This window comes from Spodoptera frugiperda, chromosome 6, assembly GCF_023101765.2.
Source record: "Spodoptera frugiperda isolate SF20-4 chromosome 6, AGI-APGP_CSIRO_Sfru_2.0, whole genome shotgun sequence".
Classification (NCBI taxonomy): domain Eukaryota; kingdom Metazoa; phylum Arthropoda; class Insecta; order Lepidoptera; family Noctuidae; genus Spodoptera; species Spodoptera frugiperda.
Window position 1 is genome coordinate 3895668 of NC_064217.1, and position 72089 is coordinate 3967756.

At 35.1% G+C, this 72089-nt stretch overlaps 1 protein-coding gene across 3 annotated transcripts; it reads right to left on the reverse strand.

Annotated features, from left to right (window-relative positions):
• Positions 1 to 2241: 2241 nt before the first annotated feature.
• LOC118267412 (uncharacterized) lies at positions 2242 to 23766 on the reverse strand. 3 transcript variants are annotated; one of them, XM_035581387.2, is made up of 2 exons: positions 23490 to 23766; positions 2242 to 6121 (listed from the first exon to the last, which is right to left on the reverse strand). In XM_035581387.2, the coding sequence occupies exon 2, from the start codon at positions 6118 to 6120 to the stop codon at positions 5632 to 5634; it is 489 nt and encodes a 162-aa protein (XP_035437280.1). In that variant the 5' UTR covers position 6121; positions 23490 to 23766; the 3' UTR covers positions 2242 to 5631. The 3 variants fall into 3 exon arrangements, with proteins under 3 accessions (XP_035437280.1, XP_035437279.1, XP_035437278.1); XM_035581386.2 differs by lacking the exon at positions 23490 to 23766 and adding an exon at positions 13276 to 13555; XM_035581385.2 differs by lacking the exon at positions 23490 to 23766 and adding an exon at positions 6537 to 6787.
• Positions 23767 to 72089: the final 48323 nt, after the last annotated feature.

Here is a 72089-nt window from a genome sequence, read left to right on the forward strand (position 1 = left end):
TACTTTTATCACACAATAATTTGAAGTTTCGTCCAAATCCCGCTAGATGGCGTTACGTGCTCCTATGCTACAGTTCCCACCCACTTACTTCGTAAGTTATTAGTTCTACAACAGCAGTTTATAAATTAGATATTGTAGTAGTATTATAATGTAAAATCGGATTTTTACACATATAGGTAGGTAAATTCTTACTGTGTTTAAAAGTAATTGATAAATTGTACCTAATAAATGCATTAAGTATTAAATTATGCAACTTATGTAACGATATTATTTATTAAATTCTATGTCGTAAACATATTTTTATGAATGCTTAATGCATAATGTATCTGAACGTTGTTTGAATGTGGGAGCTATTAGGATCAATTAATTTAGAACAAATATTATGTTTTTTAAATAAAAAATGTCGACTTTGTTATACCATGGAGCATGAAATTGGGCCCTGTTTATGGCATAGGTTAGTCTCACCTCTAAAGTATGTAACTCGAAACATAACTGGTGAAAAGTGATGTTACATATTGACATTGTACAATTTGCGCATCTTTGCTTTGCAATTATTTCGCAATTATTTTTTTAATGTGCCCCACGATAGGTTGTCCTATTTATAATACACACTTAAATTAGGTCCTCATATTATATTGTTGTATACACATTTTTTTCCTTAGCACACATCTCCGACTCGCGCTTGACTGGTCTTATTTCCTTTCTCTCATTGAAATTCGTAACGTACAAGATTGTCTGATTGTATCTTGTTTGTCTTCTACATTATAATATTAATAAAGTACCCAGTACTTATTTGTATGTATTATTGAATTTGATAATTTGGTGCAGTGGTTATAAGTTAGAATATAGGTACCTACTAGCTATAAAGCGTAGCTATGACGCGTATAGATTCCATGAAGAAGTTTTTTGCGTTACTTATTTCACTAATATTATTTTGGATTTCCATTTGAAATTTGCATTTATCAACGACATCATCATCATAGCTATTAGACATCCACTGTTGAACATAGGCCTCCCCCAATGACTTCCAGATAGGCAGGTTGGAAGTACATTGAAGGTTTGTAAGCTGGGGTTATGAATGTTAGCCCTATCATATTTTATTATTTCATCTCTTTAGAACTTGACATATCTATACTGAGGCTTAAGGGAGACATAGCGTGCCCTAGGGACGAGCCATATTAGGCATTGCACATGGGAGCTCCAAAACTGGTATATTTGGAGCACCCCATGCTACATAGGTGATAATGGTGACCACTGTGGTAGTTTAAGTGTAGTAGGAACCCCACACGCGCTAGTTTTTCGTCTCAAAAGTTAGGCTCCTTTGAAGGTAACAGGAAAGACCCTGTTACCAAGTAAAATAATAATAAAAAGGCTATCACATGTCGACATGATTAACATGATGTCGTAAATAATATGTAGGTATCATGTGGCTATGTATTTGTCTACGTTAGGTACTTCTAAGAAATTATCGTTAGGTACTACGTCATGCATAGATACACACAAAGACTGCAAGTCCCAGAACTCTGTACGCAATACCTAACCGCAGAATTGTCTGATTAAACCATGCCTTTTATATCTTTGCTCTTAGATACTAAATACCTGTAATGAACGAAGTTGTCTTCAGGTCAATGGTTTCTTTTAAAACCTCCACACTACTATTCCCTTGTGTTAATTGCATTTACAAATGTAAACAAATTCATATATATCTTACATTCTAACCTGGACCAATAAGTTGTGGATCAGACTATGATTTTATTTCGTAAGGGAATCGGACCCATACGACACAGCCCGTAGTAGTAGCCCAGCGGCCACTACGTCAAACGTGCAGTCACATTTTAATCTAAAATTGATTTTGTTTTGTTTCATCATTTATCTAATTACTTCTTAATCCTTCTTTTCTGCGATATTGTTTAAGTAGATATGTACTTAATACTTATGTATTATTTGTGTATACTTACTGCTAATGACAGCAACACAGCTTACTGATCACTGTTCATGATCATCTGATGGTAAACGGCCACAGTGGTTTAAAAACAATTGCACATTTGCTAGAGGTACATTTGTTACAAGTTGGTTGCCAATTGTAGAAGATACTGATTCGTTGCGTAATATCATTTATTTAATTTGTTTATTGTATACTTTATTCATATTTTTGCATGGATATTATTCAAATTTAGTTTTTCAATGATGCTTCATTGTGTCGAGCTTAAAGGTAATGGTTGAACAATAAAATCACATAAATACAGTTTAATATTTAATATTTATTTATTGACCATCTCTTAGCTTAAGACAGGAAACATTTATAAAATAGCAGCTAGTCACAATAATAAAATTATGATAACATTTACAAAACGTTCTCTTAAATTTACTATTTCACAAACGAGTAAAATACTTCGCCTCTTGGAACATTGCTTTAAATATATCATGTATTGTAAGATGCCACATATACATATTAATAACTTAAAATTAACGTATCTATGTGTGTAAAAGAAATTGTAATAGGAGTTAGGAAAAGCAAAAGTAATAATGGTATCATTTGGGAAGGTCTATCAGCATTGGACGTCTGACACAATGGCGATGAAGAATAGAACAGGAAAACTGTCCAGAAATTGACTAAAGATAGCTAGAAATTATTATAATACTTAGTTACATTTACGAGGTAATTATCGGCGTTTGTATTCGAGTGTGTGTGAGCTTGATTTCTAAATAACCTTTAGGATTCGGATCATATGGTATTGTGTACTTTGTACGTCAGAATATTGGTATTACTCATATCTATTTCCAATTGGTGAACAACTGTTACATCAACCCTTTCTTCCCGTCCCATCCAGCCGCTGAGCTCACTGTGTCTCCCACTAATTTCATTCCATTTCTATTTATAACCTGATTAATACCCAAATGAATTCGTCTGCCTGTACGTACTGTTCATTCTTTGTAGTTTCGTATTTTAGGTCTGAACGATGACTCAATCATTTCAACTGATCCACTGACTCACCAATGCTTGATATTGAAAAACAACTGGGGAATCTATTATTACAATATGCAGGAGTGCCAAGTAAATAAAATTCCAAATAAGCTCAACTATTTAGTTTATTCAAATCTCAACCTCACACGGAACCAATAAAATTATTCAATTGCTTTGGAGTATTATCGACACAATATTACAATTTCTTTCAACACATTCATCTCGATACATTCTTTGTCTCGCTCACTCCCGAGGAGCGCGAGTGAAACAAACGAGAGTTTGATTCAATAATGTGATAGTCTGCAACATCCTTTTCTTTTTCTTACATTTTCCGATCAACACGATTGAATGACTAAAGCTAGAGGCTCGGTATTAAATTATTTATTTTCTAAGAATCTCACATCGTCCAAGGAGTAGTCACGTTTCAACAAGTAATAGTACCAGTACAATGATTCTCCTTACGGCGCGTTGCCATTAATGACAAGCAGATAGGAATGTTAGAAAGCACGATCAAAACAATTCTTGGTCACTTGATACGTTAGAAAATAAAAACCCGTTATAGGACAATACACTTGATTGATACCAAACTTGCTTTACATTTATCAACTTTTTACATGACAACTCACAGTCCGATTACTGAACTCTGTGCGCCCACAAACGTGACCGATTTACAGTATTTTGAAAAATCTACTTATCTGTAAATATGTGCGTTTTATCTTCAATTAATAAAGTACATTTTGCTTGCAAACTTTAACAACTAGTGACCGAAATGTATTAGAACACTAATCATCATTTTTGTATGAATTTCATTTTGTAGACATATTATCATCTTATCATTATCCCCTAATAAGGGCAACAGCTAAGTGTACAAGCGTCTAACTTTATAAATTTTATAATACAATAATGATTATTCAACATTACATACAACATACCAAATGATCAAAACAAAATCATCTACTCGTCACAAATGGTGATCGAAACTCTAAATGCGATCCTACCGTCGGGTAAACGACATTCAAAATTCGGTTAATCCGTATAAAATGGCCGATATAGAAAAGGAATTAATTTTTTAAGCTTTTTTACAAGCACAATATCCAAACAAGTCGGTTGGGAAACTAGCACAAATACGACACACAGGCTAGGCTAATATCACAGGAGTGCTGGGAACGGTGCAGAGACCCACACCACGGCCGGCGCCCGCCGCGCCCCCGCCCGCGCCGCGCCGCGCCCCCGCTCGCCCCCACCTATTTACTATTCAGAGGGGGCGAAACGGGCTACTAGCGATATATTTTGCGACAATTAAGATTTCAAAAGAAAAGGAACTCGCTTGTTCCATGGATCAATTGCACAATCGAACGATTGATTGCTTTCAATCTTATTGCACAACCGCTTGATAAGTAACGCTTTTTATTACACACAATCCCCCAACTTATGAACGTTGTTTAAATTGACTAACACTTGATGCAAGTCTGATATTGGAATTATTTAAAGTTAATATTACCAACGTTCATAAGAGGAAAATAAAGTCTTGTACAAAATAAATTAACAATGTCACGATATTTCTCTAAAACTCAGATACAACCCAATTAAATATCATAATAATGGTAACAAAGCTTTAAATGGTCATAATATAAGCAATAGGGTAACATTTAAATGAACAAAACAAAAAAACGTTTAAATAAAACTTAAAACGATAAAGTAAAACAAAACTCGTTCAAAGTAACTCTCGGACTTGTTAGTAAAATGTGAGGCGCGTGCAAACGTTGGCTGTTGGCCGCCAATGTTGGGCGAACGTTAGTGTCCTCTACGTCGACACGCGCCACATTTGATAAGGAAACTAAAACCATCGAGTTACTGGTGACACACACACATACGTCACGAATTTTCCTTTATCATCTTACTGACTACTAGTTTTGTTAGCAATTATACTCAAATTGAAAATATTCCGTTAAGACTTGATTCCAAGTTGCCAACATTATCGTCCTTATTATTCCAATCACAACGTGTATGTGTGCATCGAGAACGCCAGTTTTCACTCTATTCAGTTACGTGTAACCGATCTCACAAAGGCAGCACAAAATAATACTATTCGAATAAAACTAAGTAAGCGTGGAAGTTTTGTTACCGCTCATCTACGCAACCGTTCCCAGTCGTTTTGCACTATCTCTTAATCACTATTTACTTTACAGTACAATAATATAACATAATAATTATCACTTAAAACTATGCCTCCGTTATGAACCGTTAAACTTGCACCACAAGTGAGGGCAGCGCGCCGCCTCACTGTAGCGACAACACACATTCAGAGTCCTCTGTTCGATAAAAATTAATCGTTGAACACTAATTGGACCGCGCCCGTCGGCAGCGCCTGAGCAACTTTCACTAAATAATAAAAAACACGCTAACAAAGTAAGTACTCTTCTTAAACAACAAAGAATTGGCTAAACGTCGACAGTCCGTTCCGGGTAACGTAAACTATAAACACGAATCAATAGTCCAGTGATTCTTGAGCCACGGTGGTGGACCGCCGCGGGCTCGGGCCGGAGCGCCGTCTCCGGCAGCCGAGCGTCTGGACGCGCGCGGCACGCAGCCTGCGGCTCGCATCAGGAGCACGCGAACACAGTGTTCGCTTACAGTGAGGTGTGGAGGTGCGCAGGACGGCGCGGTCATGAGTCCAGAACGGTTAAGAGCCCAGGAGGCAGCAGGGGCACGTCTTGTCGTGGCATCTGTCGCGCTAGTTGTGCACAGCCGAGGTTGGCGTCGCCCAGCTCCGGGATGGCGTCGAGCAGTGCCAGGCACTCGTCCTCGACAGCACGTCGCGCCTTCTTCCCTACCCACGAGTCATCACATTCCTCCCGCGCTCGTCGTCGTCTCGCCTCTTTCTCTCGACGCGCCTCTTCACTCAGTCGGCAGTATGTGTTGTTAATGCACACTGAACGCCTTAAGTCTCGCGCGGGGTCTTCAATATTCTCTAATTTTTGTGAGCAGATCTCAATGACCCGCTTTCGTTCTTCATTGGCGCGGAGGCGCGCCGAGATCATGGAGAGCTTGGGCCTAGCGGCGGGCTCAGTGCGTGGCGGTCCAAACATGTCGTCCTCGAAGGCGTCGGCGATCTCCGCGCCGCGTGAGCTCTCGCGCTCCTCTTGCGGCGTCATTCTGTAACAAAAACGCGGACACATTAGCACATATTAGCAAAACGTAAATTTTCGTAATGGGACTGGAACAAGAACAACCGGAAAGTACCGGGAAATTTTATACAAAATTATGAGTCACGTATTCGACCTTTTTGAAAGATTTAAAAAATTAACGCTGCAACTCATTAATCACAAAGACAATATTATATGAAAACCGTGACGGAATGTGAACGAGTCAAGGAGAAGCCCTAATTATTTCATAATAACAAGTACTAGGTCAATCGGAGAACAATGCATCGAAGTCCGAACGGGCCAATCAGGTTCACAACTCGTTATAATCCGCTCTCCATTCGCAATCACATCAAAACTACAACAGATATTAGCGAACAGGTTTTAAAGATAAAAAGCACCTTGAAATGCATTTCGTCAACACCTACCTAAATAAATCAGGGGAAATGATGAAGAACCCTGACATAAACATGTTCGGCAATTCACTAAGACTTGATCACTTTAAAAATGGTAACTCCAATGTCACAAAGTTCAAAACACTGGCACAATACAGGCGCGCAATTCGTCACTTTGTCCTCGACGACTATAAAAAAGCAAAAAGACACAAATAAAACAAAAATAAATCGTGCGGTGAGCGGCGTGCGCGCAGCTCGACGACCACTCGGCGAATGACAACATACCTCGCTGTAGATAAGACATTGAAAAAGCCAATTGCGTCATGTACTGCTACGTACGTATGGAGAGGAAACGGATGACGTAGACCGAAGCCGTCATTTTAGACGCTGCTGCTTGCTGGTCATGACTCGACGCATAAATTTACTACTAGACAAAAGAGGCGAGTAATATTTTCTGCCCAAATAATGTACAATACGTAACCCAATTGCAATAGATCCAGTAAACGAGGAAAATACGTTTTCCTGTTCGATAAAACACTTGTATCTTGACAAAATTAATAGGCTACAAATGCTAATGTTATTGAAAAACCCACATAGATATCAACAATGGGAAAACCGGGATAGTATAATTTGGAGTTATTTCCGAAAATGTATATAAACAATATGGAACAGCATCGATTATGGAAGAACTTACATCCGAAACGAGACTGGCACAAGAAATCATCGTCCGGGGTAGCAAGAACGCTCAAAGGACACTTGAGGTAACAATGTTACTCCGCGACCTTTACAATTGGTTACGTTACGAACTACTAATACAAGAATACAAGAAAACCAAAGCCTAGGGGTAAATTTCAAAGACTGAGTCCGTAGAAGGATGAAAGGTCTTAACTTGAGTACTAAAATCATGGAACAAAAGAAGAAGAGATAATACCTTAGATTCTTGGATATGATTATCCAACAGCGGAGCAAAATTCTCTTTTTATTGATTTTAAAAGAAAAGATGGAATAATATCTCGAATAGCCAAAACATAATCACTTCGGTTGTGAGAACGACGCTGTAAATTTAAAGCTTCTACGAAATCCTCTAAACAGAACTACAAAAGTGTACAAACTAAGCAAGGATTCATAAAAACTGAACTAGTTCTAGTGTGAAACACGTTCGTTCGAAAACTTATTATCGAAAAGACGTTACACGCTACGTGTTTTTGCACTAAAATAGCCCTTTACCAAGAATCCTTTGAACCCAAAGCTTTTGTTTTAAAACCTGATTCATAATAATATGTGTATCTCTTATTGCGTTTTGATTATTACAACCGTCTGTATTATTTTACAGGTAGCCGCATTATGTTATAAAACCAAGGTTATCTGAGAACAAAAAGATTTGCCACTACAGAATGCAATTACTTGGAATTCTTCACCTTTTAAATTAAAAGCAATCGCGTATAGATAGCTTTAGAAATTACAAAAAGAGAAAAGACTATCGATAGCTTTCGAATCAACCACAAAAGAATGTGAATACAATTATACTAATTGAACTGAATCGGAAATTTTCATTACCTGTTAAAACATAAAATTCCATGTTACTCCAATACAGAGCTACGTAATGAGCGAAATATTAATTTCAGCATTAAAATGTGACGTAATATTGAGTTGAAACAGCTAATATCGATGTTGCTAACTGTTATTGCATATACCTATCGAAAATACTATTACTTTTATTTAAAGTGATGTAATAAAAACTGCAGTAAACACGTTGACAGCCACTTTTGACATTTAAATATTCGGTAAACTTTTTTTTCAACCATAGACTAAACAGTTTATGATTTTAAACTTTTTGGATTTAAATTGTGTTCATCGAAGAGTTTCACGTGTTTTAGTATTTTACGTAATATTTATTTTTTAATCTTATTAATAAGTACATTCTTTTTATGTGATTCAGAACCAATTCACACAGCACACAGATATTATTTTTCCCTATTGTAGATGATGGTTTACCTATAACTAGGTAGTTATAATAGTTTATGTTTCAGCCACGCTACCTATATTGATTTTTCAAGCAAGTTTTCCTTGAATTGTTACAACAAAATAAGATTATTTTCTCTGTAAAGAAATCTGACTGTTCTTTGTTAACAATAGCTGCCATGGCGTAGAAATCCAAATTCAAATTAAAACCATAATCAAAGATGAATAAATATGCAATGTGCTACACTTGGATCGTGTTTTGTTATTTTTTCGTGGCGAATGCGCGACGACAGAGCACCGAGTGTTGCCGACCCCACCAGTTACGATCTAATAAATCTCGCCCGCGTCGACCGACGCTACTGCCTACCTGCACTTTCTTTTCTCTGTCCCACACGAGCCGGGGGCAAGAATCCACGGATATGTGAATGCCACCATAATATAGGGGACTTTTTTGTAACATTTGACATTAGTAGATGATGCGACGGCTGCTAGTTCGTCATTTCAAACATTTAATGTAAATCTCCACAGTTTTCGGATTTATGTAGGACAGTATAAACAATGCAGCATTTGAATAAGGTATTCGTTATCAATTCTCTTCGCTTTCAACGAATAAGTCATGTCATGACACAAGTAACATGACTGTATGGTTAACTTTATAATGTGAAAACTTTTTCTTTCCCGTTCCACGATGATTTATTTGCTTCAAAAGTTTATGTATTGCTTCATTCAAAGTGATAACATGCTCTCGTTTTTGGATCTTTGTCGTGTAAGGAACATTCGTTGAAGTTGGAAAATACCGCTCGTGAGATCTAATTTACAACAATCTGACTTAATAGAAGGTTGGTAGGGCCGTATGGTGTAAAAGTGGTTCACTCGCTTCTACTTGAACAAAATAAAGGCGAGATTGCATTAGGAATCATTGGCAGACGTAACGAATCCCAATCCACTTCGTGTAGACATCCTTCGAGGTAATAAATGTTTCTCCGACGTACTTATTTTTTGCTAAACCGCTTTAGATCACGTAGGCGTTTTGATAGAACACCTTTTATGGAGAGCGTATGATACGATGAATTAGCGAATGTAGGTGGTAACGTATTACCGATACGAAACAATTGTTTGACGATCTCTCGAACAGAGATTTTTCTCTAATTTCCCGCATCGTTGTACGCTTTCACGTTATTCTCTGTCGTGCCCTTAATCGCTAGTTTCATTTTTCGTTTGTTCCCTTACAACATGGTGAGAACATAAATCGTTTTCTTTAGATTTATTAATTCTATAACTTATTTGTAGTTTTTCAGACTTGTCTAGAAAAAAGAAAAACGTGATTTGATCAAAGTTCTGCTTGTGCCGTGCTCATATCGATTTAGATATTTGCATTCTTAAAAGTAGGTGTGCCAAATTTATTATTCTATATCCTATTATCAAATATTTGTTTAATAGTTTCCATTGACATTTGAAAAATTACAAAAATTCACATGTGTGTAGGTAAATGTGTTGCAATTGACGTCGATGTTGGGATTGTCCGATGTCAGTCCCAGTGTTGCGTCACCGGGCCGTGCCGTGAGTATTACATCAATTCTATCTTTTGTTCATTAATATCCATTATAATTTTACTGTACTAGTGTACTTGAAATTCATTTCTAATTATTTTATTAAGGGTTTTAGTCCCAAAATTCAGTTTGCTAATCATACATCATGTTATTTGACAGTGTAACACCAATAACATGATTCAATGTTGCACATCAAAGAATTTTCTATGGAAGTGGGTGAATCATATTTTTGAAACAATTACCCACACAAAGCCCTGTCGGCTTATGTAAGTAATGACCTCACAATGGGTTCTACCTTTCTAGGTCGCAAGTAACGATTAATTAATTCTGTTTCTACTATAAGAAGGGACCTATTGTAGAACAACTTCGAACTTCCTTTGCAAGATTTTTTACTTTTTATCCATACTTTAACAAGATCGTTTCGGTTTACTCGTTGTAAGGAAATTATTCAAGCGTTTTATCAACAGAGTTAAGTCTTGTTTCCTTTTTAACGTTTATAGACGTGGCATCTGTTTATGAGATGGTGTTTAGTTAAACAGATTTTGGAAAGAAAACATGTTTGTGATCGTAATGGTCTATTGCTGTAGAATCTACACATGTTCTAAGATGATACAAAGCATCATCACCAGTTATGGAAGTTGCCCTTTTACGGCATATCACGAGGATTGTTTGAACAAGTTATTACCATGCGTCATTACTGTGAAGTCATGCTAAATGGAATCGTTGCAGAAATTTCCCCATTCAAATAAGCGCGGTGACATTGATATTCGAACATAAACAACCTGATCATATGCTTACTCCAAAGAATAGCCTTTACAATACTGTAGAAGTATTTGAGACGTACAAAGGAAGCCGTAAAAGCCTAATACTGAGTAATTTAGCATGTGAGGTAGTTAAAATGTTTAATGTAATATAGTTTGCGTGTTTAAATCGAGCGCCATATAACGTTGATAGCCCACAGCAGACAATGGATGCGACTCACTGCGTATAAATCACGGATAATGGCTACGTAGTTGACGCGGTTTTTAAACTTATTGACTCTGTTATAGATACTACGAACATTGTTGTTGTTCGATGTTAAGGGGAATATGTCGCTGTTACTTTTGATAACCAAAATCAATATTTTTACACTGGATGTATAAAATTCGTAACTTAACGTTTCTAAATGTGTACGTAGGAAGTAAGTTTGTATTAAAGTTCTCCGATACCAAACAATCACAAGCTGAACATAAAATACTTAGTTCACAAGTTATTTAAGCTCTATTTTTCCAGTTTACTAACAGAAGTAGTGGAGCTCTTGGCACGTTTCCCACGTCAGTAAAGTTTATAATATTCTACGTAAGAGACGCTGATATAGTGCTGTCCCTTTTTGGCTCAACACCTGCAAATGATGATCTACATAAAATTTAGACATAAGCAGAAAATTTGAGGAAATTAAATTTCCGAGTACCTACGAAAAAAATTAAAGAAGGATGAACGTTTTTTGGGAATTTCATAATTCTACGAAAGTTATGATTCATATTGAAGTTGGTTAAACATAAAATGTTATTTCTCGAAAACCCATTTGGTATAAACACCTATGCATAGGTAAATGAACGAATAAAACATATTGATAAACAAGCATCATTGATGTAGTTAAATTGAATGTAAAATCGACAAAATTAACACGGGTTAAAAATATACCTGATTTGGGAGAAAACAAAAGTACTTTTAAAATGGATGCAGAGTTTGATGCACGAGAAGCAAATATCCTTCAAGGTAAAAAAAGAAACGGTAACATAAATGGCACGTGTGAACAAATAAATGAACAGAGTGTTAAGGAAGCCAAAGAAGTAAGCACCGTGGTGTTTCTGCCTACTACCAAAACAGAGAGATAATAGTTATTCAAAAAAGATAAAATGTTTCATAAAACTTGTTCGGGCCGCTTTGAGAACGAACTTGGGTGGGGTCAAGTAATGATTTGATTAACTTATGTTCTGTAGATAATTTTATTTGTAAAATGTAATCGAATACATGATAAAGACGTTGTATTGCAGAGATTGATTAATATTTTTGTAGCGCTAAAATCGAAGCTGTTTAGAAATGTAATGTAGGTAGTTGATGACTGTACTCGTGGTGAATTTTATGATAAGGCTGATGTAGGTGTAAGCTATATGAGATTTTGTAGTACAGATAGGTACACTGCAGTCGAAAATATTTATTTCATTATTTTAAGGGTAAGTTATGATCTAAAACTTCTTTGTTTGGCAACTTTACGTATCAGTCTTTAAAAAAAAAACTTAGTTTTCGTTTGAACGTATAAAATACCATTTTTCTGCAAATGACTATATGTACAGTCATTGCATTATACACGTATGGTATTAAAAAATTACCAATATCTGCACTCGATTATCAAAATACAGCGATTAAACAAACGATAAGTACTTATATGGAACATCAATTCCAAATCAAAATTTCACAAATAATATCGAGTCACGAAACCCTATTCTGAAAATCTCGGTAGTAGAATTCGAATACCGTTTGTCACGCTCTTACAGTGCGAGAGAGATAGCGATACCCGATCGTCGAACAAAAGGACCCTTAGAAAATAAATTATACCACAATAATCCACTCGCAGAAACCAGTAACGCAAATGCATCTATAAACTTTTTCTCCCTTAATTAGTTAAAGTGAAGCGTCGAAAAGTCGATAACTGTTATTATTGAATAGATAAGTTTTATTATTTTATTTACACACAATACCGCCCGGCACGCACACAGCGTAATGATATAGCGCATCGGTACATTACTTACTGTTACACGATAAGATACTTTTTAAAACATCACTTTCCTTTGTCTGTCCTATCTCTTTCATTCCAAACATGTATTAAGATTCTTGCATCTTTATTTATTTAATCTTCTTGGCTTTTTTCTAGCTTCTGTTTACTATTTTCTTCATCTTCATTAAGTATTATTTCACTGACATTAAGTATTTCAGTATCTATAAATTCTTAAAGTTCAACAATAAATTTCTTTGAAACAAATCCTTCAGTCTTAAATACCAAAGAAAGTTACTCTGTATTACGACAGCTACCTTTAAACGAGCAATTAAAATATTACGTGCTTACAAAAATGTTTATTCACAACTTAATATTACGTAAGAAATTACCAATTAAACTATTGACTCCTTTGTTTGAAAAAAGTTTCGAAAGCCAAAATTATTTAAATAAAAATTAAATTTCAATACCCCAAAACTAATTAATATAAATTAAAATACATTACCTGAGTTAACAATCCAAGAAACAACAGTCCACAAAGTAAGTACAATAATACACTTGAATAGTTCAAAAATTCCAAAACTAATAACAATGATACGACACGAAACAATTTAAAAATCGAACGGTTAAATTAAACATAATGCCAACGAGGTGTATCACATAAAACGATCAACTTAGCACTTGTCCAAACAGGCGAGTAGCGAGCACTACATAACTAAATGGAAGCGAGTCGCGAACGTGTGCAAGTGACGGCTCCGCGCGCCGAACTGCCGACCTGCGTCTGTACTGTACTCCTACTCCCGTACATAAGTTGTGGTGATTTACAGAGGGCGCGCGGGCGGCCGAGCGCGGCCCATGGATGCTCCCCTAGCGAAGGATACCTCATTATCCTCACTGTAATCCGTGTGCCTTTTTGATAATTTTTATTTATAGGGTGTCACTGCTGTTGACCCCTTTTTTAATATCTCATTGCGATTGTTGGCTTATCAAGTAAACGCCACTTGTTCGTCTACTCTATAAAGATAAAGATTTTAAGTAAAATATTAACACGTTCTGAGTTTTAAAAGTTAATTGCCGTTTATATTAGTGCATGCTTCGAATTGCTAAGGTTATATAGTAATTTATTGAAATTGAAGCAAAATTCTAATTCATTAGTATATCGCTCGATCACAAAAAAAATATTGCTCAATTGATATTCAAGGCTACGACCAGCTTTGATTGTACATTTGCTGTACTGTATCTCGCTAATGTGATGTAGACAATTAAGTTTGAAGCCATTTAGAACGCTGCTGCAGTGAAATATTTTGGTAATACACTCGTAATTAGAAGTAAGGAATTTGGGTCTAGGTGACTTCGTAGATACACAGGTAAATGCTGAGCTTATTAAAAGACAAAACAATCATCTGGATGTTAGAATATTTTTAGAACATACATTAGACCCAGTCTTGAATTATCTAAGGTTTCTATTTGAATGTTTATGCATTTCTCTTCTCTAGCTATAAAATGAAACTGTTAAACTAGCTTCTCTTAACGTTATTTGCAATGTTTTACTGGCAAAGGAAATTTCTATTCCCTAAAATGTTTTGACTTGTTTAGTCCTACAGAGGAAATAGAAATCAAAATGTCTTATCATTTGTTCGATTCCGTTGTAGACTGTGTTTCTAAACGGGTCCCTTTTTTACGTTTTTGTTCGGATTATTCGTCACCATGACTATGGATTTGTATATTGCGATCGGACAATTAACTGCATAAAAAGATCGAACCGTACCGACCTTCATCGATGTGTAAGCACGCACAATATTATAAACATTGGCAGTTGGCGCTGCTCGCATTTGCATTATTCACATTTCATTTATAGTCATTCTTATTACCTATATCTTCATTTTGAACTGTTTTATGTGAATTTATAGGGTTTGTAATTTACCAAAAGACGTGGTCTTTAAATTATTGACTATAAAGACCACGTTGGTCTTTTTTTTCTAAAATATTAACATGAACAGTAAATGCATCGATCACAAGTTCCGAGCGAAGCCTGTTATCAAAATCAGTCGTTAAAAAGTTACTACCTGAGCTTGGGTTGCCCTTGGCATGAGGCCGACAATACAAGCAATATTCTGTCATAGTTTACTAATAAACTTCTCAACCATTGGTCAAACACTTTAAACAGTTGCAAATAAGAAATGAAGCTGTTTATTATTTTAATGAAGTTTTCTTTTGTAGCGGTTAAAAACAATCAAAGATGTAACAAACGTGCGCATATGTTATAAAAACCCACATGAGTCACTTGTTGCAATACAAATGCAATTTTCGAAAATACCACGATTTAGATATTAGAGAAGCTTAAAATATAGGATAGAAAATATTTTAATGGTTAAAATATTTCATTTAGGTAATTACTACTTGAGAATATTCATTGCGCTATAATAACTTTGGCAAAAATGATCAAGATTCGCATGAATATCAATTCTGCTTGCAGAGTATAGTCGTAACGATAATGTAAGAGTAGTTTCATATTGATAATACGTCTGTGTTGAATAATTGAATACATTTAAATTTGAATGAGAGCCAAGCAGTGACACAAGCAGATGTTAGATCGACCCTCAAACTGCCATATTCAATCAACCGCGAAGGTGCAGCTCAACGCTGCTAGCCGTATAAAAATAATTGTCCTAACACTGATTTATCGTTATCATCCGATGTTTTATCTATTTGTGAACTTGGTCCGATTGTTATTCTTCGTAAAGTGAGTATATATAGCCCGTAAAATTAGGGTCGGAAACGATCGGTCGGGTTTGAGAATGCGGAAGTCGGGAGTGAGCCGGAACGCATCACAGCGTTGATAACGGCTGGTTGGTGTAACCCGAATATCGGAGGATGGCAGGTCGAGGTTCAATAATTGCGGACCGTCAAGACTTTCACCTTCGGCGCGCGGCGGCCGCGCTCCAAGGCCACCGAGGCACCGTTCACCGTAACTTCCGCCCGCAGCCCGTGCCACGGGCCGCGACACCGGCCGCCGCTCGCGATCGCGACGTCTCGCGCTTTTGCAATCACAATTTCGGAAAGCGGTACCAGTGCAACGGCCTCAAGTCGCCGACACTGCCAGAATAACGGTGGACGAAGGCACTCGTTCTTATGTAACACTCAAGGAAATGACAATTGGCTTTTTGCAAACTGGAACGATTGATAGTGTCGAAAACTCGACAGAGATAACGAATGATGGTAACAAATCTAAGGTCTTATTTCACACTATGTACGAGTATGTACATAGTAGTACATATATTAATATTTAATGCACTGCCAAAGTATCTATGTTAACTGCTACATTGTAAGGAGTGTCAAAATTGCCCAGTTCTACAATTAAATCGCATATCAAGTAGTAATTAAAGTACAAAATTATTCTGCAATAAACTCAATCATTAGAGCAACACTACCAATTACTATTAAGAATTACGATCCTAATTAGTACAACACAAAAGATATTAACTGCATTCTCAGTACGCTTGATAACAGCTATATTAAGTTCACCTTGACTGCCGCTAGATGGCAGTGTCTGACCCCGAAACATTAAAAGATAATCACGAAACTTATATTGTAACGTTCTCGCCACAGATTGATGACGTCACAGTATGTATTACAATATATTTCGTACTTATGTATTGAAGTACGTAGGTGTGCATATACCTTATAAATGATATAGGTTATGATGCCAGCCAACACAAGGTTCTCTGGCAACGTGTGTAGGCACGTTTATATGTACTTAGGTAGGTATATAATGTTTATGTATTTACGGGTTCGCAAATCAGTCTAATAGCTTAGTACATTTGGGCGAGATATGGCTTCGTGATGACAGATGGACAGTGATCATATGATTTCACTTAGTCATCGTAGCTTATCGCTGTTACAGTTGCGATTTGGGAGCGAAATGAGATAATGGTTACCTACACTGAATGTTATCAGACTCAATTATAGAATCAGAAATGTGTCATCATTTATTCTGAAAGAAACTTAATAAAGGACTATTATTCGTTTTAGTAGCATCCTGTATGTTCACGGTAACTATTCGCTCAAAATTGTGACAAATATTATTTTTTCTTTATTTGACTTTTGTCATCGATTAGAACTGTGTTTTTTAAGTATGGTATGTTACAAATTGCAGACTAGCCCGTGATAGTCCATGATCCTGTATTATGTTAAGCAAATGCACTTCCAGCCAGACTTGAAGACAAACAGAAGCCCTTGAGGCGGAGGGAATGTGGATTTTTTGCTTCTAGCACTTTTATTAAGTCCTTTGCGAGCTCTCAAGCTTAACTTTCCACGGAATATTGTTTAGCAGCTTCCCATTGTCGGAGACTTGCTGACTGGAACTACTGGAAGTGTTGCAGACGAGTTTTAGCTGAGAATTTTCAACAAACTAATTAACATATTTGATAGTGGGAATATGAAGATGAAGATACACTACGAACCAAATTCTGGCTAGAATTACATTGTTCTTCGATTTACGGTAAGAAAGTTATTGTTATTCATGGATTAATAAATGGAGTTGTACATTTCGAAACCGATCGTGGTGAAGCCTAAATATAGTATTGTGAGTTGACCTACATTGTATATTTTAAATTATGCCAGTATATTTTATTACAATATTCTCAACCCGTGGCAGTAAAGTGATGAATTTATTATTATCGTTACTTTTTATATTATTTTTACTGTTTACTCTTTAATTTATTGGAACGAATAAGCGATACATAAATGATTTGGATTATAAACCAATTGTGAAAGAAAATGTAGTATGTATGTAGTTAAATATACTAATAATAGGGTTGATAGTTGCTATTGCACTAAAGATGACAGAAGAGGACATTTCAGTTGACAAAACGTTAATAAATAATAGTAAATTGATGCTATTCATCGTATGTATAGTAGAATACATAGGACGGTATTTGATCAATGACATTGTATGCAAACTAATGGGATCGAGTTCAGGGATTACGTGCAATTGAATGGTTGACGGAAGTAGCGGGGAATGCAGCTCAACTCGCTATTTTATTAACGTTTTTATAGTTTCCATTCACTCTCGAATGAGTACTGAACTAAATTGAGCGAGTGAATGAAGATTGTGGACGATGACTTTGGATTTTTATGAAAAATTTTGTGTTTAAGATTACGATTATATTTATCATAATTGGATTTTATTTTTAGTTTTTCCATGTGTCATTGTTAAAAATTCATGATAAAAAGTGTATTTTCACAGCAGTTTTCAATGCGAATCGCTACTATTTGTTATAATTGCTGCATAATTATTACGTGGAACCATATGTGGCTTTAAATTAAATGTTATGTACGATGCGATAAGTTAAAACAAACAAAGTAATGTACTACCTATTAACTAAACTGAAACATTTCTTAACTATATTGCAATAAGGTTGAAAATGGTTTGAGGAAAATTATCTTTTAGGGTAGCTTCACGTGCTATTGTCTTTACGTTTCCATATTTAAATGAAAATTGGATAGAAAAAGAAAACGCTAAGAATTTTCACCTTATTAGGTAAAAAGGAAAAACGGTCAAAATTGTCTGTCTTTTGTAGAAATTTGTCGAAAGGTCGTACGTTCAATGGTTGGGTGCCTACGCGTTAGTTTTTTAATAAAAAAGCTTGGTACTATTGGGACGATTAACACGTCCTGTTGGGATGGTTCAGAATACAGATAGCTGCGTCTATATCGTCTAGACAAGACTGTGGAATATGGATTCAGGCTGCGTTGTTACATATCGTCCGCTTTCAATTTAACCAAGTTTTTCTTCTTTAGCTTTTTTTCTTTTTTCATAATTCTCGTGTTCTTAGTTGATTGCGTTTTGTTTTTTGATGTGCCAGGTTTTTTTTAAAGCTGTTTTAGGTAAGGGAGAGGCCTTTGTTCAGCAGTGGACGTCTTCTGGTTGTTGATGATGATGATGTTTAAGGTATTGAACTTATATTCTAGATTTGCAAATGTTTTATAATGATGTGTTCATTTTCAGGTCACGGTCAGTATATGTGTAATACCTGTATATTGTAATAGATTTCCTTATTGTAATGGGTATGTGCTTTTATTTACTTATTTCCTTCTACCTTCTAAGGCATTGTCATCAGTGTAACATTTAGATAATTTGTCTTTAAATGTTATATAGCTGACTATCATTATCTTTAGCTCTAATTCTTTTAAATAATGTCTTAGATAAAATGCTTATAAAATTTATTGCCTCCATTTTTACTATTTCACTAAGTGGTAGATAACACTCAATTTTCGCGTCTATTTAAATGTTTTTTGCATCATCCAGATTTTGTCGTAATATTAAGAAAATAATGATGTAATAAAATATGTACACATCAGTCAAAATGACTCATTATGCCAATGTTACTGATAATATGATAATTGATAAGATAGATATACCTGCCTTGCTATTTATAATATTATCTATGTATAAGCCGAGCTATAGATCAAATAAAAATGTTTCATTGAATTCTTGTTTAAAGCCTTAATCCATGTGACAACTACGACCTCTATAGTTATTTTATTACTTAAAAATTCAACTTTCCTTACACGCTTAATATACTTGACATATTTTGGAATAAATATGTATTCGGTAGTTTATGTATTACCGATAACTATTCGCACATTATTACTATTTACTACATCACTATTGTCTTATTCGGTAATTTTATGTGAGTCAAGGTCATTCTTAGATAAATTGCTAGTAGTCAACCTTGGTCCGTTCCTTCCATGTTTTAATTCAACCTTCTTTAAAAACCAAAGTCGTTGCGAGCATTTATCATCCTTATTTGGTTTTAGAACTAATTCTGGTTTTGTTTTTTTTTTAAATCTGACATATTGATCATTTTGAATTAGGATTCCGTGTTTCCTAGTTTGAATTAAGTCCTATTTTTTTATTTGATCCGTTATTGTTTTTGCTGATATAGGTACGGTGTGCAAAAATTTTAGTAGGTGCAGGTACCGTATTGTTGCAGGCTTGTATATGTAAAAGGTCATATAATATTCAAGGCAAAAAAGCAATATTTTGAATTTATTTTGTAATGTTAAGTTTATTTATTCCTAAAATATGATGTACATTACACGGTCAATTGAGTAATACGTTCAATTGTGTTGTAAGCTGCAGAAGTCAGAGTATATTATTGTAATGAATTACCTATCTACATGACATACTTTATGTAATGTCGTACTATTGAAAAAAATCAAATTAATACTAAAACATTGTGCACTAGACTGACGCAGCTGAAAGTACATTTTCAAATAATGCAACTCCTGATAAATCCTAAAAGAGCTAAACTGTCCATCAGTAATGATTGTATTCATGAAGTAATCGGAAACTCTAACCACAATATAAATTAACGGAAAACGAGTTCTCCAATACTGTTTATAGTTACAGCGCGGCATAAAAGTCGACACGTGTCATACATTCATACTACGCTTGTGCAACGAATAATATTTCTTTCTGAAGAAAAAATATGGCCGATAAGGAATAATTACTAACGCTGACACTTTATGCAGTACTAAGTACTATTCGATCCTAGCCATGAACTTTGACGTTTGTACTAACTTCAGTACTGTCAATGTCACTGTCACTTTGACGTTTATTACTTTTTAATTAGACTTTGCTGTTTTTTAATTATAATGCTAACTGACTAGTGTGGGAAACTGTACTCCTTAGCATTACTTATTGATTAAATAAGTACTTATGTAGTTATTGCTCGCAGTAAGTTATCAATCGTTACAGATTATATGTTTTAGTATTTTTAAAACTGTTTTGAACTAGAACAAGCTACTGAGTATAAGATTCCGAATTACACAAAACGGCAAGTGATAAAAAATGTATATTAAAAATCCTCATTAGTAACTCATTCTTGCAAATTACTCTCAGTTTATGATTATGGACTAATAACCGACGCAAGCCCTTCGGGTAGCAGCCATACAAATGAAGTTCCAACTCTCAAAACAGGCTTCGGAAAATAATATTGAGTCTCAACATAAAAATCTCAGGTTTTTAACACTTAAAGTCAGTGGTGGACATAAAGTTGGCAATAATAAACTTTGTGCTCCGTCTCTAGCTCGTAATCATAATAACGCACCGTTCAGTTGTCTCTTAGCTCCGGGAGAAATACTGGTTACAGGACAATAAATTCTTATGTGTCATTCATTCCATCGGCGGTGGTTGAGCTCGTGGCAATTTTTGTTCGGAACATATTTCTTAAGAGGATTGTTTAAAGTCAAGAAACAAATGTCCTTCATGACATTTTTTTTGTACAAATGACAGAAAATTTGGTACCAGTACCTAAAAGAAAATAATGTCCTTCATGACATTTTTTGTGAAAAGGACAGAAAAATTTGTACCAGTACGTAATGTGTAAAATATGTAAAATAACTTAATAGTTCCTCGGGTGCGGGTAAATGCTCACACGAGATTCTCGATTCGATCTGGGTTGGCTAAAAGGGACGATAAATTCTTGACTGTCATTGACCATTGGCTGTGGGTGATTTCATGGAGATCTTTGTTTGGACCTCAATTTGTTGTGAACAATTGTAAGGTAACATATTTGTTAAAGGAATCTTTTTTTGTAGGGGATTATGGGCTCGTGACATTTTTTGTTTGGTGACAGAACATCTAAAGGTTTAATATGGAAGTCTGATAGTTTTTAATGTTTTGTCCTAAAGTAGATATCTTCAGTTAGCCAAAATATTGATCTATTGATTTTTCCTGTTTTAGGGAAAAGCGATCTAGGGTCTATACATAAGGTCTTTCTTCCAAAAACACTCAGGTCTCATCTCTGCTCTTTCTCTCTCTCTCTCTCTTCCAATACAATGTCAACGTGATTTTATGTGTTCAGTTATGATGTAGTGTATGATTTCAATTCCTTTGTTTGTTCTGTCTCAAGGTTACTTCAAGTTATTTTTCCCTTTTTATCAAAAACCTTCGCTGCAATCGTTTACTCAGTCAGTAGGTACCACAATGTATATTTATACGTGTTGAAAGGTCACCAAATGATATATGAATACAAATAAAAGTTAATAGCAGTCTGGAGACTTGTAAAATGACAATAATTAATTAATCATGCAAACATCATAATTACCAACGGTCATACTATGATGAGGAAGAGAGACAAAAAATATCCCCAACAAAAAGTAACAATGAAGAAATTATCTTAATTGCTTATTACTAATAACCAGTATTTAATCATACAAGTGAGTAGTAACTGACGCCCGCACATTGCCTCCAATTTATTTAAATATTTTATTGGAACTGGCAACATCAAAAAGAGTTGCAAAGTAACAAAACTTTTTTGTTTTATCAACTTTTTACTACGACGCCACGTAGCGTAGTGTTGTTCGTAGTTTGCCAAAATGTTTATTTTACATTCATAAGTCATTTCATAATAGGTCTTAGAAATAATTAGATTATTTTTAATTTGAAATTTGCAGTCTGTATACGTATAGGCATATTCACTTTGGTCATTTAGTGTTGGCCTTCGGGCTAATCTTAGCTGATCTATATAAGTACTTATAATTTTGTAGCTATGATAGTGTCATTCAACTGATATTGAGGATCAAATTGTTGCACCATTTGTCCCATCCCCCACTTTATTGTATAAAAGTGTCAGGTTTTTATAATGATTAAGCGTTCGTTGTAACACTTGCCTTACTGCAGCCGGTATTCATTCGGCAAGGTGGCAACGACAATATGGCAATAGCATCCTGATCGCGTGCGGGTAATACGTGCATAAATACCTACTTACTGCGCATTACACCTAAGTACGTATCTACATACAATCTTTTAGTGGATCATATGATATTTATAGCTCATTAGAAATCGTATTAAACAGTTGTAATTGTAGAACTAATGTTAATTTCACGTCAACATGATCGCATACCAATTCATTACGTCATAGGCGTCACTATCCCCCTTCTCTCCTCCCACCGTCCACCCGCCCCCCTCTCTCGACTAAGCACATTATCAATCACTTGTGAGATTATTACGAAAAAGTATTTAGCTGCAGTCTCAATGTTCTTTTTAGTTTTTGAAGGCAGATGTATGTATGTGTCATCCTCAAATGAGGTCAAATAGGTTTGAATCGTAACGACCTTGTTAGTACAACAGTACAACAGGCGCACCTATACCTACACAGCTGTAGTTCTCCCACCAAGGTCACTCGAAAGATACTTACCAAATACCTAAATAAAGTTCATAAATAAATGTGTAAAAGTTCTTTATTCATAGTGTAGCTATGTGTATGTGTGCGTGTGTGTACTCCTGTAGCTTGGTTACCAATTACATCAGAATGCATTAATGAGGACTTTCTTCTTAATCGCATTAACAAATTGTAAGTCTGTGCGCCGCTCCACTTCGACACTCATAATTATAAACGTCAGTTGATGCTATATCAATTAGTGCGTGCCAGATGCCTTTCCACGGAAAACCAGTTTCGGCCCTTTTTATCGCCGCGTCGAGCGTAACCTTTGTTTCTAAATAGCTGCTCTCTTTACGCTTCACTACTTGTATACTTACTTGTAAATAATTAAAACAACTCTCAGCAATAGTATGCATTAATAACTATAAAAAGTGAGAACAATGAGAGTTACATAAAATTCAATTACGACAGAAAAATAAACCGACATAAAAGTAAGTCGATTGTATCCGGCCGACTGTAAAAAAAGTTTAGTGAAGCATTTGCCTACCTGCTAATTAGACAAAGAGCTCGCGATCGCCGCGTCAGTGACAACACGGTACACAAACATGCACACACTGACACATCCGAGATACGATGCGGGAAGCGAGCTAGAATCGGCGGGCAAACGGGCGGGTTCGCGCGTCTGTCCGCGGGCGGCTATCGACGAACACTGGGTTCAGTGGCTGCCCGCAATGCACGCGGCATTCATTGGAGCAACGGCAGAACGGGCACGAGCGAGCGCGTCGAACAGCTGATGGGCCGGCTGCCTCGGCGCACACCTGTGTGCCGCACTCTCTCTTTCCCGCACGCCAGCCGCCGGCGCAGCGTCTTGCCCTGATATCGGCGTGACGTTACCGCCACATCGCCGTGCGACGCATGAACCCCGTGTGAACGACACTCGTGTGCCACATTATCTCGACCAACTGTCGCTACTGCATCAGCCACCACCACCGGAGCTCCCGCTGCACCGGCCGCCTGCCGCCACCAGCCGCTGTTGCTAGGGGCTCAACAAGTGGTTTAGTACACTAATGACTAGACACTTGACGAACGTGAACAGTATACATTGCAAAAATCTGACAAAGATCCAACTGTATACAGACATGAATTAGCAGAATAAGAACAGCCTTGTAACAATGAACAAATTCCTTACATACCAAACGAGCAAGTGTACTCTACAGTCTACACACACTGACGCCAGCCCGTGAGAGTAATTTTGGCAGATATCAATTAGTTGCAGTTTGCAGTACTAGGTGTTAGCAGCTGCGCTAAACAAATCCAAGTGTTCCTACATAAACATTCTGTTCATTATGGTAATGTATTCAAAATATTTGAAAAGTTTTTTGTAATACCGATGCAGATGAGATTGTATGCTCTTCACTTCACTTAAGTGAAGCATTTGATCAGTTATTTATATGACTAATCTGTAAACACAAATATTTAAATAAGTTAGTTTATTTTTATTTGCCACTGCACCTACGACCTACTGCAGTTTAATTAAATTTTTCGATTTTCTTTCTCATACAGCAGACTGGATTTCTCGCCGGCAGCGGCAGGCAAATGGGCACTATAAAACATTTTAGTGGCTAGTCGCTACATCTTACGTGATCACTGACCGCACTTCGGGACTTTCACAACTTTGCTTTTAATTTCCAATGATCTGTAGCCGTTCTACGGTTTTACTATAATTAGCACCTACAACTTCATCTACTTTTAGATACAAATCGGTACGCTTGGAAAATAAACGAAGATACTAGCAATTGAGAACACTATATCACTACATTAGATAGGTCGTATTCTATCGATGCGGTGGTTTAAATTTATACAACACAATCCCGTTATGTCGGGTTTTGTTTTGTTACAAATCATTAGTTGACTCATATATTCCAATGACTTGGATCATAAACAGTAAGTCAAGAATTTTGTTGCATCTTAATTAAAATGCAAATGGCCACAATAGAAATAAACATTTATAACGACCGCCCATGTGCATCACTAAAACCATAAACACGTGAATTAGTGATGTGCACTTGACCGGACTCACTTTCCGGGATTAGTCGGCCGAACGTGCCGAGTGTCGAGTCGTTCGAAATTTAAAATTTCGACCGCGACCGCTCGCGCTCCCGCCATGACGACGGCCGGGCAAGGTTGGCGCGAACACGCCGCCCGTCGAGGTCATTGTACACAGATTTGATGTCCCAAATACCTAATACAGATAGCTAGGACATCAAACTCAGTGTTACAGTGCAAGCGCTTATTGTAGCCGCAACTTATTGGATATTTCCCATGGTGATGTCACTGTTGTTATTCATTTATTGTTAGTAATGAATGCCCCACATGCTAAACCTTAGATTTGCATCATTGGTTGAGTACTCGAAGATATTTATTGCGCAGTAGTTTGTTCGTGTACTGAACATCATTTTTGGTATAATTTTACGGGTACTTAAAAAGAAATGTGATATTTGCCGATTCTATTACACAAATGACTTTAAAAAGAAAAAGAAAGAGGCTGGAAATTAAACAATTACTAATTTATTATTTAAACAAGAATCTAATGCACTATCAAAAATAATAATTTTTATTACATGTATAAAGGTAAGCATTATATATCAAATCATTTTTGTATTTTACAAGCTAAATATAAAGCTCAAAACATTTGGTTAAACACAGTAACTAACTAGAGGTAGTTTTTACAAGTGACGTGCTTTAACTATGACCTAAGTCAATAACTCTTAGCAGGAAAATGTAATAATGTTTAAGTTGAGCTGTAATTACGATATTTTTCCTTATTACCATCACACTTAGTTTCAAACTTCTTTGTCACGTATATTGACTCATCTTCCTACAATATGTATGTCCTCACAAACTTTTTCGAAGAATAATTTGGTTTCGATAGTACTTAATAGAATCACACGTTTATTTTATGTTCACAGTATTATTCCTTATTTTCTTTTTTAGATTTATACATGTAGGTACCAGTAAGACATCTTTCCATTAGGTGGACAGTGATGAAGACCATGGAACCCCAAGTCTGCGAACACAGCATTGTGTTTGCGTCACCCAGAATTTTCACTGTGTAATTTATAAAAATCCTTAGGGATCCAATATTCATCGGTATTTTGGATGTATAATTTTTATAGACGTTGCACTATTTGCCATGAGTTGTGGAATAGCTAGCGGGTAAGAGCAGGAGTGGGAATGGGGTGGACTTTAGGGTCTGACACCCCCTCTCGACTCGTCCAAGGCGGGAGAAGTCATTGAATGATTTTCCCCCCTTAAAAAACATTATTTTCATTCTTATTTGTAAATTAGTATTTCTATGTATATTACTAAACTTTTATAAAAACATGGCGTTTCACGGCCACTTCATTTGCAGACTTACATTAAAACGCTCGCCGCTTAATATTACAATGTGTAATTTATCGTTCGCAATATATTTCAAATGAAAATGATGGAAAGTCTCAAGTTTATAACAAGACAACTGATTAGAAATGTTAAACATAAAGTATCTTTTAGGTATTATGACTTACTGCTTTTGACTGCGTCTTTGCTCGCATTACTACATATTATATTATACTCTGCTCTTTATTTCGTCAAGAATTGTAATAATAAGTAATTAAAAGCCTTTCTATACTGAGATTTTCTATCTAGTTGTGTCATAAAAGTGTAACCAATAAATTAAATCTATTGATCAACACAGTTCAATTTAGTCCAAAAATGAAATTAAATGCAAAAGAAAAAGAAGACACGATAGCACTCTATATTGTTAGAATCACCGAACAAACAAATTCACTATCTCATTTCTATGTCTCTCAGTTTATGATACTAAATAATTATTTTGATGAAGTTCAAAGGGTTATTCAACTGCAAGTACGCAACTGACATCGGAATAAACCGAGATAGGCTCTATTGAAAAATAAAAAGCCATTTGAATGCCAGCACGAATACATCGGTGAATACATCGCTCTCATATCCACAATATGTTAAAAAAGCACCGGAAAAAAAACCGTATCAGAAAATTCGGGACAAACGAGAGTTTTTTTGGGGTTTTACGATAGTGAATTTTTCAGCCTAGTGGCCGAATTGTTAACCAATACAACGCACGCTTTATTTCCACACCTCGCCGTGTAATCGATGATGGATGTTAGAGAGTCTTATACGTCATCTATTAGGGAACCAAACCAGGAACGGAATCAATATATCCCCGTTTTCCTGAAAGGATACGTAGAAGAGGTTTTTGGTATAGTTGCTTTTATGGTATATTACTTTATGGTATACATACATACATACATAACCTCACGCCTGTCTCCCATGGGGGAGACATTGTCTTTATGGTATACTACTTCTAAATATTAGGAAATTCAAAATAAAAAATCTAGCAACTGTATTGTCTGCCTTATCTAGTATGATCATCATACATCACCAGCCTATAAGTGGCCACTGCTGACCAAAGGCCTCTTCTCACACAGAGAAGGGTAAAACATTAATCACCACGCTTGCTCAAAGCGGATTGAATATGATCCCCAGTTCTTACTTCAGTGAACCACAGGATCAACGAAGCAGTGGATATTAATCAGTAGTTGCATTTTTGTTCAAACCAGTAATTATACACTTACAACACAAACCGATAAGTAGAAACGGAAGTTGCAAACTAGAACTAGTTTTAATTGATAGAAATATGGGTGTTAATATCAAAACTACAAGCATTTAATACTTATACAAACACACTACTTATATTCTAGTTATGTGAGTATCTATAGATGAAAGTAAGTCTTCTCTAGATTACGCAACGTACGGTAGAACACAGTTCCCAATATCACAGTTCTCTGGTATTATTTTTCGTCGGCATTTATTACAAAAGAATGTTACTGAAAGCGTTTCCCGTTTAACCTGTCACTTTCATTCAGGTCATTATCTGAATATTGTCGTCTTTATTTCGTAACGAGTGACGAGTATATAATAAATCGTGTTTACCGACTATCTATCAAAATACATCTAATGTCTACCCTTCTCAACCAACCAATAGTTTACTGTTACTGTTTGTATTCCATGATTAATATTTGCAACATTTAGTTAATCTTGCCTTATTTCAAGTTCATCCATTTTATCCCTTAAAACTTACTTATAAAGGTTTCGGTCGTGTTATGATAAAAGGTCTGTTTTCAATCAAAATTCTTCATTACCCTAACTGAGAAACTTTACACTAGATGCTTTAGGCTTGTTTAAATATTCTTACTTAGAATCAACTTGTTTTAGTTCAATAGATTATATTGATTATGGTGGCGTCGAGTATCCGTTAGCCATCGCTCGTCATCGCTTGCTAGTTATTGACATTAGTTGAGAGTATTATGAGATTTGTTTAAAATTGCCGCAGCTCTGTCCGTGGGACGTATGCCTCTGAGGGGCAATTAATTATTCTACCTGCCGCTGCCGGCTCGCCGACGTAGCCATTGTGAGTCGACTGGAACCCTTCCCCTGACTCTCTATTGTCTTTTTCTATAAAAGTATATTCACGCCTCTTACGAATCAACCGCCACGGATTTTTGGTCAAATTTCCCAAAGTCGACTCGCACTACTTTGTAATTTAACGCCATTTCAGACGACTTCGAATTTTATGGCCAAGCTGTTAAGGACTACATTTTCATGGCTCAGCTCCGTCTGTGTGGAATCAATAAGCATTTAATATTGAGTTATGTTGTAACATTAAATTTGTTTTATATTGGCTATCTGTATCCTAATAGACTAATGATGAAATAAACCGATTCGAAATGATTAATCGCTGTTAAATTAAATTGTACCCAAAATTAGGAATTTACCAATTAGCTCAGATTAATGAATGTTTATTATTTAGTGAGCTCCAAATTTTAATAAATCAAATTAAACAATAAGGATAACTCAGATTTAAAACTATAAATTAGTTTCATATTAAAATTAAATTTGCCAAATTCCGGTATTTGGGAGCATTGGGTAGGTACATCACTACTCCAACAATTCCGGAAAAACTAAAATCTTCCCGCAATTTACTAATACAACGATAGCGATAAGTATATCGTAGTGATGTACACCGCAATCCTCGGTTCGTCGGAGCCCGGCCCCGTTTCCTCGGCCGTCGGCGGCGCGGGGCGGGGGCGTGGCGGGGTGGCGGCGGCGGGGCAGCCCCGCTAAACGGGATGCGCGCCTCCAATTTACATTTATGAAGTCCCGTAACAGATTCCGGGATGTTTACTTTCGATAATTAAAAACGTCTCAGGTGCTGTATGAGACGCATAATAGAGCACCGATACGGACGATATATCGATAATAATTGCGCCTGCCTATTAGGGTTTTTGTTGGTCTGTTTATTAGCTAAGGGTGTTATCGTTTGTACCAAAATAACTTTGCTGTGTACGCAGTAAACGATACGATACCAAAATAGAAAGTATTTTCCATGTAAAATGACTATCGTATGAAACAAAAAAAAAGCGAAAATAAAGCTATGTTTTCTTTAGCTACATAACATACGTTACTATATATTCTGATTTTTCAAATATACAAGTATTACTAGAGTCTAAGTAGCGCAAGTAGAGGTCTGAATTATTCAAGGGCTGCCTACGCAACTCAGTCATAATATTAGACAGTTGTTCAGACAACACGCCAGACTGTGGAAGCCTGTGGCGTATCACAAACTGGTTGCAAGATCGAAAAGCTTACGGAGAATCTTTAGACTGTTCTTAGTAAGCGAAGTTGATTAAGTTTTCTAGCACTAGTAACTGCTTTAAATAGTAACAATCAATTAGTAAGTAAGGTATAGAACCCGGAGCTGCGGACTACCTAGCGTGTTTAACGAAGCTCCGGCTTGACAGGAGTAGGAACGGGGTGGTTTTCAGTCAGTAAGAGTCTGACACTCCCTCTCGCCTCACCTTAGCGAGAGAAGAAATTGGATGATTTTCCCTTCTCAAAAAAATAAAATAAATAAAAGGTATAGAACAGGGTATCTGCATTATATTTACACAGGGATCAAAAAATCCCTGAAAATATTGGGATCAAAATAGCATTAGGTACCCACAGTCCGTACATCCAAATTTTTCTTAAGGATTTTTGTTGTTGGTTTATGTACATACGTACCTACTCGTACGTAAACAAAACTACACTATCATAAGTCCTTATCAGAGTTGCTTTTACAATTTATTTTTTCCTTGGTCGCGTGTTCCAGTACCGTTTAGCTCTGGTCTGGACACGAAGGAAGTCAGCTCGCAGTGTTTCACTGATGTCCAGAAAGATTGTGACTTGAGTGGAAACCTGATACTGCTGTGACAAAAATACAGAAAAAAAGAACTGACTATAAATCCTTGTGTAGTCATCGTTGTCAAATAATGTTTAAAGAATTCAGTATTTAATAGTGTGTGATTTGAGCATAAGTATGGGTTATATATTTCTCAAAGGCAGAAAGAAGTTAAAAATCGTACCTGTTTCCAATGGAGTTAGGCAGAGATTATGGAACACTTACTGCTACGATTCTTACATACCTACCATTTTCGCTTCAATTTAGAAGTTCTATATATTTAATTTTATAAATATAAAATTAATACTAATAAACTAATAGAGTGGGTTACCTATACAATTAATAAATCAACATGTCTGCATATAAAGTTGTCTGTAATTCCATAAACGTCGACCAGTTTGATCGACAGTTCGCGGAGGCGTCGGACTATGACATTTAAAGCTGATTAGATAAGTCGAATAACCAAAGACGTTTCGTTATAATACATACTTGATTACATATGTACATAAGAAGCTAGCTAATATTTATTAGAGTTTGTTATTGATAATCGTATAGAACAAATCCTTTTGTGTTAAGAAGTCGGTTAAAAATATAAAGGGTTTTAGTTATATCTTTTTCTATTCCTCTATCTAATATCTAAAACAATAAATATTGTTAGATATAAAGGTTTTCTTACTGTCTTCCTAATATTATAAATGCGAAAGTTCGTAAATTTGTGTCTATGTATTAATCAATGACATCAAAACGGCAGAAGGAATCAAGATGTGGAACAAGGGTAGATTATGGTCTGCAATAACATATAGGCTACTTTATATCTCACAGGAACGTGGCTGGCTGAAGCTATTTACGTAATAAATATTACGGCAACTCACAGGCTCGAAATGTCAAATGACGTCACCTTAGTTCATCATTTTTATGAGTATATGTAGTTGTATACTATACTATGACGTAGCGTGTACCTACTCCTCAACTACGCATTATTTGGAAGTAATGTGTTTTATTTACCTATTTAATTTACAAATGAACGGATAAATCAGAGATTATAAACAAAGATACGATTATATATTAGCAGTAATAACAGTTAAATACGTAATCAATAATCGTAAAATTATGAGTTTAACAAATATTTATTAGTATTTATTGCATTTAACAAAACTGTAACAATTTTGTCTGTCAACAAATGGCTTCAATATCACGGGGGTGGTTAATGGGCCAAGAAAAATACGAGCCGAGGTAAGGGGTAGTACAAAAGATGGCGCAGGGGCGAACATAAGGAACGATGGTAAACACAATGAGACTTCAAAAGTGAAACAAACAAACAAAACAATGTTTTAAAATAGTTATTTTTTATTAAACAACACATAATATTAACGCCATTATAATGCCGCCCCTGTTTTTTTGTTTCTGGCTATTGAGAGTGGTTTGTTTTTCGTATGTCACTTGTTTTTTTGTGGTTTTGTCGTTTCATACACATTGATCACTCACATTCTCTTTAAGTTTGTGATTTTCCAATTAATAGGAGATTTGTACACTAATTCAGTTTTAGTACTGCAATATCATTACTTGTTTAAGTAAAAACCTCTCTCTTTAATCAGGTAATTTGTCAGATTGATATAGACAAACCACGACGACTCCTTTTTTACCACGAACTAGTTTTATGAAATATCAGTAGATAATAGGTATGTATTAGTAAGATAAGATATTATTTATTTTCTAAATCCACATCAAAATCTAAATATCTTACTATAAATATTCTAAAACGAAAACCGAAATAAACAACTGAACAGGCATTAAATAAAATAAATCCAGAACTAAATCCAGTATAAATACGAGTACTAACAATAACTAGATCAGCGATGCAGTCAAACAGCAAGTTTACAGATTGTGAGAAAAATGTTGACGCTACACTCAATTGTTTACATTACGGAGTGAACCGCGGTATTGTTTACATATATAACACAATACACTAAATCCATGCATTGAATGTAAGTGGAATATTCAACGCCACCTACAGGCGATATACTGAGGTATACTTACTGACTGACACATTTTTTTTAAACGATTCGCATGGAATTTGGTATGAGATTTCTTTATAAAATGGATTGTGGTAATCAGGATATTATTTGTAATTTAATGTCATTATTTGATATTAAAAATGTTAGAAATAATAATTAAAGGTGCACATATTTTTATGTAATTTCCACTTTTCAACCCTAATAAATTACGTGTCTATAGGGTAGACGATTTTAATTTTAATGGCCGTCTTGTAGGTTAATTTCAAAATACATATTAGACGCGTATTTTTTATTTTATTACGAAAATAAAATACTTTCGAACATATTATTATATTCATTTGAAATATCGCGTGACGTCACTTTTAGGACACTTTATACGTAGAAATGACGTATTTATTTACTCCCATTCCTAAACTTTGATTCGTTTTATCTAAGTATTCTTATCATGATATGTGGCAAAATAAAAAAATACGTGTTTAATATTTTTAATTTTATCTATTGCTTAACTTGAATATCGAAATGAATGTCAAAATTGTTGATTGCAAATAAAATTATCATTTATGACGTCACACACAACACTCTGGTTTTGACATAAAAAAAAATTAAGTAAGTACTTGTGTTTAGTGTCAGGCCTTTTGGCAATTAATTTTCAATAAACGAACAAAATTGAGAAGTTAAAGTCTTTACTAATTTATTTCAAGGATAGCCATAATAATTAATTACTTAGCTTTTTTGTGTCTGGCGTTGATATTCTTTGAAAAGTTCTCGTGAACTACTTTTTTAAAGTTCTCTAAGATTTTTCTATTACTTTGAATGGGTTCTATCTACGTTAAATTGTGTTAACGAGGTCGTCTTTTCTGCTATGGACTGATTATTTATTGATGCGAAAAAAAAACGAAATGACCAAAAAAATCAGGCGATACGTCTGCTCGTTTACGTGTTCCATAAAAAAAAACTAATTTTACCTTGTCTTTACCATTTATACTATTCTTTTTCAAATAAACACATTTATAATGCGCAGGGATGTACTAGCTAAGTATGTAGATATCTAGACATAACTTAGCATAACCAGGTAACCTATCTAGGTGCAGGTTCCACAGCTCATAAACGTGACACTAACGTTGTAGTCGTTAATCACTGGCATTTTATCCTACTACTATATCTACAGCTCACTGCTAGGGAAAATCCATATCTAAGTTTTTTTATGGTATAAGCCGGTAAACGAGCATACGGATCACCCTGATGGTAAGCAAGCCGCCGCCTATGGATACCCGAAACGATAGAGACGTTACAAGTGCGTTGCTGACCTTTTGGGGGTTAGAAATTTAAACGTTGTTTGGGATTGGAGAGATTGGGAAGGGGAGTGATTGGGCCTCTGGTAACTTCACTCTCACAACGAAACACAACGCAAGCGTTGTTTCACGTCGGTTTTCTGTGAGGTCGTGGTATCACTCCCGTCAAGTCGTCCCATTCGTACCGAAGCATGGCTCTCCCACACTTGAGATTCAATTGTTTTATCGCTTAAAGAATTTCTTTACATGAAATACAGTTTACAAATAAAGTAATAGGTTCCTACCTCAAAGCAGGACATCGAACTTAGGTTTTTGTAATGTACAGTTATACAGACTAACAATTAAATCTATGCTGAATTATTTAGTCAAAAAACACTACTAACTTTATTCCGGTTAATCCCTGGATTTATATAAATGCACTCTTTAAACGTAACAATAACGTTAGCTACGTAACAAGATCCATATTACATACCAATAATTATAAAATGTGAAAGCCCCATGACTTAATAGCGGAGAGATTTTTGCCCAAAAAAAACAACTAAACCCACTTATCTTCATTTTGAACTACGTCAAACAAGCCACAATAACTTTTTTTACAATTTGTATTAAGGTTCAAAAAGATCATTGCCACTGGCCACAAACAATACCTTAACGAAAAAAAGGTCTGAACTCAAAATCAGTGTCACATTCCATTCCAGCATGTGTCCTTACGAATGCGCAATGTATGTTTTCAAGTGCGTTTATAGAATGTATGCAGTGTGACGTCACGCTTTCACTTGGCAAGTGTCTGCCTTAAACGATTCGATATTAAATCACGTCATTTGGTAGGCAATGGTGGCACGATATTCTGTCTGGTTAGTGACACGGCCAATCTTTGAGGCCAGTGTTTTATTTTGCAAATGTGTTAAGGTGTTCTAAATTTGAATGTGTTGACGTTTGACATTAGACAGAAAGAAGAAAAAAATATAGTATTTTGTTCTTCATTCAAACATGAATTTTATTGTTGAATGGATCCGAATGAAAAGAACAGAGATAGATTACATAGTTTGAGAACAACATAAGTTACCTTTTTTTTTTATATTTAATTGGTATAACTTCCCAGAGGAATAATTTGAACTAGCCAGTGACGAAATCACTGACAGAAACCATAATTTACCTAAATTACAATTTCAAATTCTAAACATAACACCCTAATCTAAAACAGACATTAAAAAACTCCATTCAAAATGTACTAAACGTTGCAAGACACTTCTTGGCAATAAGAACAGGTCATAATACACACACACATACACACACAGAAAGAAATAAAAATTCCTAACGTAACAACCGTGTCACGCACACAATGTAAACTTGTAAAAGACCTTTTTTGCTTTATTTCCTGTGCCTTTGAATGATAGGAGCAGTATGAGTCAAATAGTTATGCACGTAGGTAGCCTGCAACGCTTAGGGCAATTATCAATTACGTCAGTTAGCGCTTTTACGTAATATTTAGGTAGTATTTCCGATATCAACTTTCATTTCTCTTACTTACTTAATTGAGTTTGGTTTGTACGAAAAAAGATGTAATAAAAACGTGTGTTTTAGTTCTTTTTCTGACATGTTTGATGGTCTATGTTATTAGTAGTAGGTATGTGTGGATAATTTAGCAACCATTTCTGCTATAATGGTGAAAGTGTATCAAAATATTTTAACAGTCTGGTAAAGCTTGATTTGCTGTCGTCCACCTACGTCACCACGACCAAACAATCAGTAATAAAACAAACTTTTAAATAAAACAAAACGAAAACGCCGAGCTGTCGGTATTCGCCTTAATTTTTCTTATTGTTATTTGATACTTACTTTCGGGGCCGGTTCACAAGAACGTGACAATGGGCCCGATTATAATGACCGTCTGAAGTCCCGATGAATTCCATTTCCACAGGCGAGATACCCTAACGACTAGCGCCATCTAGTTGGCGGGTGAGCAACAATGTGCCGCGCTCCCCCGGCCCGAGAGACCGTGTTTGGTTCCGTTAAATTTGCTGTAAATTCCAGGGCAATCCAACGTTTTCGGAGTTTACGGTCTACTGTTGCTAGTGACTGCCGTGTCTAGTAACTAAAGTTCAAATTGATAGATGAATGGGAAATATCTATTGTGAAAGATAGTCACTATGGGTTTATTTACTTCTATATCTTCTCGCACTGACCATTAACTTCTTACCTATTAATAATAGTGGCAAAATTATGTTGTTCTCTTAACTCAATCATTCACAAAACTACAACTACGTAGGTCGTTAACTACTCCAAAGTTCTGTAGAACAGATGTCGGACTGCGAATCTTTTCTTCGCCTAGCAACAATACATTTTTTGTTCAACAAAAATCACGCCACTCAAGAAGCCACTCTATGACTGACATTACTATTCAAAAGAACATTTTGAACTAGACAAAAATGCCTCACACAAGTAAAGTAAACTCGTTTCCATCAAATGATAACTACATTAATAATCACTTTCGAATGGTTAAATCGTTTAGAATTTAATCAAACTATTTGAAACCTAAACTCAACATATTAAGTTGCAAAACTGTAAGAACCAGTCCTTGTACACAACTATGTAGCTAGATGCCCTACAACATTGATGCTAAAATCGATTAACATTAATTCTAATACCTAAGTACTTCGCAACTGTCCTTAAATTCTGCAGATTTAGCTTGCCTAACCACCTACCGAGTATCAAGATTTGTTGAAATACACCGCCATTTTCGTATCCATCCAGCTAAAATTCCATCCAGACTAAAAGCAGTAATATCAACGTAAAACGATTCCCATTTAATACGAAACTCAATTCTTCTGTAGATAAAATGATAAATAGTGACATAAGATGTTCGAATGTCTAGCAAAACTATTGAACAGAACCACAGACATTTAAGAAGTGTTCAAATAGAGATATAGTGAACAATTTGGCCAAAGTCGCACGTACAATGTATTTTATTGGCGGCAAATGGCTCAACTTATTATAATCAGCCGCGTAATGGCGTGTCTTTGGTCGAACAAGTCTAGATAAGTCTATGGTCTGGCGTATGTCCAATGAGGCGCACCGGGCACACCGGCCTCTTTGATACAACGTGTTAACTTTTTTTTTTACGAGATCGTTAGCGCTTTTTCTTTTCTTATTGTGCGAGGATAAAATCATAAATTAATTGGAAATGTTCAGTGTACGTATTAAAAACTATGCAATTACAATAATTAAACGCTTGTTATGATACCTAAGATATAGTAATAGCCCTCGTATATTATAAAATTCATTAACCAGTCGTAATTCATTTATGTCATAAAATATATTACCTACATAAACAATTAGGTAATTTTGAACTTTAGTAAGTGCTATAACAAGTCAATATAGTTTTATATTTCACGGCAGTCAATTCCTATCGCCTTACATAACAAGTAAAAGTTGTACTAAACTCAAAATACCTACATAGACTCATTCCGAAGTTTCGAACAAACAAAGAGTTTGAATTCTTTTTTGTCTTTGACTAAATTATGCAAAGGTTACTGGCATGAAACTAAAAAGTATTTATCACCGGCCGGCATCGTAATGTGTGCAGACGGAGGCTTTCAAACTGTATTTTCGAGTCCTTAAGAGTTAAAATGTTAGAGTTCAGAGACCCTCCCGTGAACTTTATAATAATGTAAATCAATATTTCTGTGGAAACGTCTCATTTCACTTTAAGTGTTCTTAATTACACTGTCAAAGACTATGTTTGAGGTTCATTATTAATGTCTACTGCAAGATTTCGTTATGTAACGTAACCTTTAAGAGTTCTACGTCTATCTGCAGTCTAGACTAGACTACATTCAAAAAGTTTGTTAATATTGCCGCGTTTTTTAATGGCATTGCGCGTAAAAACCGTAATTTCAAGTTAAACCAGTGAGCCAGCAAAGTGGCACAACAAAGTAATCTATGTTGCGTTCTTTAATCTCAACGTACGAGTATAACCAACCTCTTAGGGGAATCAGTAAACGAATTTTTACAGAGCGCTACACTTTAAAGTACCTACCTACGAAGCTTATCTAAAAGAAATATGATACGCAATAAACGTTTACCAAAAAACAAAAGGATAAGATACAAATAATATGTAAAAATTCTCAGCGGACCGAGTACGGGAGACCTTGAAGAAAATTGAGAAAACTCACAGAGCGCTTGAAATATATAATAGGCGAGGTCTTTAGCTGAACACAGATTACGTATCAGACAAACGTTTTACTACGAATAAAGTATTGACGCACACTAAGGTAGCAGTCATTTTGTAGGGAATTTTAATTGGAGATCAGATTGAGTGCCCCGCTGCCCCCTCGTATTTACCAACGGCGAAGCTTTACGCGTGTGTGCGTGAACTTCGCAATGAATGTTCGAAGTGTCTCGTGCATATATAGGAGATGGTTTTGAGTCGAATGCGGATACCGCCGCAACAATTACCGACGTACCGCTGCGCGATCTGCTGTTGTCAGTGTGTCGCCTTGCTTTACTGTTATTTGTAGGTCCGATCGATTACGTATTCACTGGATTATAACTCTTGTTTTTATTATAACGAAGGTTTAAGATTCTTTTACGTTTAGTAGATTGAGTACTAGTACTAATGTCTATTCATTAAAGGTCATCGAGTGTATTTAAAAAAGGACTTTAGTTTCGTATCTATTTGACCCAAAATGTAAGAGCAGCTGTTTTTTTCGCACCTTCGTTCAATGACCCTTTATAATGTGGCCACGCCTTTCTGTTAGTACGTCGTATTTAGTTACAAACTCTGTACCCGTGAATTTGGCCGAGGGGATTTTTTACGTCACTGTCGCCCCCATTATGGCGAATATATTATTCAGTTTATTTAGACTTACATAATTGCTTTGCGATAGCTTTAAATTATCCTAGTAATGTCAAGGAACAATTCAACCTCTTTTGTTAACATTAGTGATAGTGACCATATTAAAAAAAAAATGTAAATTAGAATACTCACTTGTCCCAGCATTTTAAACGCCAACTGAATACGAAAAATAAGATTTAAAACAAAAAAAGAAAACAAATACACATTCCATATTTAAATTCTATTTTTAATAAAAAATAATTGCCATTTTGCAACCAGTGAGAATAAAATTTTAATATTTCATCTATAATATTATTTTATTGAACGCTACGTTTTTAGCACAAAGGGTGTGACGGCCATGTTGCGTGTTCATTTCCTATCCCGTTACACTTCTGTGACCCATAACATCAACTTGTAATAGTGGGCATGCATGCATATGTTCCTAGCATTGCATTATTTTATTGAACACAATACTATTACACGCTCCAACATTAGCTAGAACTAGAAATAAATTATATTTTTTTGTTAAATGAAGAAAATGTTTTTTTGCCTGTTTAGTAGAAAAAGAATGAAAGAGAAATGGTAGTTAGAACTGTTCAGTCAGTTGGCATGAAATCCTAAGGGTGCTTTTCCACCAGAGATGTGCTATTAGCTATGCTACGAAGATGTAATAGCTGAACTGTGGAACTATGTGACCGTTTCTACTGATACCAACCTATGTAGCTATGTGATGAAAATGCGCAACTCGAATATGCGACGCGACGTATCGATAGTAGGGAAGCCATCCATAGCACGCATTTTTCCATATAAAAAACATAACTTAACTGAGTCTGTTTCCAAAAATACTAAGCTATGTGTACCAATAAACATGATTGGTGGAAGCCAAACAGTAACGTAGCAAAGCACATCTCTGGTGGAAAAGTACGCTAATTTATTAGGTAAAATCTTATTGTTTTTTTAATAATGAATTTCTTAGTAACTTTTTCATAATTTGGTATAGAAGAAAAACAAAATCGATTTTCAGTATAAAATTCTCTATAATTTTGCTATCGTGCTCTAATTTCTTGCGTCATTAGTTTAATTAATGGAAATTAGTATTACTTACCTCAATAAACGTTTGCTTAACATATCGAAAATATAAAAAACTGCAAGTCAAATTGTTTGTATAAAATAATACGTATTGTATTTATACACATATGTACGTAGATACTTACTCAATCAAATATGTAATTAAATTACATTTTGTCATGAATAGGTACAAATTTAATTATCATACATGATTTAATTGCTTATTATTATTTTATTTTCGCATACCTATACGTTTGTTTGTATAAAACAGTCTCCAAAACTACTGGACCTGTTCTTTAAACACTTTATAAAGTTCACTTTTCTGGGAGAGGGAAAAACTATATAGGTTTATCATAATGTAGCTAGCTAGTTTAACTAGGGATAACATATTCTTACAGAAATAAAAAAAAAATCTTTTGTTTTAAAGACTTTAATTTTTAAAACATGTCAGACCAATTTTCAAACTTCCTTACGGAAGAAGTTATATGCGAAAAGCTAATATGAATATACAAAATAGCTCCGGATCGTGAATGATATATTGTATCGAGACAGAATATGAACTAGCCAGTTAAGTTATAAGCCAATAATAATATAACAGCCCTCCAGTGATTTAAACATATTGCAAGCGCACTCAACCAACTTCTGAGAAAATTTCAAGATCATAAATATTTTACGGGACACAATCTGATACTTGTATGTAACTGTTTATAATGTAAAGCAGTTAACATATATTTCAGGAAATGGTCAAATTGTCGCAAAGCCAACTGCAGAGTGAGCAAACTCTGATTGTGTTTTTTTTTTACTTTTTTAGTAATATTATCATCATTTTTGTTTTAAGATACAGGGAGACATATTAAATTAATAAATAGCACGACACACTTCGACGCGGCGAACGTCGCTCAATGTCGCTCATAAGTATGGGCCCTTGGTGTGGCTTGAAATTAGTCGAGTTATCTCAACAAGCAGTAACTGGCGAAATATGGCTGTTACATTTTAATACAGAAAGATTTGAACTCAAACATCAAACAGTAGACTTTCAAGTATATGAAGTTTCTTGTTTATCATATCAGTAAGCTGTAAGATTATCTTTGAAAAACTTTACACCACGTATCGCAACTACCATAACTTGCTGTAAACTTGCAAGTACTAACAAGTTGCAGTACCTTGTTAATTGAAATATTCTAATAGTAGGCATAGTTGAAGCTACCGAAACCATCTAACCAAGAATTGTATTGTGAATCTGATTTTAAAAGAGTAACCTTCGGAGTTAGTTGCTCGTTCTTCTCCATAGGAATTTACACTTTGGAGCGAGCAAATAGCTTCACTAAAGCACTGACCGATAGACAAATGCCTTGCCTTGACGTTCAAAAGTAGCTTTCTGGTCTGTTTGAAATAAATAATTTTGACTTTGACTTTGACTTTTGGAATTTCAGCAAGCAAGGCTCAGGTCCAATTTTGGGTTGGGCGTAATGTTATTTTTTTTTCGTATCAACCTCAAGACTCCTTCACTCACACCAGCCAGTACAATCTCCTTAGAGATAGACAAAAAGGATTAGATTCGATCAAATTGTTTTATTTTTGGTATCTTTACTGTACTTATAAAAATATTCTATTTATATCCAAGTCGATAACTTCGGTAAGAGTCGGATTTGGATAAAATTAGATCCTTTTACCAATGTATATTTGTTTAGTCAATCTAAACCAAATACGATTTTTTACATTTTGGGTAATGAATGAGTAAAAATAAAACGAAGTAAAACACAAACTTTCACTTTTAAAAAGATAGAATGTCGTTACCATAGCAACCAATAAACAAATGAATTGATTTCTTTAATGCGCCCTAAAGATTATTATTTTAGAACGATTCAAAAGTTAAGACTGAGCTAAGTTTATTATCTAGTCACATCTATGTAGGTATCCATGACTGGGGGACCCTTAGTATTACTTAAAGCACAGAGAGTGGGTTACACTATGACATAATTACTTTGATAATAATTATGCATCTCTGCATGCCCCTTCTGAGATTAAAAGTCGTGACGTCACATATTTGTGTCTTAAGTAACATCATTGTGTGATAATTCAATCTAGTTGCTTAAAACTTTAACTAAGCATAATGATCATACATTTTAAAAGTAAAACTCCATTTAACACCGTTTGAACCAAAAATTCCATTCAGTAAACCGCCACATAACTAATTCAAACCTTGTTCCCAGTGGAATAAGGTAGGAATTGCGAAACACTGTAGAGCGACACGCCCTGTTTTCAGAAGAACATTTTCAAACGATTTATTTAAACTCGTAAAACATCAATACTGTTATATACCTATAAAGACAAATTATATAATAAATGGGTTAGTTTTTAATACATTAACAAAACAAATAAGAACTAATTTACGTTTCGAAATATAGAAAAAACTGTCAGTAACTCTACAATAATCCTTTATTTGTATGGCAACACATAATTACGTCACAATTACCCACTGAGATACGAGGACAAATTAAAAAGTCAACGAATATTGGTAAAAAAATACAAACGACTTTCAATTTTATGTACACCGCTTTAAATATCAAATTCTTCTGTAATGCGCTTTAAGGAATGTTCTACAACTTATACTAATTTGCTTTAAAAGTTTGGTTTGGTATGGTTTTTAAACAATATTTAGAATAACAAATCATTACAATGTCGTTATTATAAAGACATAGGTAAGTTTAGCATCAACGCTCCGGCCTCCCAAAGGATTAAAACTTCAGGACTCATCAATTCTAGTCTATGGCCATACGTTATGATGTAATCCCTGCTTTAGAGTGAAACATAACTGGCTGCTATCTTCCTAATACATCCTCCTACTCTCGCCGCGCGCCCTTCTTCTCTAAACTTGACATCATAAATCCTTGATAAGCCTTACCTGTCTGTCACTGTCGTTTACTTTCCAATAAAGAGAGACGGGAATACCTTCACAAAACGTCTCAATTACAATCTTTATCAAGACCCAGTTTTTATTGAAAAACGTCTGGATGCCTAAGATCTTAATAATGTTATTCAACGAATCAGAACTTCGATATTAGCACGAACTTAAATCCGAAATGGCCCCATCAACGTCATATTTATTAGAATATTTCGTTGCCAATCAAAAAGCATTCTTTAGTGTTTATCTATAGTTTAGTATTATGTATAAAAGAGCAGGGATTGATATTAAGTTAATTACCTGCCGGCCCGAAACGTCCTTTGTCGGTCGGCTCGAACGGAGTTCATTGATTCCGTTTCTGCGCCCCCTTTGCTCCTATAACGCAAACCAGCTTAAAAGATCTCCAGCCCGCTCCAACGCCACCGCCTTTTGTGAACATATTTCCACACACGAAAGAGGCAGGGGAGCTCAGCTCACCTGGACGTGCAACGCCAACATGTGTTTGTGGCATTGGCCTCTACGATTCGATATTGTAATTTGGGCTTTATTCGAGGACCATAAAGCGCATTTTAGGATGTTTTGCGAATGGAGATTTTTAGAAAATACTTTTTGCGTAAACTTGACAAGAAAAAAAAACGTAAGATATTAATTACATAATGTTGATGAACTTGTCGTTTGATATTTAAAAGCGATACGTTTGTGTGCTCGGGCGAGTGGCGTCGTGGGCGGTCCGTGATGTTTCTCTTGCTCCTTAGCACCCCGAAACAAGATGAACTCTGTTAAATGCGTCTACATTAAGAACTCTATTGACTCGCTTGTAAATCTAGATCTATAAAGCTTGTTTCACACGCTCGAGTCCACTATTTATCATAAAGTTACTATTGCAGTGAGATGTTCAATCTCTTTCATTGTTAAGTTAACATCGATAAAGCAACAAAACGTTGAGTTTAGACCTTCGTAATAAAGACTTGGCAGTTACGCAATGGATAATGGTTAGAAGTAAAGGGAAAATATATAAATCTGTATTGGGAGAAAGGAAAACTCGTATTACGTAATGTTAAAAGTCAGAATACTTATCGAAAGTTTTATAGCTTCAAAAATAATTTTGTAATAATGATTGTAACCTCAGAAGATTTTTTTACCTGGCTTACAAGATAATCAATAATTTATTGGAAATTGTACATAATACAAAGATCAAATAGATAATGAAGATTAAAAAAACAATAGAATAGAAATAACAGTCCAGAACACGACAGAAGAATTAAACGATGAATTAATGAAGCAGACTCGTGAATCCTAAAGTGGGTTATTTATGTGTCGATAGGAATGGACAGGATATTATCATAGATGCATTAATTTACTTATATCGAACGATCTATGTGTTGACGTGGGGCATTGAGCAGCCATCAATATACAACTGGCCGGAAGCCTACCTGAACAAAACAAAGCCAAGCGTTGGACTTACGCCTAACTGTTTTATAAATACCCTATTCTTATGCGGTGACCTTGTGATGCCAATGTAATGGCTATGGCATCCTACCTGCCCTCGAAATGTACGCTATAGAAATCCAAGCAATAATAGAACCTCTGCTATTTAGTGATATTTGTGGAATTAATGAAGCAAGTAAGCTTGGTGGTGATGGAAATAATGGTAGAGGTAAAATAATTTCGGTAATGGAACGTTAAAATGAAGTAAACGAGTTTTGTGACATTGAAGAACTTTCGAAAGTTAAGAAACTATAGCGTTCGCGAGTAAAGCGAGCAGCGGTCACAATTTTCATCAATCAAAAATATGTAGAACAGATTATTATCAAAAATGTTAACACTAACAAAGAAAACTTAACAAAAAACTATAAAACAGAAGCGACAGACAAAGTTGCAATTAGTCACAAAGCTTAGCCGAAACGTAGTGAGTTTAAAAGTTGATAAAATTGCATTTTTACTGTGACAGGCAGCCATTACTGGAGTCTTTCGTAAAAAAACTAATCGTTTAATCCGAAACGTGAGTTAGGCTTAACTTTGTATACGATTTGTTTCTTCAAACTGAAACAAATGATATATTTTTATTGTTGGCAGACAAAAAGTCGAAAGCCCTTGTGATGTAACGTCTGTATAAAAAATAGAAAGAGGTAACAGCTATACAACTTTTTCGCAAGCTACACTCGTTTTACGTGCAATTAAGTTCAAAATTCTACTTCTATAATTCTATGCTAAGTATTAAGACCTTCTGTAACCTTTGGCGTACATTCGTATTATCAACTAGTATCCACTTTTGGAAACAGGCACCCCATCATTCTAAAAAAAATCATTTAAGTCAGGTATACTCACTAAAACCTTCTCCTAAGTCAAAAAAATACTATGCTGGAAACCGCATCAAAATCAGTTCAACCAAACACGAGATAATCGCGCACAAACATACATACAGGTCAAACAGAAAACCTCCTGTTTTGAAGTCGGTTAAAAACCTACAACACCACTAATTTTCCACAGTGACAAAGTATACCTGATAATACAACAGGCAAATTGTAACACTGCTATAGAGAAAACACAGTGTTTGGCTTTCACAAGATAGACCAATAAAGTGTCTGCGTTCACATTTGTGTTGTGCAAAGGCAATAGATTGCTCTTGTATGTGCCTGTAAGCTGTTCTACGCACGTAGTATTGTGTCTCGCCCGGTCAACTGTCAGCGAACGTCCCGTGTTATTGATGGTAGCAAGTGCGGAGAAATCTGAGAGAGAATTTTGAAATTAGGTATAGAAATGAACGGTAAAAACTTACTACAGAGAATGACTAACACCCGAATACTCAAACGCTACCCAATTTTAAGTTGTACTTAAATATCGTACTATCTCTGTCATTTTATAAAGAATTGATTTTGACAGAACTACATATTTTTAGAGTGTCTTAAAATTGATTGAGTATTCGGGCATAAATTGTTTAATATTTATTTCGTTAGACACACAGGATCCATAATTGTGACTAAATACTGTATTTTCTAACTGTGTACATTATGGATGCAATAAATATGTACTTGAATACATTTGTACCCTTAGTACGAGTTTGCTCTATGTTAAACGTAACACGTATCATGAAGCAAAGTCGTACTAAGGATACTCTACAGACGTTTACGTATATTTATATTAGTGAGGTATCAATAACAAAGAAGTAATACCCGCCCTATTACGTAACGTGCAAGCCTATTACTATTAGGATACACTAGAACCAAATCTCTTTTGATATGTCAAATCCTTTTACCTACAATACAAAGTGAAATGGAATTAACTAGGTTAATTAGGAACTATCCACCATAGGTACCTCGAATGTAAAGTTTTATATTATTACGCCAAAATAAGACTTTTAGTCCAATAACAAAGATATTTGCATTAAACAAATAGATTAATTAATTATTTAAAGCACCTTATTAAAAAATACCAGCTCCATTTCTCGTAAATTAAACGGTTGATCATTAATAATATCAAAGACATCTTTATTGTGCCATTGTTTGCTTTGAACGGTCATCTAATTAGTAGCGAGTTAAATATAATTGACTCCATGATTATATGTGTAATGTAATGATGTCTGGTTTGGTATAACACGTTGTAATGATGATGTAAGTTTTGCTTCTAAATTAATTTATACACGGTACAAGTTCTCCTCTCCTTTATCTCCGTGCCCACGTGTGAGACGGCTTACCAGGGTAGATTTAGTCAATGTCTGACACTCCTCTTCGTCTTTCGCAGGCCCCTTGACCTTGACTGCCAAGTTTATGCAGTAGCTGACTGGACAACTGTTTGCTGCGCAAGATTCCTACGAAGCTGCGAACCTGCGAAGATTTCTACAAAGAACAATAATGATTTGTGTGATCTACTAATGTTTGTCCTGGGTTTGAATGTGACATGCTTGTCTGTGAGTGAGATTCTTTAATCTGGCAGTATGTTACTGCGTTTTTAAAAGTACCTAACAGGTCAGTTACTTTTTAGTATTGGGATCTGATGGTGAATGTCCATAGGTTTAACCCTATTAAAGTATATAAACATAGAGTAGTGTGTGTGTGAGTACAGTAAATGGAAAGAGAAACTAAGAAACAAATAATACGCAGTACAAGTACATATTTACTAAACAAAACTTACTGCACAAAACGTACTCAAGTATTAACTAATCCAGCGCAATATTCGTTCACCTTGACTGCATATCTCAATGACATAGTTCCGACTTTATACTAACACTAATTAAACATTAATTAAAATACTATTATCATTGAGCACAACAATATATTCGTTGAAATATTTCAACTCTTTTGTGTTTATCTACTGAGTGAAAGGGAATTTGGGAATTTTATTTCTTAACGGACATATTTTTTCATCTTGTGTGGCTTTAATTCCATAATCTAGTACCTAGTGAACTATTACGACTTAATGATAATTATATCTTTGTTCATCATTGTCAGATAAGATCAGCCTAAACACGTTCACTGCTGAAGATATGCCTCCTGTATTAAAATTAGGAACTAAATCTATCTTTCACCATCACAAGTAATTCTGTCCTTTTCTAAATTTTAAATTCTTCTACATTACCTTCACAGGACATAGCGATAAAGAGCAAATGATATAATTTAAATGAATTGAATATCAGAGTGGAATTTTATAAGTCAATTAAATGTATTAAGATTACAAATCAGAAGGTCGTTTCTATCATATCAAGGTCTCTTTACAAGTTTTGCTTCCTAATCTCCAAATGCAACGATATCAACACTTTCTGTTACATCTTCCTCCATTTTAATAACAAATTCTTCATTATAATCGTTTCCTAGACAATATTTACTTAAATCAAATACAGTTTCGATTACATTATCACTCAAACTTCTTTATAAAGATTCCAATCCAACCTTTTTCACGTAGTCTACGTCATAATGCGACAGACAATGAATGACCGTCATCGATAAGTAAAACGATCCTTGTCGAAATAACTTCTTTCTGTGTAGAAAGCATTTGTTTGTGTGCGTTATTTTATTACGGAATGTGTGCGTTTGACGACCTGTATTATAAATCTTCTATACAATAGAGCTTACGTGTTAAGTCAGCATACATTGCTCTGTCGTCACTGCTGTTGTAATCTTGTTATCGTTCATTAGCAGCAATGAATGTGTTACAAAGCGGTTAAGTAGTATCGTTATCGTTGTCCCGTCGACCAGCTGTACGATCGCGTTGGTAATCATATTCTGTTTCGTTTTCCTGCCGTGAGCTTGTAGCTCTTAGTTCATTTTTCTACGTCACAACCAACGTTTGGTCCAACGTTTGTCAATTTGCTCCAATTCGTTTTACATTTGTATTTTATAGTAGCATTAGAATTACAACTTTATTGTGATTGTAATTGTTACGTTATTTGATTATTTGTGTTATTGTTTAATTGATGTTATTGTTTGTATTTTTATTATCTTATCTTTAGTTGTTTGGCAAGGTGTAGGTAGACGTTCCGTTGCAGTTCCTGCCAGAGTTTGTTCAACTTTTAGCATAGATTGATCACGTGGATAATTGTTATCTTTGAGAACATAAAAATGTTTGTGTTTAGTGCGTAAATATGTTTGACCTACATCGGTTTTACTCGTAACTAAATGCGCAGTTGTAAAGAGGTGCACAGTGCGTACTAAATGAGTAACATATATTATTAGCTATATTATAACCCATGCATTCAGAGTTTAATCTATTGACATAATTACATGACACTATCACGATTACTGAGTGAGTATACTGCTTCGAGCACTTTCTCTAAGCAGACAACCGAACCCAACACACCAATAGTCACAACCACTTGACCATCAAGTCACTAAGGTCAACCTTAACCCCATAAAATAGGGCGGACGGACCCCACGGGGTGCAATTTGTAAGGGTGTGACCACACTGCGATAACTGAACCCCTCAGGTAAGAGTGTGGCGTTTGATAACACGGCTTTATGTCATTCTTCTAATGATACATGTACGATTGAAATTATTATATTTATTTTAGATAAGTAAAGTCCGTAAAGCGAGTCTTACTGCCGCACTCAGAGCCATTTAATGATTACTTAAACTATTCCTTAATAACGATTTTTGTTCTAAAAACAATTGCTAAAGACTGGGTTAAGTAACCATTAAATGACTCTGAGTACGGATGTTAAAGAATGTTCTTAATTAAAAAGAGCTTGCTTGTTATTTCACAAAGATCTTATGCAATGTTTCAATCTTTAATGGTTAGTTAGTTATGTAATTAATTTTTTGGTCGTTTTTGTATCGTTAGTATTACGTTTTCTGGTAAGTTCTTTAATTAATTAATGAAATATTTCAGAGGCGTTAGTACGAGCTTGTTTTACGTTTAATGAGATCGAAACGAGAGCGCGTTCGGCACTGTGATTGGTTGATTCATACTCGCCGGCCAAACACGGTGCCGAACGCGCTCTCGTTTCGTTTTCGTTCAACGTAAAGCCAACTCGTACAATGTATACTTTTATCACAATAAAACAAGCCTGATATTAGTATGTAATTTTTTTACCAGAAAGGAATAAAGACGAATTTTAACCACAAACATCAATGAATAAAGACTATTATAAAATACTTACGAAAATTGCAACACCCAATTTGGACTTCATACATAATGACTAAAGGACTAACAAATTATTATGAATCATATTACAAATGTGTCACATAATGTCCCCATTTTGGTCTTCCTAATCCAGCTGTCCCAATTTGTATTAAAACGAAAATTGCTTACTTCGCAGATTAATAGTTTAATAAAACTTCTTATAAATCTTCCCGTAAACCAGAACCACTGATATACCCCACTATCAAGATTCCATTGCCCAAAAAAGTGTAATGAATTTAAATCACGACCACCAAACCAATATTGCACGAGAATCAACCAAAAAATGAAATATTAACATCAAGATTTAAGATACGATTCCGTACAAAATTATAACATAAATCTAAAAACAAGTGAAAGGGCCATTAAAGTTTATCTTTTTAAATATCTTTACTTGCCTCATACGGGTCCATTCATAACTTTTTCCCACCAAATCTCGTATAAAATTGTTTACACTTCATTCTGTAGCAGTGAAGTCATACTCGTGTTTTGGACCCCCGGCGTAATTCGGAAACCAAAAGGGGAGGTGAAATAACATAAAAATGTTCGAAATCTATTAATCTTTGAAAAGGGAACCCTACTCTCCCCGCAGGTGTCGTAAGAGCCGACTTCACATTTGACAGAGATGGGGAGCAGCGCTCTCTGATAAACCTGGAACCTTTTAAACTTCTATCTCCACTCACCTATGTAGAGGAAGCTAATACACCAGTGTGCCTAGTTTATTTTCACAATAACTCGATCGAAATATGTGTCGAAAGTGTTTAACCCTCCGATTGGTTGGTTAATTGAAGGAGGCCAATCAGAGCGGCGAACGTCATAAATGTGTCAATCGCGTTAACGTAAAACCAACTCGCACTACACACTCTTTAATGAAATGATACAGACTGTTGATAAAGTGATTAGGGTGCTTTTTCGCGCGAGATGTGCTATGTAGTTTTGCTACGAAGATGCAATAGCTAATCTGTGAATCTATGTGACCGTGCTTTGCGAGTCAGATGTGCTATGAAGATGCGCCACTGCAAAATAGCTGGGCGAAAAAGATGGCAGCTCGACTGTGTGATGTATTGACAGTATTGCCATCCATACCACACATCTATAACACGTATCCACAGCACGCATCTTTCCATATAAAAAAAAACATAGCTTGGCTGAGTCCGTTTCCACTAGTGCTAAGCTATGCGTACCAATAAATATGATTGGTGGAAGCCAAACACATCCACAGCAACATAGCATAGCAAATCTCTGTTGGAAATTATTCTGTAAAAGGTTAAGTTTGAGAACAGGAACTCGTTTTCTTTACACCTGCTGTCACTGTTTCATTCATTTTTCCTCCTAATCAATTCAACATTTAAATTCATCATCAGCTTAGTCATACAAATTCCATACTTTTCCAATGATGACTAAATCACACCTAATATTACTGAATGACTGTGTACAAGGAATTCCAGGTCTCATTCCTAAATTAGAATTTGGGAAAACCTAAACTTATACCTATTAAATATTCTGCGTGAATATTTACCTCTCTAAATTGGTATAGAAAACTACGTGATACCTTGCACATTTTTTCCTAAACCAACAAAGTAAGTTTATTGACACATGGCCATTAGTACAAAATGCGAACAGATCCGGGAATAGAATACAATGTCTATTACTCTGCAATCGGGCTTGTGGTCACTAAACCGAGGCAATCAGCAGTATAAAAAATACGTTAATATATAACTCACACATCAACAGCCTATAAGCCACTGCTGACCAGAGACCTCTTCTCACACGGAGAAGGTTTGAGCATTAATCGCCACGCTTGCTCAATGCGGGTTGGCGATTTCAAACTTATAATTAGAAATTATAAGCCAAGGTTTCCTTACGATGTTTTCCTTCACCGTTTGTCAATGGTGTCTAATTAATCTTAGAAAGTACATATCACTCGGAAAAAGTCACATTGGTACTTGATGGTAATATAACTCAATAACGATAAAATAGCAGCCGGTTACCTGTATTATAATTTTATTCCGTCATAGCATTATTTCAAGGAAGGAAAAGGTATTCTCTTACAACAAGTCTATTCATTACATATTAGTATGCTTCTGTAGACATTCAAACACCAATTAGTTTAGTTAATAGAGAATTAATTAGACCGCAGTGAACGTGGCATCACTGCAAGTTATGACGTCACCACTTAATGGGTCATTGTTAGCCTTTACCGTCAGGAAAACCATGATCTTGACGGCAACCTAATATTCTATGCAACATCGATATGCAAACTAGTTAAAGTTAAAGTTTTTGGCCACTTATTAAATATTATAGGCTCCTGGTATAGCTCGAAATAAGTCAAAGTAACTAGATCAAACAGTTATGTGCGTAAATTACACAATTGTTCTATACATACATTTGGAAACAAACAAAGCCTTACTCCAGAAATAATGTTTAATTATAAATATGCGCTAATAAAAAGCAATTCAAATAAAATTATTTAGAACACATTTCCCCAAACAGATATGAACCCTATTTACTTATCCTCGTCTAGTATACGAGTAAATAAACATCAATTAAGAATAAAAACTGAACGATCGATATCAATCGGAATCTTTCCAGGAATTCAATCGCTTTCTCGGTGAAGTAAGTAAGCTTCGCAAGCATTAAGTAATATTAGCGTAGTATACATGGTTTTCACAAATTAAACATTAAATAAGATAGCTTACATGTTCTAACCAACATTCCCACGTTTTGTACAATCTTAATGAACTATATAAGGCCTTCTATATAGGGTGAATGGTAATGGTAAATCAAACAACTGAAAACAACAAAATTTCATTAGCACGCGCGAGTAAATTTCCAAATTTGCAAGACGCAGGCGCTTCGCTACTAACAGCTGATCGTGCAAAAGCATGCGTGCGCGAAATTTTATTGTTTTGTTATTGTGATAAAAATAAAACTAATGAGTATACAAATAAAGTTCCTTTGGGAAAATTGATTGTAATCCTAAGTACAATCACATGTTTAAATATCGTTCACTAATTACTAGCCACCCTATATATCTCACCAACGCCTTCTATATCTCATACAGAAGAATAAAATTTCTATTTAAACGCAAACGCGCGTATAAGCTGGGGATCAACTGATTCGCACTGACGCGATCGAATTAGCACGTGCATGCATTTGATTGTAATTCAATGTGTACTGCCATTGTACATTGTGGAGTTTAATAAGATCACACTTATATTTGTGTTCAAAAGAGATTAAATATACCAGAGACGATGGTAAAACTAATAATAAATCATAGAATTTTTCATAATTTCTAAAGTTCACAAACTTAAAAACATTTACAGTACGGTAATTAATTTCTCATGAAGAGTTGCTCCTGTGGTGGGTACCACACGTTGCGCAGCAAACAAATCGCTTAACCACTGCTCCTACCGTTAAATGAAAATGATTTTTGCAATTTCTACCAAAGTCTCGTTGGTCGAGTGGTTGCAAGTGCGACTGTCGGACAAGGGGTGTCGGGTTCGATTCCCGGGTCGGACAAATTATTAGTCGATTTTTCTTCGGTTTTTCGAAACTTTCTCAGTAACTAGCAGTAGCAATAGGCTCAACCCTATTACATGGGATTTATAACTCTAATGGTGAAAAGTGGGTGTACATTGTATACCCATCGGGGATTAAAGGCGTGACATTGCATATATTCTACCAAAAATTTTCGCTTACTTGGCCTAACTAGAAAATCAAACTTTAAATCTTGATCCTAGTAACCAATTAAACATACTTACGGCCACAAGAAGAATTACGAAGCATTCATTACTCACAACAGTATCTAGATAAGATCGTAAACCCGCCTAAAAGGCACGCAGTATGTCAACGTCCAATAATATAACGCAACTACATAGTACCTAGGTACTATAACTACTAGTAGATCAATATTAAGGGGTCACCTTCTGAAAGAAAGATTAAGATACTTTGATACAGGTTTCATTAATCATACTATGATTAATAGTACAGCCTTCGATCAATCCTAAGACTTTAAAGACAACATTGAGTTGCATAATATTCTTTTTTTTTCAATATTTGTAAGTTCATCAACCTTTTTGACTGAGGTTACCTAATGTAAGTGTGTCTGCATACTTCAGGTTAGTGATTTCGTTTTTTGATAACATATTCTTAAAAGCTGGATATGTATAAAAAGAAAGCAGAAGCTACATATCCATGTATAAACCAAACTACGGGCATGTGGTATATGTACAAGGGTCCTTATGTACAAGGGCGATTCCTTTAAGTTACTGCGATCTAATGCAAATGAATAAATCTTGTAACATATTAATTTTACTAGAAAATATGTTGATAAATAGTCATAACTTGCAATATCAGTAAATAAAATCATAATCAGATTTACCTACTTATATTTACTTTATACTATACTTAGTCAATATCTTACAATTTTAAACTATCTATTTCTACTTCTATTACGCTGACAAACCACTTAACAAATTAATCGAGATTTGCGGGTGAGATCTCTTCCCCCATTCACAACACACACACCATTGATCAAATCACACATATGTAGACCGAAGTTTAAAATAGTGATATTTTTAACAATTTACTTATAATATAGAGCGAGCATGGAACTGTAGAATGTCTCAAAGGGAGCCTCGAGTGGGGTCTCAGCTAATATAAATATTCAACAGAGGTTAACGTCGGTCGACCGAGGTGAGCCACCCCTGATAAAAAGTTAAAATAGGCTTTACACTGACGCACTCAAAACGTAACTTACGTGTTATACAACGCCACGCTTTCATTTAAGTTATCTTTTTTTAATTTTATGCATAAGTTTGTATTTAATTCGGATGGTTAGGTGATAATGGTGATTGATGTTGTCGCTGCCTCGTTGGTCGAGTGGTTTCAATATTTGCGAATACCAAGCTCTTATCAAGGTTTTAGAGTCTTTACTTTTATAATAACCATTGTGAGTCAAATTAAATTAACTAAAAAGTCACGGTTTACTCACGTAAACAGTAGAGACAGACAGACCAGAGCTGCGCAACGTCGCTACGTCTACGCACGCTGCTCATGATGAAGGGTCCCTCTGTAACTCGAAACTAGTAGAGCTTTTCTCCATTAACTTGCGTGAATAAAAGAGCGTGAGAGAAAGTTTTTTTTTATTGTTTTAGACTCTTTTCGATAATAGATAAATTCTTAATACAATATAATCTGTAGCGTGTCTCTGTGTCACAGTAACAATATCGGTATTAATGTAGTCGTGGTCATTAAGTTCGTAAACTGTAATTGCACGCAGACAGGTCTACCTCTATAGAGGTTGTATATAATCACTTATTGTACCTATTCACTCGATATCCAGCGATAATTACCGTTACTTTATAGATTGCCAAACATCTCTAAGCCTATAGTATTTAAATACAGCCCTATTTTAAATTAAACACAGCAGCAGCAACGTCACACCTTTTATCCCTGAAGGCATAGGCAGAGCTGCACATTACGGCATGTAATGCGACTATACAATGTACACCCACGTTTCACCATTTGTGTTATATTATGTCCCTTGTAATAGGGGGTGATTATTATTGCCTATTGCCACATACTGGGCACAATTCCAGACTCCGTGCTACTACTGAGATATTTTCGAAAAACCGATAAAAGCCCTGTGATACTTTGCACGACCAGGGAATCGAACTCGAGACCTGTTGCCCGGTAGTCCCAGTTGCGACCACTCGGCCAACGAAGCAGTCAAGTTTAAAATTGAATATTTTAAAAAAATACCAAGGATGAAAAGACCAATAAAAAGTTATAAAGTATTTTACTGATATTTTTTAAACGCAGCACAATCAAAACTATATAACACTTGCCAACACCAGTGTAGACCAGATGTATAAACATTAAACATGGCAAAATGGAAATATGTACATAATATGTATGAAAACGTGAATATCATCGTTTTATTAAAACAGGTGTATCAATCACAAGTAACATAAAGTAAAACAAAATAAATATTATATCTTTGTATTGAAATGCAATATAAAATTAAACTGTTTCGTTTATGACCATTATAAGAAAAAAAATATTCCTACAACATGACTATCATTTTAACAGGGTTCCGGCTTAAAGCAGGAGTAAGAACGGAGTGGTTTTTAGTTAGTAAGAGTGTGACACTCACTCTCTAACCTCACCCAAGGCGAGAGAAGTAATTGTATGATTTTACCTCCCTTATATAAAACGATCTTTTGTAATGCAATTATAAAAAAAAACTTGTGTGTGTGCACTTGTGTCTACTTAATAAGCGAGTTAACAAATTATTGAAGTTCAATTCAAGTAATATGGTTTCACTAACACTAAGTTGATGTAAATAGGAGGTACGATAATATCCATAAATTATTTTCCATTAATAAAGATGTGTCAGAAAGGTCTGGAAGAAAGACAGGTACAGAGTGTCTTAATCGAAGTATCTAGTCATCTCCTATGACCAGTTACATGAGAAGGATCCAAATTTAAAAAATATATAAGGGTGTAGGAGATGATATCTATAGCTTCTTCCTACCATTATGCCAAAGGCGTGACTTAACGTATGTATATGTATCTTTATGTATGTATAATGTATATGTTAGTGTTAACTGTACTGCAGTAAAAGGCTCGTCGATCGAGATTTTTGCGTGGGCTGAACATAAGCTCGCCTGTACACTCGATGATCAATTATATTCGCTTTGATACACTCTCTTAAACTTTACTTTGTTGAAAAATTAAAGCCATTTCATAGTGGTCGAGTGGGATGTAACTGCCTTTAAAATTGTTTTGTAATGAACTAAGTTTTCCAACTTTGTTTAGTAAGTTTTAGTTTAATGTTATTTTTTTAAAGTGTACTTTAAGTTATTGTATTAAGATTTACAGTATGTTCATTAGTAATTCAGAAGTTCGTTCTTACCGTGTCAGGCTATGACTTTACATTTCAATATTTCCTTCTTACAAGAAAACTACACAGTATTAGAACAAATAATCTACATCTACTATCAAACAAAATAAATCATTAAGCAAAATCTACTCGCACATTTTTTCATTCATAACTCGGAATCCAAACAGTAGGTACAGTGAAACACAGAATAATTTAGAAACTCGGCAACCAGTCACGAGACTCACCAATATCGCTCGTCTCGACTCAAGTGGAAATGTTCACACAAAACGAGAAGCTACAATAACTCCCCTACTTGTTCGCAAAAACGATTCCGATGTGTGACAAAGCATTTTGTCGTCGACTGTAAGTCCTCGAGGTAAAGTTTTGTCAAACATATCGAATAAGCAAACACTCGCATCGTATTGTGTTTAAAACTTACTTCATTGCGAGGATTTAAATTGATTAAAAAGATTATGGAAGTCGTTGAGCTGTTTGCTTAGTATGATTTTACCTTTGGAGTGGGTAAGATACTTCGAAATAATTAGACAGTTTCTTACTTGATACGTCACGCGTTTGTGATGCCTCTGATATTACAGATGTACCTACCTCGACTACGGTGTTTACTTAAAGTACCTAATTACATATTGGAGGAATTAGACTTACAGTTGAAATTACGATTTTTAAAGTGTGTTTTGTAGTTCAATGAAGGATGTTACGCTTTTTTAACAAGGTGTTGGAATTAAATATGTACGATAGTAAGATGCTGAGCTCTCACAATCGTACATTGCTACATAATTCAGATTCCTACGATCCTTTAAATATCACGTGTGAAGAGATATCGAGTTAGATTCTAGTCTTCTTTGCTCTCCGTTCAGAAGAATTCCGTAAAGATATTTTTACCTGGCACGTCAACAATTTTGCATGTATTACGTATGATTTAATTTATACTCGTATGTATGTATTAAGATTTGAGGACTTCTAAATCGATGCTACACGCCGTCATCATTATCAAAAGCACGTGATAGTCCATCCCTGGACTTTGAGCCTTATCCTGATCTACATAAAAGGGGTTTGTCATAATTTTCACCCTTAGCAAACGGTTTAGAGATTGCCGTTTAATAGGTTAAGGTTTATCAGAACCGGAGCTGCGGACTGCCTAGCGGGTTACCGGGGCTCCGGCTCGAAAAGCAGGAGTAGGAACGGGGTGGTTTTTCTAGTCAGTAAGAGTGGCACTCCTTCTCACCTCGCCCAAGGCGGGAAAACTCATTAGGTGAGTTTACCCGCTCAAAAAATATATCAGAAAATCAAAAAATCCGCTGCAAAAAATATATCAGTTAAAAATTATATAAGAAAACGCTGCTCCCTTGTCTCTGTTAAAAATATATTGTTTCTTAATCAGCTCTTACACCTTCGAGAAGAGAAAAGGTGGAGGGTCAGTAACGTAACAACACGACAAAATGTTACATCTAAATGTCGTACAGAAATTTCTAGAAATCAAGAGGGAATTAGAATTCATTGAATCTACTTCTTCCCTCCCGCCTCCTCCTCCTACGTTGAGCCGTGGGCGCTAACTGTAGGCGTACGATTGTACACCTTAACTTGACCTTTTGAGGGTCACCGACGTACCTACGTTACGCTACATTATTTAGAATAACATTTTTACATGATATCCATGAAGTATAATGATTGATGTTTCTTTGCAACATTTTTGTACTAAATCTTCTACTGGTTCATTCGTACGTAACTGACAAATGAGGGCGTGTGACATGTACAGCCCAGTTTTTCCTTCGCATGATAACACAAGCACATTGGTGCTACATGTATGTACAGTTTTGAGTGATAACAGTTAATAAAAAGCCTTATTTCCAAAGGACACGACATAATTCTACACTTCATGATTCCACCTATTGCGAATTTCCTTAAAAAATACCTTAATCAACCAAATTATCAAAAGCCAATAAGTGGCCACTGCTAACCGAAGGCCTCTTCACGCACGGAGAAGGTTTCAGCATGAATCACAACGCGTATAGGTGATTTCAGACTTGATAATTAGAAATTATTAACCTAGGTTTCCTCACAATTATGTCTTAATAATCTTAGAAAGTACCTATAACTCAGAAATTGTCACATTAGTACTTGCCGTTTTTAGTCTTTTCGTTGTAGGTTTCGAACCCGAGCCCTCATGCCTGAGAAGCGGGCGTCTAAAACTCCTGGCCACCACGAGATCATCAACCAAGTATTACATCAAAACTCTTGTTTACCAAAGACTACCTGAACAGCTACTTTAAAAATAAACAATAATGACGTCATAACTAAGTAAATACACAAACAAACCTGGCTTCATTTACCCGGAAGCTCATCAGGAATTCTTCATTCGATCCCCGGAACTGTATGTATGACTGATTGACATGAACTAACCGCAAACCTCTGCGAACCTCCGTGATAGCACTCTCGAGTGTTTCTCTGAATCTTGTATTAAAGTACACGAGGTACTTAATTAAGTATCGTCTGCACTGTTGGTGTGGTAACCGAGCAACCGGCTTCCGCGCAACGTGTAGCGGGTTCGATTCCTGCACGAGCCTGTAGGAAACTCTTCCGTGGTAAAAGTTAAGAGTTGTCTCTGCCTCGAAGAGCAGGAGTAGAAACGGGGTAGTTTTTAGTAAGTAAAAGTCTGACACTTCCCTTTAAAAAAGTGACATACAAAATATATATTATTCTATCGGTACATGAATCTTACAACATTTAAAACGAATAATGAAATTATATTGTCCATCTACGTCAATCTATTGCTAGTATTTTATACATATAGGTATAATAAAAGTTGTGATAGTGCTAAGCTCCCGTGGAAATAGCAATAATCAATCAAGTAATTCAAGGTAAATTAATAATTACAGAGGCCATTATCTATTAAACCTTTTATGAGTATTAAACTATTAACAGTATTATTAAGAGCCCATAAAATAATAGTCGACAGTCTTGGCTTTATACTTAAAAGCGTTTTTATTGATCCTAACTTTTAATAAAGCTTGAAAACTAAAATAATACTAATTTACGCTATAAATCGTGTACTATAAACAGTATATATATTATCTATCTATTGATATCTCTGATAATCTATTCTTCTTTGTTGAACTTGTTGTTATAATAGAGCCAGCTTATTTAACACATTCCTTAGTAATAGTTTTCAATACAAAATAAGAATTAAGTACTTAATAAAATAAGGAATAGTTTAAGTAATCATTAAATGTCTCTGAGTATGGCAATACGAATCTTTTACTGTAGTAGCCAAGTCAAAATAAGGTAAAAATAATTTAACTGATATTGTAATGTTTGAAAAATCATAGTACAAAGAGGCAGAGGGTTTGGTTCACAATATTTTAAAGTAATGTTGTACCTAATTTAGTTCAGTCATCATATCATCATCATATTTAAAAAATCATTGTATAAGAAGCGGGTTTAGTTCACAGTTTTGAAGCGTTGCTTTTATACAAAAATGTCTTATTTCTGGACGCATATACATATATGCTCCTTAGGTCCACTCTGAACCTCTAAAATTAAAAGAATAATTAACAGAACATGAACACGTGTTGTACTCTTCCTTCTACAAACATATCAATGAAGCTATTATTACGTCATGACGATTAATTAATAATCATTACAATATTAGCACACAACAAACAACAATGACCTACAACACACAAAACATAAGATTACATATACCTTACACTCATGAACAACGGTTACATACATACTCCTTACAATGTAACTTATTCCTAACTTAAACTCAAACTGATAATAGCCATATGAAATCGCCTTACACGCGTGTAATCATATAACTATACAGCAGACACACGAATCACATAAACCAGTGTAACTTGAGCTCTAAAACCTTTCAAACACCTTTGTATACAAGACCTAAACAGATAGTAGACACGAGATTGTGCCGACATAGAAAATTAAAAAAATATCTGCGGAATGCCTTGACGTTGCGGCGTGCTGTTCATTATTTCAAGCTATTTCGTTTCTAGTGTTTGTTGGGACTGGAAAAAATAGAAGTTGGTTTTTGTAGTGTAATATTATTACTGTTGTTTACTACATAATACCAGTATTTCGCTGGTTATGTCCATACTTACTTGCGTGATCCCAAGCCTTTATCCCACAAAGCTTTTCTTTAAGGGCGGAAAATCATCCAATGACTTCTCCCGCCTTGGGCGAGGCGAGAGGGAGTGTCAGACTCCTACTGACTAAAAACCACCCTGTTCCTATTCCTGCTTTTGGAGCCGGAGTCCCGGTAAACCCGCTAGATAGTCCGCAGCTGTTATGTCTAATGTCTATACTTACATGCGTCCCATGAAGCTAGACAAAAGCTATAAAGTACTAGGTACTTACTGACGACCCTTAACCCTTTAAGGACCGAGTTAAATATCAATTACCGTGCCATCAAAATCGAAAAAACATAAGTATATCAACACTAAATAAGGAGGAGCAATCGTGTGAATAGAACGAAAAAATCATGCAGGCTTCTCTGTCGCAGCAATACGACACGAGCGGCTGGGACCCGTGTCCCGCAATATGTGTCGCTAGATGCAACATAGGCGGTTAATGGGTTAATACTTCATTCAACTTCCATTACATTATCATCTTATCAAACAGCCTGTAAAGAGTACCTAGGCACTCCGCAGTTGGCCTTTTTTTCAGAATCTCTCTAATGAGGTCAGCATTATTTTCTCCTACGTCTGCTTCACGCTATGATATTGGTAATTGACTTGTTATTTATTAAAAAACTAGAAAGGTATCTAGTAATAGTATAAATGTAATAATGTAATAAAACGTTTTGCCGGAGTCTGTGTTTCCTGAAAGGTATACCTGGGTGTCTTCAAGTCTCGAGTGAATAGGTTGGTTATGGGCAGGCGACAGGCCACATAATCGATTACCATCAGGCGAGATAGCGACCAAACGCCCACCTATTTTTGACCAAGAAAAAAAACGATAATTAAACACTTCACTTTCCATGTGCTACCTCTTTTAAGATGATTAGTAAAAATTTCAAATAATTCTACTCACCCCTTTAAGGAATAAGTCGTAAAAATTTAGACTTTATCGTAAAATAAATTAAATTCTGAATTTCATTACGTAACAAGAAAGATCTAACCGAAAGAGAATAAGAATAATTTATAAGGTATTTTCATTGTTCCTAAAGTTGCCTACACTAATAAGACTTTAGTGCTTATGTTCAGGTACTTTAGTACGGTACGGTACTGATTCAATGAAATTCGGTTTGCGTACAAAACCGTTTAATATAACTAACTACACACATAAACGTATATTTGGAAGAATATTGCAAGAGAAACTGCGTATGGTTAAAAGTGAAAATCACCACGTAATTAGAGCTAAATTAATAAAATTAACAACGCCATCTAGTGGTTATCAAATAAACTGAATTTACAAAAAACTTACAGACATGTTCTAGTAGTCAATGACGATTTTATTTATTATAAGGAGTGACATTAAACTATGATTCACGGAACAAACCTTAGTTGAGTTTAAACTGAAATTGTTCTGTTTCCGGAGATGCCACAACTTATAAATTCAAGATTAATAATAATAAGTTAAACTTTATAACAATTTGAGTCGGTGTATTGAGCTTAAGAAGGTACATAGATTCAGGTTAAGGTCATAGGTTTTATTTTACAACACAAACAATCACTTCTATACATCTGTGAAATCCAAATAATCGAGAATGTATTGGCAGACACATTATTTTAAACTTTAATTTCTTAGACAAACAATTCATTTTCCATTATTAAAGCTTTTTACCATCCTCTTGAATAGTAAACAAAAATGTTTGTTGTGAATAAATCAAACAATTAGGTACCCTACATACTAATTCATTTCGGATTAAAATTCTCTATAGGGACCGTTTCGAGCCCGTACCTTCCTAAGCTTATCAAAAGGCAGGGTTCTCCTGACATTTTCGGACGTTTAAAGCAAACTTGTAAAGAGAAAAGCTGTTATTTTTATGTAATAAATAATCCCTTACGTTTTCAAGGTTATATCTGACTTTAGATATTCGCAGCACGGGAACTAAATAATTACCCTGTGTATAACAAAGGGCTCACCCTCTTCATTTAATAACATAAATTGGCGCGCCATACACCCCTACCTACCCGCTCAAGCGTAACAGGCGTCATGCTACGATTTATTTAAACCGATTTACTAAACGAAAAAAAAAAATACTCACTACTATTATTTAATAACAAACCCTTTTACAAAAAAAAAGCAAAAAGTCATAAATAATTCTTAATTCAAAATGCGCGCCTATATTTTAAAACAATTCCATTTTAGAAATTGGAAACAGAATTCGCGGGCATCGCCGTTGGCTAAAGGTGTTTAGCATATAAAATGGTCAGACCTTTTACCGTTCGGACCTTGAGTAGATTGATTCACCTCGGCTGCGAGAGACTGAGGTCGATACACACACGGTGGACTGATCAATTGTTACTGCGTACGTTCCATGTTCGAATATTTCGCTAATCTATTACGAAACTTTTTGTTTTTATTTACACCTACGAATAAAAAGTTCTTAGCAACAAGGTCGTATTTGAAGTTTACATTGTGGTGTCGTTTTCAAAGATTCTGTTGTTTGGTAGATATGAGTTCCATTAGATAAGGAGTTTTTTTTTACTTGTAACAAAGGTGGATGTACATTTTAAGCGGTATTTAACTACGTGCCGTGATGTGCACCTCTGCCTACCCCTTCGGGGATAAAAGACGTGACGTTGTTGTTTTTTTTTAATATTAATAATTTTATAAGAACCAGTATTCTTCTACTGAATATAAGTTTAAACGTTGACAATGATTGGATTGGACCTTCTCTACAACTGTTTACTTGAAACTTTGTCTTTCATGAAAGCTATTAAATTAATGGATTTTAAAATGGCTTTTAACCAACAACGCCATAATCTGGATTAACACATTAAATATTTTTTATCGGTAGTGAAGTGAAGTTTTTTACTTACATATGCGTATTAATGGACTTGCATTTGTATATTTTTATTAAAAAGTATAAAACGTACGCGAATGTGTAATTTTTTTTACATTTATATGTTAATTATATTAACAGTATTGATAGTGGTAAACAAAAAGTTAAAAAGTAATGATATCAGTTTATTCTTCTTTAATAATTCTTTAACTACGTATTTGCTGGTTAATAATGAACAACTTACTAATAAAAACTTAACTTAAAATTTTCAGGGATTAAACACTCACGCATCTGTAACGCTGGAAAACTTTACTATTTATCTCGCGCTCTTTACAAATTAAGTTTTGTCCTGTTTACCAAAATAATGGAATTTCACATAGGAGATACAAGCAGTTAATTAAAATATATCTCACGCTTAGCTTAGCTTTCCTATTGCTTAGTTTATTTGAAATGTTACATTTGTTTTATTCTGTTCTTAGGATGTTTTTTCACGAGAGATGTGCTTCCACAAGAGCTATGTTACGAAGATGTAATAGCTAAGCTATGTAGCTGTGCGAGGATGCGCAGCTCAAGTTTGCGATGTATCCATAGTAGGGAAGTCATCCACAGCACACATCTTTTCATATAAAAACATAACTTAGCTGAGTTCGTTTCTACCAGTACTAAGCTATGGGTACCAATGAATATGATTGGTACAAGCCAAATGGATCCACAGCAACCTAGCATAGCACATCTCTGATGGAAAAGCACCCTTACACAACGATTTAAAAAAATTATATCATTATATTATAATCTTAACCCCAAAAACTAGCCAGAAACAGAGTATCACAGTCTTTGTCTATCCTACCTTAAGTCTGACTAAACTAATTAAAATAAATATGTACATCCTACGCACAGAATATAATTTACAAAATGTGCTAGCAAAATTTTTATCTAGGCAAAATCTATGCAAACTATTTTTTCAAACGATGGTTGAGTAACACCCACGGCATTACGTAGGCGTAAAAAAACGTAATTTATATTGTTAGGCCTTAACTGCCGGGCTTGTACATCTATAGAATAGTAGAATATTAGAAAGAGAAAAAAGTTGAATGTTTGTTTGCGTTGAATAGGCTCTGAAACTACTCAACTGATTAAAATAACTTATTATTGGAAAACTGAGTGTTATAGGATTAACATAACCTACTGTTTATTGTAATATTTCCAAAATATCAAAACATACTCAGGATAAATTAAAATCTTTTAAATACTTGCAGATGACGCCCAGGAAAAAAGTTAGTAATGAATAATTCTGATCACTAACTAACTCACTACAGCATGTTACATATTTCCAATAACTATCTATTGAATCTTTAAATAATTGTGAAATTGTAATCAAAGGAATGTCTATTGAGGCACAAGACTCCCTAGTTAGTTTTTTCAGATTAAATCCTTGAAATAAAAAACTTTCAAATATCATAATTACTTAGTAAAAATTCAATAAATCATCACAACTTCATTTGCCCAACGCCTTAAGTTCTTAACTAGTAAAATCCCATACAAAAATCAGTAGCGTTAAAACATTCACTCTATCATTGTGAAGCAGTGTAAAAATAATATAAATATATCGGATCACTACGGAAATTACGTTCACTTATCGGGACCGTATCGTTACCGCATGTGTGTGCTTACGGTCCGCCGTCAACGCGGCGTCATCTCGGCCACCATTGTATTGCAAGATCAGAAGGTCCAGATACAATGAACATTGTAATGTAGGTGAAATAATGTGTAAATAAATAACGGTTATAAAGACTACTAAGAAAAAATATCATCGTAGCCTAATCGCTACGAAAATATACTACGCGTTATAGTCGCTACGAAAAATACTACACGTTGTTGTCACTACGACAAAATAATCGTAGGCGTCGTAGTCGTTCTGCTACGAAAATTATCAACACTACGAAAAATTAAAATTACTTTCGTTGCTACGAAAACATTATCTTATGACGCGATCGACATGTCTCTAGGTATCATTAACAGTCTTTATCAATAACCACATTAACATTTATTTGAACTTCAATAAAAAATCCCAAAAAAAGCTAACACAACCAGATTCATTTTGCGAAACTTATTACGAAAAATCGTTCCGTAGCAAAGTATTCATGTATTATGGGAAACTTATATATACGACGCAGTTTATTAAATGGACCTTCTGTACTATACTTTAGCATTGTCGTACCCTTCCCCCGCGCTCCGGTACCCCTCTGTACGAAGCCCCGCTTACCTAAATATTGTTTTCGTAGAAGACCCGAGGAGAACGCTTTGACGGCAACAGAGCCAAATTGACGACCGATCCGATGACACTGATACAATGCATGGATTTAGTGTTCCAAACAGATTTAGTAACAAAGCATATTAGACTTAATTATCACACCTTTTAAGTCTATTTTTATTAGGTAACTTGATATTTTGTACTGTATTTCCTTTGGTTTAAAGGTGATTTTAGCGTGTCTTATTGTGTGAAGTGGAGTTTTCTAATTTTATCGTCAAAGGTTCACGTTATCGAACCCTAATTCACAACAAGACTCCTTAATGAGTAATTTGATACTAGTCATCGAACTAGACCAATTTAAATATCAAGGCCAGTTTGACCTAGACTTTGATAGTGTCATTGGACTTAAGTAGGTACCATATTTTGTATATTTATTAACAAAACGTACACGATACAAATCCTTACTTAGAATATAACTAGATTATGCCTTTTCTCAGTTCATCTCACCATAGTATTCTGTCAAAGAGAGTAGCAATGCCTTTATATGCTATGCATACAAACGCGCTCGGAATAATGTAGGGAGCAGGGAGTACAACGCCATCTATGAGTCGCACGAGGAACTAAAATTATACAGTACGTTGTTAAATGTGAACCTTATTGGCGTTGATTTAAACGTTATTTTAGCGTTGTAGGTGACAGTTATTATCTCGTTTAATGATTGTAGTGTAGATAGATGTTTTGAAATGTTACGTGCGGGGATAAATTACGTCAATAATGAGAACTTTTTAAAATAAAAGCTTTACCATAGTTTTTTTAAACATAAACTAATATTAACATTAATAGTGTACTCATTATAAGTTTTATTATTCATTTTCTTGTCATTTAAGTATTTCTTATTACTTAATTAAAAACCATTCATTATAAAATTCACTACAATAGAAGAACACTGAAAGTTTCAGTCACCTTTCAGCGCGGGAACGTAGTCAATCCATAAAGTTCACTACACCGACGCCAGCCTAAATAAATAATTTCAGTACAGGACAAAACGTATCAGTATCCAACCGTATACAGTATGGAGATCACTTATATGATTTAAATAAAACCACAAGTATTTATAACTAATCTACAGAAGCATAATACAACAAAATATTTCAACGAAAACCGAAGATTATAAACGAAAAAATATTAAATTCTATATGAACAGTTCCATATACCTTGACTAGAGAAGAACTGTTATGTTGTAGGTTGTCTAGGAATGTGTAGGACATGTGGCGCGGTTGTTGCAGAGCCGTACCTATTTGTAAAGAATGTTCAAATTAGCTCATAGAGAATAATGCACTTTTTGGCTTACCTACTGTGTCTATTTCTCTCATTTTTTATATATCTTCAACCAATATGATAAAAAATATGTGGTTTAAATTGAGTCATAAGAGGTCTCCAAATACGCTGTATACCACATTCAAACAAATTATGTAAACAGTAACACAGCTGTTTTCCACTCAAAAATAATTAATTAATATAAACGGCGATAATGCTATCGATTCATCGATTAATACCGATTAATAAAGATAATTCTCAACTCTAATCTAATGTTTACATAATACAACGAAATCTTATCGTGATAAAGGATTAAGTAACAAATAAACAGTACTAAGAAATAATTACTTGCAAATTACATTTTGTTACATTTTCCTTATGGTTAAGAAGCACGTGTGATATTAAGGTTGTTCTTATATTTTCGGTTTTTTGATACTCAATACCATATTATATTTATCGGGTTCGGTCTCAGTCAAATGGTATTCCTTTAACCAGCTTTTATGATACTAGTACCTGCTAGAGGAGATGGGGTGCTACGTTCAGATTAGTATACTTGCCATTTATTACGATAGCATTTAGGTACATCAGATATTCCAATCAATTATGTTAATGTAATCTAAAAATCTTTTGTATTCTGTTATAGTGATTTAACTAAAGAGCAGCATGTAAATTATATCAGCAACAGAAAATCATCTGAGTATATATATAAATATTTTTTACGCATAATCAAAAATGCTTTCTGCAAAAAACTTCACAAATACTGGAAAAAGGAAATCACTTCGTTTCTTGGGTTTTACGTGTATATCAGAATTGCCACTTATCCATCAAGATATGAACGATTATAATACAATAGCTGTACGTTATCACCATTAATATTACTCATTGACTTGTAAGACAAAGGATTCTGATGTCTTGAGAACAATAAAGTTGAATTTTATAAAGAAATCGTACGATTTGAACCCACAGATTGACCTCAGGCCGATGTACCCAAGCATTAATTTCTAAAATTGAAATTTTGGTTATAAAAGTTAATTTCGATTACTGTTTCCATAAGAGAATTCATTCTTTATCTTTTGAGTGATGTTTATAATCAGTTGGAAATCCCCAAATAATTATCCACATTTAGCTGGCCCGGTAAACTTCGCACCGCCGCAAACATTCTTTTAAACCTTCCCTGGACAAAATTTTCCAAATCGGCCCAGCCTTTCTCGAGTTTTAGCGAAACTATGAAAAGCAAGCATTTTATACATGATAGAAATTGAATTAAACCAGTTTTTTCCACACATTAATATTCATATTTTGAATTGGCGTCTTAAACCAAATGCTTCAATTTATTTTTATTATAATATTTTCTCTGAGTTTTATTTACGCACAAATCATCAAAAGCCTACATAACAATAATCTGCATGTACATAATGCTTAATCTAAATTGTGCACAATTAACTTCTTTTGTCTATGCGACCGTAATTGTCCGGTTAATTAGTGTATGGTTACAGCCATCACTATTAAAGCTGGGGACAGTTGTAAACTCCAAGCTCACTTCTGTAATCTTTTGATCAATATTCTCGGGACTAGTGAGATGCTGGATTATGTCTACTTTAATTTTATTAGCTCTCAAACAATCTAAAGCGTGGCTATTAACTCCCTTATTGCTCATCTTGAAGGCAACAATATTAATGATTTTAAGTTTATCAGTTAGATAATGGTAAAGAAGATTTTGAATCGCACTTTTTGTCACATCTATCCGTTACAAAACGACATCTCTTCCTGTTTTGTACTTGGCCCAGAAATCCAAATATGAACGTCCTTTCATAAAGCAACGACGAAATTACCCTCAATTACACACAGAACTTATTTTAGCAAATAGAACAAGACCTATAATTCCCCTTCCTCCCAGCGCTAGCGGACGCGTAGAGGAAACAAAAGAAAACACAGCAAGCTCCACAAAATAGTTTGTTTATCTATTTAAAAGAAAGATTCTCGACGTCTCGTCTGAATGAAGTGGCTACCCACAAACAACCAAGGTTGTACGAATATAATAACGCACAGAACGCCTTTCACAAAATAACAAATGAAATCATCACCAAACCACAAACGTTGGCCCAAATGTAGTAAATCTCGTTGTGTTCATCGGATAACATTGGAACAAAAGTTGGCCAAACATTGTCTTAAAGTAATCAAACAATAATATGTAAATGCGAGTGGCCGGAAAATTGAGTATATTTAAATTAAATTGGCCGACATTGGATATTGAACGTTAATGAACTTTTAAACTTGGTACCAGTAAACTACGCTGCGGAGAACATATGGCTGGATTCAGTCGGTAACAAAAACTCTAGTAGAGGCGTTTTGTGTTCGTGCCATACACTTCTTTACCATTATTTGCTAGGGTTACGCGCTCTGCATAACAACTAACCAATCTTATAGCATCATAACAATAAATACCGTGAAGTCTAAAACATTACTAGATAGTGCTTCATCAAAGTTTGTAGTAAATACAAAGTAATCTCTACTTGTTTGTAAAAAACATCGAAATTACTCGTAACTTCCTAAAGAAGTTCATAGGACGCATTTTCAATTATGTAGATGTAAAAATAGTAGCTTCAAAGTCGTAAAACTTATTCTTTAGGAGAGTGCCGCCGAGTAAAAACGTTACGACGATATCGGAGATAGAGGGGCAGCCCTACATTTAATGGCGTCCCATCCCGCCGTGTGCACGTGCGCGGCGACGGCACCCGAATGCGACCGATCGGCGTCGAACGTACTGCCTTACATTTTCAAAACAGACACAACTCCACCAACTACTTTAGCAAATGTAGGCTTTATCACCAAGTAATAAAGTCTGAATTTGAACGAAATCTTTTTCGAACTTATGACGTTTCTCACCACAAACACCGTATGCCCTCGAGACGACCGTAGCGCATGCGAAATCATTATGTGACCTCCCAACTGTGTCGTATACATTGCAGATTTTGCTTTACTCAATAATGTTCTTTTCAACCATAGCCGTCAATGGAAGACACAAGGAAAGATACGAACGTATCGCCTTAAATGGACTTACGGTATTTGTATATAGGTCGTTACTACTCGCTTTGCTTTGTATCGTGTTGATTTTCAAACCACTTTTGTTCGCGATATGTTTTTTATATGAAAGATAGTTGGATAACGCGTTGTTAGAAATATTTTTATTGTTATCTGTTCAGCGACATCTGTGTGGAAGGTAATGGTCTCGTAATGGGGGAAGCTCATTTGTATTTTATTCACATCGGCTTAGAACTATAGCGGGGGATCTTTGCTGATAAACAAGTGTAGTTTACGTGGTTTCTAGTCTAATGTTCTTCCATATTTTTACAGTTTTGAAGCAAAGAAAGGTATGAATAACGATCGCTTATGATGTTATTGAAACTCGGACGAATGAACGAAAAATTAAGAATTTATTGGCTTATCGTCCATGAGCGGCGGAGGCCTGCCCCGCGATAAGTAATGCTAATTAATAATTGATGGGTTTTTCAAACGATAAAACCTGGTGATGTTGTTACCTATGTGTTTATACATAGATATAGTAATAGGACACCTATCACTTTGAAGATAAATAGATTTACATATATTATATTGTTATGACGTAAATATATGGTTATGACTTTATGAGAATTTTAACTAAGAAGGTTTTGAAAAGGAATTTCTTCTTCCTCCTGACCTGTTTTTTACAATGACACCTCTTAGTCAATAATTAAGATACAAATATATGTAATAAGTTTGATTGATCTTGGCTTTATTTTACCAGAGCTCTTTTAAATACAATTGGCAACAAAATTTGATGATTACCTTCAATTCGGGATTATATTTTTTATACTATGTACTAACATTATTGAAATAAATAAATAATACTAACATTGTTAAAAAACCATTTCATAAAATTCGAATGACGGTAGTCTTCTGCAAAGTTACATCTAATTATCACTTCTCATTGCATCCTAAACCGAAATGTAAATAAGAATGTATCGTCAATATAATTCATGGAAATAATTCTGTAGGTATACATATAGACTTTGAGCAATATTTACTTAGAAACCTAGTATATAAGATTAAATAATTCTTATTTGTCGTAATTAGACACTCACTTGTGTTCAAGGACGGCAAATAATTTAGGTAAGAACATACTATATTATTATAATGCTGAATAATATTGTTAGTCGAAGCTTTTAACGGGCACGCAATCGAGTGCCTAATGCTGGGATATCATATTCGTGTAGTCTGGATCATTTAGAATATTCCATATTGAATATTCTGTATTGCTCTTTCGTGTAACTAAAGTTTTGGTTGACTGGAAGATAATTTTATAACATTTGTCATGGATTGATACATATCATTTATGTTTGAGTATTAAAGTTTATGAGTAAAAAATACATTTAAAAAAATTATAATCTAGGTTGGATCTCCAGATCTAGTAGGGATTGAGTTTATGCCAGTACTCATATTTGAGGTGGGAACATCATTCAGTAGCTTATTCCGCCTAGGGTGAGAGAGTGTCAGACTCTTACTGACTAAAATCACCCCGTTCCTACTCCTGCTCTTCGAGCCGGAGCCCCGGTAATCGGCTAGGCTAGGTAGTCCGCAGCTCCTGAGATTATGAGTACTTACCATGATATAATAAGGTCTAATCTATTGTACTTACCATGACAAAATTAGGCCTTATGTTTTGGAAAATTAGGCACAATTCTAATCGCCATACCGATTTAAGGGTTCTGTTTTAATCCGTAATAAACGTTAACCTCTAGATTATTTATAAAAAAAATCATCCACTTCGTTATTTCTTCCTTCCGATCATTGTATTATCCTAGATATTGCCAAAATTATACAAATGTACAAAGTAAGTACTCAATGCCTGGCCATTGAGGTCTGAGAACTTCGAGACCGGGGTCAATGCTAGCAACATCGCTGTCTCTCTCTACCACAACGGAAGCGGACCCACATTTTGGAAGGATTGCGTCATTCTTTGACAATGAAATCCTAATTTTTGTGAGAGAACATTGGTTACTACCTGTATAGGTAAACTGTTTGAATTGTGGAATAGTTATTTTTTTAACTTTCCTTGTAGTAATGACTCAATCTAGCCTTAACAACTTCAGTAATATTGGTTTGAAGTACTCTAGATAGGATTTTACATCAGCTTCTATGAATTCTAAGAAGCTTATAAACTCTCCAGAAATTGCTTCAAAATTCTACATCAAGTATAGTTACTAGGTGTAGAAATCTAGAGTTAGTACTCTAGAGATAAATAGGATATTGGAATAGGCTCTAAAATAAGTTTTTGTGTGAACGGAAACAACATAACTCCTATTTAACATGTTGTATGGAAACGTAAAATTATTTCTAACCCAATAAAACTGGAACTAACACCACAACCGTGTAAATATCAACACTTCACCCTATAATAATAAAGTCTCTATTCAATTAACTTAATTAATCACAATTAAAATAATCGAGATCAAGATGGCGGCGTTGACAAGCTCCGATACTTCCGCAGATAAAAATAAATTGTTCCGATTTATCGATACTTTACATTTACATGGTTTAAAATAATCTCACTTTCATTGATTGATTGACTGATTGATTAATGCAGTTTCCTGTTTTATTTGTACTAATTCATGTAAAAATGTGTGTTCATTGATGCAAACAAT

Excerpts from the sequence above, each read along its gene's own strand:
- LOC118267412 (XM_035581385.2), bottom strand. The coding sequence starts at position 6,580 with ATGTTTATGTCAGGGTTCTTCATCATTTCCCCTGATTTATTTAG. Across the intron at positions 6,122-6,536 it reads ATTTCCCCTGATTTATTTAG|AATGACGCCGCAAGAGGAGC; the intron begins GTAGGTGTTGAC and ends TTTTTGTTACAG.